General features: G+C 42.6%; 3 protein-coding genes and 1 long non-coding RNA gene across 10 annotated transcripts in view; all 4 read left to right on the top strand.

Annotated features, from left to right (window-relative positions):
- Positions 1 to 6,588, top strand: part of ryr2a (ryanodine receptor 2a (cardiac)) — a 168,591-nt gene extending 162,003 nt beyond the window's left edge. For all 4 annotated transcript variants that reach the window (XM_030340489.1, XM_030340488.1, XM_030340487.1 and 1 more), the window contains 5 exons: positions 18 to 174; positions 1,143 to 1,207; positions 1,642 to 1,742; positions 2,106 to 2,157; positions 2,807 to 6,588. In XM_030340489.1, the coding sequence (XP_030196349.1) occupies positions 18 to 174; positions 1,143 to 1,207; positions 1,642 to 1,742; positions 2,106 to 2,157; positions 2,807 to 2,902 (471 nt within the window). In that variant the 3' untranslated portion in view covers positions 2,903 to 6,588. The remainder of the gene's footprint in view (positions 1 to 17; positions 175 to 1,142; positions 1,208 to 1,641; positions 1,743 to 2,105; positions 2,158 to 2,806) is intronic.
- A 24,248-nt stretch (positions 6,589 to 30,836) lies between these two features.
- On the top strand, positions 30,837 to 41,629 carry chrm3b (cholinergic receptor, muscarinic 3b). The gene is made up of 5 exons (XM_030341058.1): positions 30,837 to 31,113; positions 35,701 to 35,873; positions 38,454 to 38,749; positions 38,991 to 39,760; positions 39,862 to 41,629. The coding sequence occupies exons 1-5, from the start codon at positions 31,059 to 31,061 to the stop codon at positions 40,323 to 40,325; spliced, it is 1,758 nt and encodes a 585-aa protein (XP_030196918.1). The 5' UTR covers positions 30,837 to 31,058; the 3' UTR covers positions 40,326 to 41,629.
- Positions 32,027 to 33,624, top strand: LOC115531673 (uncharacterized). The gene is made up of 3 exons (XR_003973913.1): positions 32,027 to 32,156; positions 32,988 to 33,361; positions 33,510 to 33,624. It is a non-coding gene; the product is annotated as an uncharacterized LOC115531673 (long non-coding RNA).
- A 9,151-nt stretch (positions 41,630 to 50,780) lies between the features above and the next one.
- cabcoco1 (ciliary associated calcium binding coiled-coil 1) lies at positions 50,781 to 63,018 on the top strand. Of its 4 annotated transcripts, XM_030340991.1 has the most exons (9): positions 50,834 to 50,912; positions 51,024 to 51,112; positions 52,014 to 52,186; positions 52,584 to 52,716; positions 53,062 to 53,134; positions 53,214 to 53,315; positions 57,888 to 58,049; positions 60,279 to 60,377; positions 63,003 to 63,018. In XM_030340991.1, the coding sequence occupies exons 1-8, from the start codon at positions 50,871 to 50,873 to the stop codon at positions 60,360 to 60,362; spliced, it is 858 nt and encodes a 285-aa protein (XP_030196851.1). In that variant the 5' UTR covers positions 50,834 to 50,870; the 3' UTR covers positions 60,363 to 60,377; positions 63,003 to 63,018. The 4 variants fall into 4 exon arrangements, with proteins under 4 accessions (XP_030196853.1, XP_030196851.1, XP_030196850.1 ...); XM_030340993.1 differs by lacking the exon at positions 63,003 to 63,018 and having other exon boundaries at positions 50,781 to 50,854; positions 60,279 to 60,422; XM_030340990.1 differs by lacking the exon at positions 63,003 to 63,018 and having other exon boundaries at positions 60,279 to 60,422.
- Positions 63,019 to 72,089: the final 9,071 nt, after the last annotated feature.

Below are 72,089 nucleotides of genomic sequence, written 5' to 3'. Positions count from 1 at the left end.
TTGTACTCTCTCTGCAGTGCTACATGTTCCACATGTACGTGGGCGTGCGGGCGGGCGGGGGAATTGGCGACCAGATTGAAGACCCTGCCGGAGACGAATACGAAATCTACCGAATCATCTTCGACATCACCTTCTTTTTCTTCGTCATCGTCATCCTCTTAGCCATCATTCAGGGTGAGATGCACACATATTTAGACACACACAAACACCTACACATGCACATGCACACACACACCTGTATGCTCCCAGAAATGACATCTACACAGAGATGCCCCAATGTTTTCTTTTCAATAATACTGGGGTTAGGTAAAGTAAAGCATCAATGTAGTGTTAAGTGTTTAGTGTTTAATATTTAGTATTAAGTGCTTGGTGTTTTGTGCTTAGAGTCTAGTGTCTAGTGTCTAGTGCTTAGTGCTTAGTGCTTAGTGTAGCGAGCAGCTACCTGCTAAAAGAATGGAAAAAAAAAGGAGAAAAGTTAACCTGTGAGACCAGTGCACTTACCTACTGGAAATCCGGAGCCAAGTGACTGAACGAAGGCGACAACTTACGTCGGCTAACGGCTTAGCTTCTATCGTGTGAGCCGCTGCAAGCGCCCCGACCCGACGTGCGCGGTTTTGAAACACAGAGCAAAGGTCAGGTTTTTTGAGAGGACGGGAAGATTCGAGGACCAGGACGTGATCCTGATTGTGTCAAAGGCGAGCCAAAACCTTTGAAGAAAAGACACCGACAAGGATATACACACGTACACACTCGCACTCGCGCGCATTCACACTATGTTCACATGAACATTTAATATCAGTTCCACTTGCAACAATTTTCATTTTTGAAGGGCCCCAACGGATACTTCATTTTGTGTGTCATTTGGGTCATTATTTTATAATTTTGTATAAATTAAACATTTATTTTTTATTCATTGTAAAAAAATTACAAGAGTGGCTACTCAACAGTATTCTTCTGCCTGATTCATTATTGCTGCTCAACGTGTTGGCTCCTAACGAATTTGGTGTCTTCTGATACTGGCCGTGGTCTTATTGCTAGTCCAACTTGATATTATACTGTAATTCACTTTTATATTCCTAGAATTGGTTACATTAGTGCTTAGTGTTTGTAAAGGGCTCCCTTTCTGTGTTTGTGGTTCCCAGGTCTGATTATCGATGCTTTCGGGGAGCTGAGAGACCAGCAGGAGCAGGTGAAAGAGGACATGGAGGTAAACAGACACTAAACAGCATTCACACTCACACTCACACACACACACACACACACACACACACACACACACACACACACACACACACACACACACACACACACACACACACACACACACACACACACACGATCAGAAGCTCAAACAACACATAACTGAACAGCAATGAGCCCTGAACTCATTGTGAACTAACTCATAGATGAAGGTACTGTCGGTCAGCTTTAAGAGCTATTATTTGAGGGTCATTTTTTAGAAACCACACAGCTAGTCGGCTGCTAGTGAGTGAAATGTGTTTGAGTTCAGTGCATTTGGCTAAAAGACCATTTGGATTTCTGACCGCTACTGGCTCATTTCTGACCATCCAGGCGCGTCTTACCAACTCTGAACCTTCCCTCCGCAGCCTAACAAGGATCTTTGTGTTTTTCCTCTGTCAGACAAAGTGCTTCATCTGCGGAATAGGGAACGACTACTTTGACACGGTCCCGCATGGCTTTGAGACGCACACACTGCAGGAGCACAACCTTGCCAACTACCTGTGAGTGCAGAGAGAGGTCCACTGTGTGTGTGTGTGGAGGTGTTTGTGTGTGTGTGGGTGTGGGTGTGGATGTGCGTGTGTGCTGAGGTGTGTGTGTTGTGTGCGTGTGTGGGGAAGTTTGTGTGTGTGTGTGTGTTTTTGTGTTTGTTTGTGTTTGTGGGTGTGTGTGTGTGTGTGATAGCATATCAAAGCATTTAAGACTAGCATTTAGATTGAAAAATGCATTGTAAATGAGCTGATCCAGCTGTAGAAATGTGTTAAACATTTATTTTGTAAAAAAGTGACAGAAGAACTCTAGTCTGGGTGTTGTATCAATGTTCTACTTAGCGTTATTCAGTAACCTCTTTTTCCCTTTCCTGGCAGGTTTTTCGTGATGTATCTAATCAACAAGGATGAAACAGAGCACACAGGCCAGGTAAAGAACCACGTTCCTGTTTCGACATGCATTTTGGGTTGAAGGGTTTGAGAAGTGTGAACCTCCGTTCTCCTACGTCCTGTGAGCCATGGACACCTGGAGAGTCAGAAGAACAAGGACATGATAAGAAGAACCAAAGCATAGACACAGAAGAAATGTGGAGCTTCCTATGTTACTCTATGTTACTCTAACTGAAAGGGTACCCCTAAGTCACGCCCCCTCTCAGGTCACTAAACCCTGAAGGGGTACCCCTAAGCCACAACCCCCTCCGGTCATTAACCCCTGGGACTGAAGCACTTAATATATAATTTTATATTATATGTTTATTAATATATAGAGATATAGATCATATATATGTATATTATTATGTAATATTGTTAGTTTGTTCTGCACGAGTCCTATTAATGGAATATTAACTATGTTCTGATATATGTTACATATCATATTATATATGTTATATTTTATGTTAGATATGTTATATTATATATGTCATATATTTTCTTTGTTAGAATATCTATGTTATATGATCCATTGTGATCCATTGTTTGTTAATTTTTGTTCTGCAGGAGTCCTGTGGGAAGATGTACCATGTGATATTAAATGTTATATTAAAGGATATGTGCTATATTAAATATTGTGTTTTCTGCAGGAGTCCTATGTGTGGAAGATGTACCAGGAGCGTTGCTGGGAGTTCTTTCCTGCCGGCGACTGTTTCCGGAAGCAGTATGAGGATCAACTCAACTGACGGCTCTGGAGCAGCAACAACAGACTCTCGTCTTCCTTCCTAGTGACCCTTGGGCTGGTGGTGATACAGCATCGCCCCCCCAACTCGCTCCGCCCCAGCGGCCCTCTGCATAGCATCTCCCCAGGCCCCCCGCCTCCTAAACCTCTGCCCCCACATCGCACGCCACGTCCTTGTCTCTGGATCCTGGCCACAGCAGGGAGGACGGCCCCCTCGTACCGGGATCCAGCTAGGAGCCGATGCTGTCATACAGGCACCCAGTCATGCTACCGCCCCCCTTCTGCTCAGCTTCTGGGGTCAGAGTTCGCTGAACCCTGACCCTTATTACATTCATGGTTCATCACCACGTGTAACTACCACCAACACATCTTTTTTTATATATATATATAGTTTGGTCCTAAAAACAATCCTGTTCAGCTAACTCCTTAGTTTGCTTCTCCGTCATCCTTACATCATCAATGATTTACTTTGACACGACATGTGAAACGTGTTCGTCTTGATATGACGCCTTTAATTTGACTCTGACAAGCAGGACACAGAGTGAAGGCGACAGGGGCACAGAGACGGGGTGATAGGGGCCAGGAGGGGACTTTAGTGAATAAAGAGAGCAGAGAACCTGGTTCCAATGTTTGTAATGCTGACAATGGATGTCAACATAATGATTGTAGACAGAAATGCGAGCGAGATGCCGTTGTCGTTGGAGAAGCGGTTGAATGTGTACACGGTGCATGTTGCATGTGCGTACGACTAGCCCTTCATGCCTCGAGGAGCCCCTAGGCTAAACGGACAGGAAGTGGCCAATGTGAGAGAGACTAGTGCCTTACTGAAGCCAGGGAAGAGCTATGCAAGATGGAGAAGGAGATTAAGGGAACAGTTTTATAGGTGTGTGAGAACAACAGAGTACGGTCAAGCTGCGCTTGAAATGCAGTCAGTCAAAAACCACATTGTAAATGGCAAGGTCAAATGTAACAGCGCTGAACAATCCAATTAAAGCTGCTGTAGGTAGGATTAGAGAGGATTAAGAAGGGATCATCTGTGATGGACAGGCAAGATGGATGCCCGTCCAAGTTTCATCCAAGGCAGGCAGTCAACTCAAAAGCAGATATTCTGACCGAGCGTTTCACTCACAGTACTACCCACTGCACCTTTTAAGACCAGAATAGGGACCCATTTCCATGACATGAGGAATGAGATGAGGGTAGCACAGTGTGGTGACTAGCAGCCCAAAGGCACTACGTTCCATCCTCAGCAGGCTAGCGCTATGCTTCCACTCACCTGTCCTTAAAGACACATCTTAATTCACTTAGTCACTTTGGACCGAAGCATCTGCTAAATGACTAAATAGTCATTTTGAATACTAATATATTTAATCTACAGCTTAATATTATTCTCTTGGCGGTTCATTATTTGTTCAATTGAATCCCACCATTCATCAAAGTACTCCTACCTGTTAGTTAGTTGTTCTTTATGTCTCTGGTTTGAAATCCCTCTAAACCCCCAGCTTCTCACCCCCGCTGAGATGTGATTACATCCCTACAGAACCCGGAGACAATGCAATAGACTGTAGGTTTGACTCTTGACATTTGCAATTTATTTGAGCAACTGTGGAAACATTTAAACAATTCTCAGAATTCAAAGACATGCTATATTAGAATAGCCAAGTGTAGAAAATATTCACCCTTAAGCATTTTCTATTTGACAAACCTTCAGAGCTGTTCTACTTCACGGTTCTCTCAACAACAGGAACACTGCTGTTGACATCATGTGGCTTTCTATAACCGGGTCCGATTTAATTTGTTTTCTATAGTAGGCCTACACTTTTCTGTAGCAAATTGCTAAACCTTTCATAAAAATAAATTTGCCATACGTCATGAAAAGATAATACTATTAATTAATAGTAAGTGATGTTATTCTTTAGAATAGTAAGTGTCAAAATACAAAAGTATTGTAAGATAGGTTGAGAACATCAATTTCTTTTAGTGGATTCGGATTTTGTAATCATAAAGACATGTTATCAGTAAGTACCCAACTCTCGAGACTGTGCGCATGCATATAGGTGTATGGATGCGTGTGTATGAGTGAGTTTGTAGGGGTGTGCATTGGTGCATGTGTTTGGTTGAGTGAGTGTGTAGGGGTGAGTGCGCGTGTATGGGTGAGTGAGTGTGTATAGGTGAGTGAGTGTGTATGGGTGGGAGTAGTAGCTCTTCGAGTTAGGGATGGGATTAAGAGTCTTTGTAAGGGAACATCTGAAGCGTCTACATTGGAAATGATTTGAGGTGGAAACTAAGTTTACAAAGCAGCGCAAGCCATGGAAATTCACGCAGGCTTTGTTTAAAAGTTCAAATCTTGGCACTAAGAATATCTTGCTTAAAGAATGCGACTAGATAGATAGGTTAAACAATGTACGTTGTTGTTTGAGATTTGTTTTCAGAATGCACAATACCCGGCGGTGAGGGGAGGCCCGCGGGGGGCCAGCCGCGGCCTGTCCTCTGCTCTCACATGCTGTGTTTTCACGCTTAAAGGGAACTTCGAGCAACGAGGAAGAGTTTTAAAGAAACACTTGAAGTAGGCATTTTTCATTAGTGTATCGTTTATTTCCGTGATGCTCTTATGCAATACAACCGATTTCCTCTCTTTTTATCCACCTTATCCAAAAAACGACAGAAAAAAACAAAAAAACATTGCATGTTTATTATGCAAGTGTAATGGAAGAGTTTATGACAAAACAAAAATAAATGATCTATGTTAAGAAAAGGTTTTTTTTAGAGTTCTTTAAAATATTGGTAAGACCTATGTCTAATATTTGATCCAGGTTTTGTGTGGCTGCCCTTGTATATTTACAAATCATTGGCCAAGAATGCATCCATATGAAAAGAGTAAATCTTGTTATCTAATTTAACTTATAATAATGGTCTGTGTTTAATGTTCTATAAGTTAACAAAAATACTTTGATGGTTTGTTAAGACTCCAGCAATTGCCATTCACGGACTTCATATAGTAGAAGCTGACTGTTGTAAAGTGAAATTGTAAAACATACAAAGTAAAACATCTTATAGGACATTTTATTTGCCAATTCATTGTTTTCTGATTTGTTTTATAAAGTTATAGGTGAAGCATATTTAAATTGCTGGTGAGTCTTAATGCTTAAGATACCATATTATAATAGAGGTATAATTTATTGGTGGACATCTTTATGGCAAAGCCTAAAATCCATACAATGCTAAACTATGGATAGCTTTGAAATGTGTGCTAACCCATATAGTCAAGCGCTATATGAATCACATAATATTGTTCAATTTTATGGATTGCAGATGTATGTATTTTATAATATAGTATAATCTACCAATCTCATGATATGTCGATGTGATGTCATCAAATTCAGTTTAAAACCTTTTATTATATTTTCTTGCATTGATGATCAATGTGAAGTTACTGCAATAACATGATCAGCGTCCCTCTGAAACACTCTACTATTAAGGGGTATTTCTTCAATGTGTACTTTTATTTTCTTGCTTTTGTCATGTTTATTTTCATATTTTATTTCACATGGAACAGTACCCTTCAAGTTACGTATGTGTGACACAAATGTGTACGAGTGACTGAACACAGGAGGAAACGAGGGATTTGCATGATTTTGATGTGTAGAGAGATGTGTATTGCTGGGAATTAAAATGCAGCACAATGAGAAAGAGTGCAAAAATCATTTTTATTTCATCTAAGATGAGACCTGAGAAACAACCAAAATAAATTCACCTTGTAGGTGTCATGTTTGAGTTTATAGAGGTTATGAGTTTAGAGTCACACGATCTAGAACCCCAGTATGCAGGGAAACCAGTTAAACCACTGAAATGTTGGAGCTTACTTTCTCTTGGGATCTGCATAATTTACAATCTTACAATTTTTTGGATTATCAAATAACAAATAATTATATAGTGACGGGTTACAGTGTAGACGAGATGTGTGCAGGTTACACACACACACACACACACACGTATTCAATATGTAAAGTGATATTAATGCAGTGAACCACCAATATATGGCACAATGCGTTGAGGCAGCTCCAATGCTCTTACCGTGTAGAAATCCATCTGTGGCTACACAGGTTAAATTCCCCATGTTACATGGAACTAACTCCCTTCTTTCAGCCTCTTTCTTCATGGTGTGCTTCAAAACCACAATATGATATACAATTCTTAAATAACTATAATTATACATTTTATATACAATATAAGCCCCATACAGATATAAGGAAGAGAATTAGGATTTAAATGGAAAGTGCCCGTCTAAGAGTCATGGTGTGGTTGGCAAACTAAAAAGGTGTTCTGTTGTCCAGTGTTTTGATTCTTGGATCAATCTCAAAATGTGTTTTATTTCATGGATCATTTAAATGTTAAGGGAGACCACTAATGGGGCAGACCTCTCTGGTCTCCTCAGACCCCTGGTCCCAGGGCGGGGGGCGCTGGACAGCGGACCTCCCTGGTGTCAGACCCCCCTGGTCTCAGCCCCCTGGTCTCAGCGTGGGGGCCGCTGGAGGCAGCCCCCACAAGGCATCTCGGGGGATGCTGTTGAGTCCCTGGTTAGGGGTCCCGTCCTGGGGGCTCCCAGCACTCTCTCTGGAGGTAGGGACCCCAGCTCTCCCACAGCCACTCCTTTAACCAGGAACCACAGGCCTTGTAAGGACAGGAATTGGCAGCGACCTCACGCTGTGAAAGTACAACAATGTCTGAGTCTAAATCTGCCTTTGTGTTAAAAAAAAAAACAACGGAACGGAACCTAGGAGATCGAAGAATCCTGATACTGATGGGAGGAGATTTTCTTCAGCCAATCCCTCAGCAGACTGTTCCCAGAAGGAGGAATAATTGATCCTAGAGACGGTGTAGGGCTACTGCCATCCTATAGGATTGGGCAGCATTGAATTAAGGACAATCCAAAAATGTGATACTTTGGTACTTTTGGCATATTCTTCTGGTGAGGTGAAAATAAAAAATCCCGTTAATAATTAATCATGGTTACAATGGCACGAATATCAAATGTATGGATCTACACATGAAGATAAATCAAAGGATCTCCGTTTCGTACTCTTTGACACCTTTGGCGCTGAGCGGTTATTCTTCCTGTTGACCCCAACGTTGTCTGGAATACACCCAGAATACTGAAAATGTCTTTCATCGGTCTCACAATCACCATTGTGTTACGTCCTTTGGCGGTAGATAGTGACTTAACATAGACACATATATGAACATCTTTGAGAATTACATTTTAAAGGCCCACTATGCAACTTCGGGAATTTCTTCGCTGTTTTCTTGGTTTTGGCACTCACATTTCTCTACACAGCGCACCCTACAGCTTCGTAGTAGATATTTTACAACACTGTCGTAACAACTCGTTGACGACCCTTCGCCATGCACTTCTACGCGAGCCATGTGCATTTGTTTTCAAAGAAGCCGGCGACTGCGTGGAGCCATGTCCGAAGTAAATGTTCATAAAGTGTAGGCAAGGTTATACATTTTTAAAATGGTGTATTTGTATTGCAATAAACATAAAGCCATCCTTTTTATAGTTGACGGGGTGAATTTATATCCTAGGACCTAGATTATAATTGTTTTATCTTAGGTTGAACAGAACAATCAGTGTGAGAGTGTTGGCCAACATAATAATCTGAATAAACAAGAACCTGGATTCGGGGATTCAGTCTGTATCTGGGGGATGAGACAGACGAACAGCAAAACACCAATGGAAACAAAGGTGTTTATATGGCTGCAACCAAGCAAGCTAGAAACATACAGGGCTCACAACAAAACGGTCGAGAAAACAATTTTTACAGGGCTCACAACAAAATGGTTGAGCAAACACATTTGTACAGAGACTATCAACATCAAGAATACCACGAGGACAAAGTTCACCCAAGGGTACTTTCAATTGCAAAAGCAACGCTGCCAAGTCGGAGTCTGATTTGAAGTCTTCTTTTTCTTTCAGTTCACGCTATTCCTGAAAAGCTTGCCCAACGTTTACTCGTGTCTGGCCTCTCTGTCGGTCAGTCTCCCCTTTCTCTTCTTCTGTTCCTCCGACATTGGGTTTCTCTGTCTCTTTTTAGTCGGCTGATCAATGATGAATGTAACAATCCCTTAGTTACTTGTGTTTATATCGAGCCGGTTCCGTGTTTGGGGGTCTGTGGCGCAAAGCAATTCGTTACTTCGCGAGACCCGAGACTCCCGCGAGAGTGGGCGGCGGGTCGCGAGTTTATATTTTGCAGGGTGGTAGCGGGAAGCTCGTGAATATTCATGAGGGAACTCATCCCTCATTGGCTGGGACTTGGCTCGCTGGGACTTTGTCAGAGGGCTTGTGAAAACAGAGGGCTTGTGAAAATCACGAACGCAAATAAATGAAACGTTGTTAGAAATCTACGATGGCTCATTGCATTCACTCAATAATAAAAATTTCACCAGGTTATCTCATAATTATGAGATAATTATCTCATAATTATGAGATAGTATCTCGTAATTATGAGATACTATCTCGTAATTATGAGATAATTATCTCGTAATTATGAGATACTATCTCGTAATTATGAGATAGTAGAGAGTAGTGACGCTTGCACAGAAGCATACGGCCGACATCTTTCTTTATTCTGGTTGGAAATAGTAACATAGTTACGCCATTAAATGCGTTTATGGAAACATTTTTAGCGAGAAATGTGCATTTTACTTTCATAATGTTCGCTCGGTGAATGTGAAGGATGTTTGGTTTGATAGTTATGACGAAGAGTGAACGGACAGAGTCTCTGGTTGCTAAGCAACCTCAACGTCTTGGCGGACTATTTCTCTGCTGATCAACACTACGAATGCTGGAAACACACCAGACACACCATGTGAAGTTATTTAACCCGGTTATTGTTATTTATATCCGAGATTATTTAATCTAACCCGATCCAAGCTCTATCATGCACCCAAACACGGCGGCGTTTGGGTTTCCTTCCTGGGACTAAATCCAGCGCAGCCACAGGCACGTAGCTGCGTACGTAGGACAATTTTTGACACAAAATGGTCAAGCAACATTTTAGCTGCGTGACATACGCACGTACATCTATATCACGAAAGCAACCCTCAGCAAGCCTGGGACTAGTGCAACTGCACGGTTGCCAGGTGAGGCTGATGATGTCCAGCCCAAAAATGCTCAAAATCCACCTGGAAGCACCCAATCCCGCCCAATTTTAACTAAATTCTATTGCTTTCTATGGCCAGAAATCTGCAGAAAAACCCACCCAAATACCCTTTCTACCCATTTTTACCCGCAGACGGCCATCCTAAGCAGCTCAATTGGGTGGGAAACCGCCCAATCTGGCAACACTACTGATGGTCAGAACACCAGTTATCTCATAATTATGAGATAATTATCTCATAATTATGAGATAGTATCTCATAATTACGAGATAATTATCTCATAATTACGAGATACTATCTCATAATTATGAGATAATTATCTCATAATTACGAGATATATATATAATCGTGTTATAATCGTGTTAATTATCTCGTAATTACGAGATAATTATCTCATAATTATGAGATAATTATCTCATAATTATGAGATACTATCTCATAATTATGAGATAATTATCTCATAATTATGAGATAACCTGGTGAAATTTTTATTATTGAGTGAATGCAATGAGCCATCGTAGAAATCAACACAAATCATTGTATCAATAGTGTGACACATGTTATACAGTAGTTGTTTTTAGACGAGTTAGCATTACGAGCTAACGTTTGTTTTGGCACTTACAGAAAGGTAGCTATAGAGTTGCCGTGTAGTAGGTGGATTGATAGGTGAAAATCTATATTAAAATTAATTTAGCCCTACGCGAAAATATTCTATGGATAGGCCTACAGATTTTATGGCCCTTCTTTTTGTAATTGGTTGTGGGGTGTGGCAGAACCACTATGAACAAATATCAGGTTTATTCTTATCCATCTACACCTAACCTCCAGCAGCTCCATCTCCTCAAAGTTGACATGGGTCTGGCAAATGTTGCAAGCTTTAATAAATCCTGGCATTATGCTCACTACTTCTAGAAACAGAACAGAATGGAATCTCAATGGAAATATCAAGACATGGATGGACAACAATTAGAAAAAACAACAAATTTCCAAAACTTGGAAACAATCACCAGCTGCCGAAAGCACTGTGATGCGCTATACATAACGTTATAAAATATAATAAATAAAAAAATTTACTACAGTAGCCCAGGCTGTGACACATAACAGTTTCACAGGGGCTTTTAGACGAGTGAGCTAACGTTTGTACTTACAGAAAGGTAGCTATAGAGTTGCCGTATAGTAGGTGGGTATCATGTGTCACATTATTGCTAAAATGATTCGTGTTAATTTATAACAACGTTTAATTCATTTGCCGATGCGCTATACATAACGTTATAAAATATAATAAATACAAAAATGATTTACTACAGTAGCCCCCGTGACACATAACAGTTTCACAGGGGCTTTTAGACGAGTGAGCTAACGTTTGTACTTACAGAAAGGTAGCTATAGAGTTGCCGTGTAGTAGGTGGGTATCATGTGTCACATTATTCGTGTTGATTTATAACAACGTTTAATTCATTTGCGTTCGTGATTTTCACACAAGCCCTCTGACAAAGTCCCAGTGAGCCAAGTCCCAGCCAACAAGTCCCAGCCAATCAGGGATTAGTTCCCTCATGAATATTCACGAGCTTCCCGCTACCACCCTGCAAAAAAAAAATTCGCCGGCGGGTCGCCGGCAGAAACATATTCATTTTCTCCGCCAAGATGCGCAAGGGGGAGTTGAAACAAAGAACAATCGAACAAAAATGTATAATGGAACCATCGCAATGACTCCTAGCCTGTTATATTAAGGTAAATCAAGCCAAATTGCCTCACAACTGGCTGTTTATATCTAGCCGGTGCCATGTTTGGGTGTGTGTCTGTGCCGTAAAGCATTTTCGAAACTACAATCTGACTACATTTTCGAGGATACTTCCGCCGCGTCACATCCGGAAGCGCTCGGTCCGAACACATCAAGTTGCATATGCGCTTTTTCACTGTAGAGGCCACATGGGAAAATGACACACCCACCAATCGACCCAGAAATGGATGCAGAACCATCAGCATAACTCTCAACCTGCATACTTAAAATACAAAAAAAGTTGCATAGTGGGCCTTTAAGTAAATAAGTAAGTAGGCCTATACAGTGGCGGATTAAGGTCGTCATTGGCCCCTAGGCTTCTATTCGTGTGAGGCCCCCTTAATGGTCACACAAAATAACTTCACAAAAAAAGTGTCATTTAGTGCCATGTGTAAAAGCGTTCAAGGAATATTACATGGCCCACACGCACATACTCGGGGCGCACTGGCATACATACACCAATTGAGACAGCCTCTACTAAAACAGCAATGATACAGAAACAAGTGCGAATTCGCTACAGCTGCCGCTACCACGTATTTCTGTTGACCCACCGACCAACTGACAGAGCAAGCTAAAAGGGCATTCATAGGCAATCTGCAAGCTGGTGACAGCTTTTAGCTTTGTGACCCAAGAGGTAGGCTTATAACATCAGCAGCAGTAAGTCATATACGGTACTGAAATGTGCCTGTGCACATACTGTCGTATGGTAAAGTGTGCGGCTCACACAGTACACAATACCGTGTTTTACTGAGGCAAAATCCCAACTTCCTTACAGAGACACAAATCGAACCGCTATGCAATACTCTAATAAAACAAAGCAATACAAATACTAAAAACATAGCAGTAGGACATAATAACAGAAATAATGCAACAGCGGAACAATCATAATACATATTCTTACTCTTTAGAAGTTTTTCCTTAATGAGGCTGGTAAAATCCAATTTGCGCAGAATATCGCTTTCATTGGACAAATCTGAGAGAGGTCCCATCGTGGATCTCAGTCTATCTTGAACTAGCATACATTTTGAAAATTTACTTTAAGAACTGGCCACATGACCAAGAAATCTACCCAATCAGCTGCTTCATTTTTTAATGTTTCTTGTTATGGGCAAATAGGGTTCAAGTTTTTATTTTAAGAAAAATTGGAAATAGTCTGGCCAATCGATGGCCCCTCGCAGACGTGGGCCCCTAGGATAGGGCTGTGCGTTAATCCGTCTTAGCCTATATTGTAGTTAGTATGTTAAAGCTCTTCTATATCCCCTGCGATTATGCAATACTGTTAAGATGTTTGTGATAAGAAGTATGCTCATTGAGATGTCTTGGCTGAATGTTGTATAAGTTATAAACTTCTATACAGTATATAAACTATATACTTAGCAGTGAATTAAGATCACTGGATCAGCTTTTGAGCAGGGAGTAGAAACAGGATCTGTCATGAAATAAAATAAGCCAAAAATAAAGGATTGGCGGTATTCATGCAGAGCGACAAAAGCTAATTATTAAAATAGGGGAAGAGGGCATACTGTTGAGGGAAGGAGCCGAGGCAAGGGTCCTCGGGGATAAGTCAAATTATTTATTTTTCTTGTATGAGGGGGGTGAGTTGCTTCATGGTGTGTGTGTGTGTGTGTGTGTGTGTGTGTGTGTGTGTGTGTGTGTGTGTGTGTGTGTGTGTGTGTGTGTGTGTGTGTGTGAGAGTGTGTGTGTGTGTGTGTGTGTGTGTGTGTGTGTGTGTGTGTGTGTGTGTGTGTGTGTGTGTGTGTGTGTGTGTGTGTGTGTGTGTGTGTGTGTGTGTGTGTCTAACACACCTTGCTCTGTGGGCTCTGATTGGTAAGATCTGAAGCCTTTAATTGTTCCAGCAGGGAGCTCACACCTGCAGCCATCACCAACAGCCCAGGACACGGGAAGTGAAGATGGAACAAATAAAGAGCGCTGTCATCGCCGTGTGTTGATTCCATTAAGCTGAAAGCCAGGAGGACAAATGAGTATTATGGGATAGCAGTCACAGTCAGAATAATCATGCGGGCTTCAGCGCCTTCCCCGATTGTGTGTTACAGCAAACACATACACAATCCAGAACCCCTGCGATTCAGTCTTATTATTAATACATAATTCATGTTGAATTAGATCATTATGATTTAAATCTATTCATGCAAAAACTACCTCACCCAGCAGTTTACAACCCTTTTATAAGCTTTGGTCCAACACTTTTGTCAGGCTGATGAGATACATTAGCATAAAGAGGTCAAGACTTAATCAAATGTCACTCAGAAACAGACAAGGACCTTTTGTGTTCCACACACACCTTGGGTCTCTTAATGACCGCCTGATCTTTAAGAGTCTGCAGCCATACACTGATCTCAGATCTGTCTCCAACAGCTGTTATATATATATATATATATATATATATATATATATATATATATACGTATATATATATATATAACAACGGACATGTGATGTGGTGGGCGTTGGAGTGGCAACAGCTTCCAGAACGTACTCTAGCCAGAAGGCTCGGGGTTCCAGCCCACTTGTGAGCCTCCACGAGCAGGATGCACAGCCCGGTAGCTCGCGATGGTCGCCTGTATCTTGACTCAGTCAGTCGTTCTTAAGGACTGAGGAGGGAATAGTGAAACAAAGCACATCAAACGTGTGTAACGCTGCATTCACGTGGAACAAGATAGACCCCTGGAACAACATACAATGAGATAGACCCCTGGAACAACATACAATAAGATAGACCCCTGGAACAACATACAATGAGTAGGAGGGGTGGGAGGGGGGGACTCTGCAGAGCTAGGTGAACTCTGACAGACCCCTGGACCAGACAGACAGACCCCTGGACCAGACAGACCCCTGGACTAGACAGACCCCTGGACCAGACAGACAGACCCCTGGACCAGACAGACCCCCTGGACCAGACAGACAGACAGACCTCTGGACCAGACAGATCCCTGGACCAGACAAACCCCTGGACCAGACAGACCCCTGGACCAGACAGACCTCTGGACTAGACAGACCTCTGGACCCGAGGTCCCTTCTTGATACAAAGAATGGAATCAAATATAGTAAAGACACTTGTTTTCCTTGTAGTTTTATGTTCTTCTTTTAGTACTGCATGTGGCTACAACATCCCGATGCTTAGCGTTTGCTCTTCTGTTTCTCCCTGCATGAGGGAGCTGCAGCAAATCCGTTCGGAACTTGCATGGCAGAGGACGGCAAAAGGTTTTAATATTTTGACGGGAAGGAAAATATAATAAATTTACGTCCAAGATATTATTTCTGGTGTCAAAATATAATTTGTTACAAATACTTAGAAATTTCAGCTCGACAAAATCTTAAATTTTGAGGCCACAAAATAGGTAATTTGTGTTGTCGAATTTAATTTTAGATATATTCACAAATTAATTGATTGGGTGCAACAAATTATTAGGTAAGCAAAATATGTTAGATCTTCTGTCCCTGATGTTAGTTCTGAAGCTAAATCCTCTGTTGGGAATGGAAGAAGCCTAGAGCCGGCCGCACATCGGCGCCGAAGCGCAGCGGTGCGCATTTCACGCAAGTCAAAAGCGGCCTCTTCCACCAATAGGAAGCGGCGCGCTGCAGCACCGTTGTGATATGTTTCGAAAGAAGCAGATCAACAAACTTAGTCGATAGGCTACCATAACGTCATACCAGTTGCTTTATGACTACATATATGGCCCTGATGCCCATGATCCTCTGTTTTTTTGCTTACAATGATAGTCACATTAATTCACAGTAAGCCTATTTTATACTGTTGTGCACTTTGTTCACGGTTTAGTCACTTTACACACTATATTAACTTTCATTGCTCTTTCCTTTTGCATTGTGGAATCATTCATCTAGTGCATCAAGAATCTCCATATGTACAGGACCTTGTATATAGCCGGATTGTACCAAACAACTTTTAAAAAGCGCTTTTTGAGGGGCGGCAACGCTAGGGAATAGAACAGTTGCGTGAAGCCTCGTTTGGCGGCGCCGGTGTGGGCTAGTACGTCCGGAATAATGGGGGGGGGGGTGTCTTTTTGACGCGCCGCTTCGGCGCCGGTGTGTGTTGGGCTTAAATCTCCCTCAGGGTAAAACATAAGGACTAACTTTTACTTTCTGGTGTTAGGCGGAAAAACCTTGTGACTCAGTAGGATTCTACTGAACATGTTTCACCAGTGGGAAATCACTGACAAATATTGTACCAGTGCTCTGGACCTGTAATGTTCATTCCCAGAACAATAATCCACACATGGACCGAATACGTCATCAATCTAACATCATTATCTTCTTAAGCTAATCATTCAGAGGAATGAGTGAATCTCATTGGACAAATCAACAACTATTGATTGGTACTCCCAAACCGTTTATATGAATCACTATCTTGTTTTGGCGTTACTCTTATTAACTGTTGAATGCGATTTCCAATAATATTGATAAATCAGAGGCACAAATATGTGTCTTTAATATTTTCCAGCGTTAATAACTATCACTCTGGCCCTGGGGTTCAGTGCCATTTCAAACCATACTTTGCCCAATGTCCATATGTTCAGCGGGCCTTTGGTCACAGCGCTAAACACGGGATGGTTGAACAGGTCTGAGTCTCCTGCCCGTACAAGGAGAGAGAGGGGACCTCCTTTTGTTCTTAGACGAAGGAGCAGGTCTCCTGTGACCCTGAGACACAGCCCCCGTGTGTGTGTGTGTGTGTGTGTGTGTGTGTGTGTGTGTGTGTGTGTGTGTGTGTGTGTGTGTGTGTGTGTGTGTGTGTGTATGCAGGGCCGACGGGCTGGGGGTGTAAGGTGGCCAGGCTTGGGGGCGCACATGGCAGAGGGGGGCCCATGGGAGGTTTTTATTTATTTATTTATTTTTGGATTTTTATTCATTTTTTCTTTCAATTTTTCTACCACTCCTAGTGGTAGGAGCCCCACACTGCGCCCAGTGGACGCGAATGAGCAATCGTGAAATGCCCCCGACCCCATTCAGGAATCCTCGTCCAACCCCCACCCCCCTCAACATATCTGTGCGGGGGGCTGGTACGGGAGACTCCCGGGCCCCACTCCGGAGTGGGGCCCGGAGTGGTATGATTTGTGATATGATTTGTGATATGTTGGGGTATGGCCCTTGGGGGGGGGGGGGGGGGGGGGGGCATCAGAACCTCTTGTACATTGGGCCCAGAAGTTGGTGCTACGCCCCAGTGTGTATGTTTGTATGTGTGGGTGTGGGCGTGCACTCATATCATGCCATTATACCATAGGAGCAATTTAACAGCCCAGATTAAATTGAATTGTGCTGTTTCGTGCTATAGTCTATTGGCCTTAGAGTGGAGACCCAGTGGAATGGTTCTTGGTTCAATCCCAAATCCCCAGCCCTACCTGTAAACCCTAATTATATTCAAGGAATTAGGGTCACTTAAATGTAGAAATTATCACTAATTAATTAATATGGAATGACGGTTGATAAAGGTATGTGCTCACATGAGATACTTTGGAACAAAAGGTATGAAAGAGAAATAAAATAATTATATAGGCTACGTTTCCTGTCTTACATGTAGGCCTACTTAAATTGACTTCTCATATGGTTGGCTGGTTCAGTCATTTTAACTGCCCAAATGTATTGAATTTAAATGAAGAAAGGTCAAGTGGTTGAATTATTGTTTGATAATGACATTGTTGTATAATATGATCTAAATGACTTGGCTCTGTCTCCTTCACTGCACTAGGGGTCCACTAATGCCAAACAAATACTGTGAATGAAGAAGAGGAGACGGTTGAGAGAGCTGGGTTGGTCTCAATTTGCCTTGCAGTTCAAACCTCGCAGTGCTTCAGACGCTGCTCTGGGATCAGCCTGCTTCTGTAACTCCTCGACCAACAGTTATTTAAACCTCGCAGTGCTTCAGACGCTGCTCTGGAATCAGGCTGTTGCTGCTCTAACTCCACGACCAACAGTTGGCTCCCACTTCTCGAGGTGAGTGTTTAACTCGTCATTAGTTCGGCTGTTCTGGGATCAGTTCTTCGGAGGAACCCCGTCTAGGGTATGCAGGTTGAATCGGAGGATTTGGGCGATGCGGAGCTGCAGAATCCTTTATTTCTAAGAAGCTGTCTCCTCAGTCTCCTTCACGTTGGGGTGTCTGGTGAAAGTCAGCCACTCCGATCACAAGCGCTTGAGTCTTTTTATTGAGTCTATTGAGAGTTTCCATAATTTTCTAGACGTCGGGAGAGGTCTAACGTTACTCTATCAAACACAGCGAGGATGTTGAGGTTGAGGAGCAGAAGGAACTGGTGAGTTTATCTGTTCTCTGTGTTTGTAGGCGTAGGTATTTTATTTATCTCAGCTTTACATCCCAGCTGACATTGAAATATGTGCTTTACGGATGTCGCCTCGCTGTTTATCTACTATGACTATATATTTATGATGCTTGACAGATACAATCATCCAATTACAAAAGTCATTCTCTGTGTTTGATATTGTTATATTGTTATATTGCTATATTATATATTTAATCCGTGCCTCCTCTCACTCAAATCCCTTCAGACTCATTTGCACACTCAATAATATGAAGGTTGTTAGCCTGCGTGTCAAATTTTAACTCTACATTTTAATATGGAGGTTCTCTGCATGTTCGATTTTTGAAGATTATTTATTAGGACCATGTAAAAGAAATTGAACGACAAATTGTTTTCATTTTGAATATCATATTATGGTCTCTTTCTACAAACACTTGTAGAGCAGGCCTACACATTTTTTGTAATTAATCTCTTCCAAATTTAGACTCAGTCTGAGCTACATCTGAGAAACATCTCTAGCTGCCAAAGCCGACTGTTTAGTCTCTCTCTCTCTCTCTCTCTCTCTCTCTCTCTCTCTCTCTCTCTCTCTCTCTCTCTCTCTCTCTCTCTCTCTCTCTCTCTCTCTCTCTCTCTCTCTCTCTCTCTCTCTCTCTCTCTCTCTCCAGTAAGGGAGACTGGAGAGCTTTGACTTGTGCAGTGGCAATGGCTAAACTAGAAGAGGGAACGTTATCTTTACAGGGCCCAAGATAAGAGCAGTTGTACATTTGCACGAGATGGTTCAGGTAGGCTGGTGAAACTCTGACATTTTGAGCTACAAAGAAGTTAAAATGAGTTTTCTGCAAATTTCCATTAACCAGAATCGTAGTGATACGAGGGAATCGTGTGAGAAACCTACGACGGAGTATTAGGGTCCCACATGAAGAAAAAAAATACTTTTGCCGTGACGAGATTAAAGTCGACACGTCGACTAGTAAATTAACATGTCTGTTCAGGTCCTCCTCCTGAACAGACAAATTTTTCCGCACAACCTTTTCAGCGTCACACTAATCACCACACTGTGGCTCTGCGCTTAAACAGCGAGGATCTCTTTATTGTTAAACCCGATTCTGAAATACAATTTCACCAAATTATCCACACAAGCCATTGGATTCAGTGCAGGCCCCTTGGAGCGGTTGTTATCTCTCCCAACTAATTTCAATCCTCGACATTTCGAGTTTAATATCGAGTTTAAAGTCGACAAATCGAGATTAAAGTCAACATAATATTTCAACTTTATTCTCGACATTTCAAATTTAATCTCAACATGTCAAGATTAGAGTCGACAAGACATTTCAACTTTATTCCCGACATTTCGAGTTTAATGTCGACATGTTGACTTTAAAGTCGACGTGTCGACTTTAATCTCGTCACGGCAAAAATATTTTTTTTCTTCATGTGTGGCCCTAATACTCCGTTGTAGAAACCCGCTGAGAGAAACATGTGAGAGTGCCGTAAAAACAAAAGATATTATTCTGAAAGTCGGCAAGAAACATAGATGCTTGCTTCCCCCGAAAATGAGCTCAACGTAAGCGGTGCCTTGGGGCGGCCATTTTGACCATTAATAAGTCAAAGAATTTCTAGTACAACTCTCAAATAAGTTTCAGCATGGCCCTTTCATGAATTTTCTTAGTTAAAAAATGTTCGAATAATATCGGAAAACAAGGTTATAAGCAATTTCATGACTTGATCCGCAGGCCTTGCATCTACTGCAGGGATCATAGACATGATCTCCGCTGTGGATGCAAAGGCTGCAGTTAGAGGTAGGTTTACAATGTTTCTACACAAATAAAACCATCTAAATGGATGAGGGCTATATGTGAGAACACGACAGTTTGCCTATCGTCCTTTCACTCCTGGAAAGAAATAGTGATTTGAATGTGCCTCCGGAGTGTGAACAAAACACTGTAGGCCAACCGTGCACTAGGCCACTGCATTGGAACTGTAATCAATAAAGGCATCAGGATATCGACCGTTCACTTCCAACACGACACTGTCTTTAGGCCTAAAGAACAGACGTTATAATTGAATATCTTTCCTCTTTCCTCCCCGCTCTTTACTTCCAACAACCGCTCCCCTTTAAATGTCTGTCTGTGATTGGTGCGACGATATCATAGAATCATGCTCCATTTAAGGTTGTCATCTTAATTTGATCACAATCCAAATCATATCTATAACCTTTACAACTGTGTGGCTGATGGCTGGTTTGGGTGTTCTCACCTGGCTGAGTCTGATTGAACTCTGGGGCTGGCTGAGACTGCACACTTGTTGCACATTGAGTATTCAGTGTTCAACAGGTTAAACCAGCCAGCTCCACACACACTCAGGGGGAGATCTCCTTCATGGAAACATGGAGCGACAGGCCACATATCATTACCTGCAATCATCCATAACACCACCACCCTACATCCTTATGTCTGGAGGAGCCCAATGGAAGTCACCTAGGTGGAGTGTGGCAGCAAGCTAGGGGTCGTGTAGCATAGACCTTGCTACATAGAAATATTGTTGAAAACGCTTAAGATGTCAAATGTGTGGAGAGTGTGACATAGAATATTTCAATGTAATTGTCAACCCACTTAAATGTATTATTTTATATGTATACACATTATCTTACATGTTTACAGACACACCCATTCAAATTTAGACTATTCACCTTTTGAATAAAAAAATGCACAAGATCACCATGGGGATAAATATATAAGCGTTGGGCTTGCGCTACGTTCTTCAATTGGCGGTTAAAGGGGTCAAATTATGCTTTTCTTTCTGTTTCATTTGGGGGTACTACGAGAATAGGTGTACATGCCTTAATGTTAAAAATACACTTATTATTCTCCCACTCTTAATTTCTGCAGAACTACTTTCAGCCTTGGTCAAAAGTACCGGTACTTGTTTTAACTCCTGTAGCTTCAAGCTCCACCTACTTAAAAGCCCAGGCTGTTGGGATTGGTCTGCTTGCCCACTCTGTTGTGATTGGTCAAACGCTTTGCGCATTTGTCTACAATATCACACCCCTGAGAGCGAGCAGCTGTAAACATTGCAGGTATCAATGCCTCGGTTCAGCCGTGCCTGTTTGAGCCCTAGTCCGATAAGCGATCGCAAATCGAGGCCAACCAATCTGTTTGAATTGACCCAAGAAAGAGCGGAGCAGGACGTTTCAGTGGTAAGTTATGTTGTAGCTACATTATATTTCAGATGTTATATCTTACTGTAAATGATGTAGCTCACATTAACAACGGTGTGTTCATTGAGTGACCGAAGTGTATATTTTATAACCTCTTATTTAGTTGCACTTGTGAAGGGGCCTATGATTTCCATGATGCAGAAATCGCAGACGGAATCACTGAATTTTGTAGTCAATGGAATCAACAGTTTTTCCATAATTTTGCTGAAATTTAAAATAGAAAAAAATATGAATCAAAAGTAGGCCTGATTATTATACTAACCTAAATGGTTTAACAATTGTAAAACACAGAGGAGTAGCCATAAATACATAATTCTGTTTTCCGATGGCGGTGCTATTGGATTACAATGGACTGTGATGATTAGTCATGGGGCTATGTTTAGCTTATAGCCTAATATAATATCATATAATTTTAGAAAAAAATGTTGGCCATTTATTTTCTCTCTGGGACCAAGCATCCAACGTAGAAGAGAGATTCCTTTTCAATGTTTCTGAATCTTTTTCCCACAGAATTTTATTGGTTATTGGTTTTAACAACATGGTCATTGTCATCCTTCCCCAGTTTCTGTGGTGATCACATCACCTACATTGATTTATAGAAAAAAACTATTTTTTACATCCACAAGAGGGAATTAATAATTAGTGTCTATACAAGCCGCCCGGGCAGGCCATATACAATGCTGCTCAGATGCTGAGAAGGCGCTTATTTTGTGGTTGAATTATAAAATAGACTAAGCAAGTTTATTCTCGTCTCCACAGCCCACTGGTAGGCTGTGCATGTGGCAGGCAGGTCGGTACCAGCAGGATGCACCCAACACACGTTCTGCTCAGACACAACGCCCCAGCACACAGAAGGTGCTCTTCCTCCTTGTTGCCACATCTTGTTGCAGTCTTTTATATAACAAATGATATAACACAACAAGGAAGAGATGCTACTATACAACACATACTACATAGAATAAGAAGCGTCCACTGTTATATTTAACACATACTACATAGCATATGTAGGATTAACTATAATTGTTATCAAATAGGACATAATAATAGTAGCAGATACTATAACACATGCTCCATAGCATAATACTTTACTAATTTGCTCATATAGCAGGGGCGTAGACATTGGGGAGGGGGGGGTGCAAGGGGGAACCTCCTCTCAATATGGCAACACCTGCATGGTTCCCCCTAATAAAAACATGAAAGAAGCAGAGACAAAGCGTCCCATTCCAAACACTGCCATAACGTATGTCATATTCTTAATGTATTCCTCAGCACTGGGTCTTTTTCTACTTCGAAAAAGGCCCACACACACTCCCACACATATTAAGACACACACTGACAAAGGAGAAGACATATTTGAAATCAATACAGAGCGCCTCAGAGCCTCGCTGCAGTAGATTCCATTCTATTTTGAATTGTCACCTGAATTTTGTGTTCTCCTTTACATAAATAGAGTAGGGCTGTCCATCGATTGGAACCAATAATAATGATTGCACAATTTGCTGTGATATATCAGTGACAAAACCAAGGCCCATATGTTAAGTTGAATTTCAAAAGCATCAAGGTCATTAAAACGAGAAATTTCTGACCAATGCTAATATTATTGATTGAAATATTGTGTTCCTTGCTGCAAGTGCCAGTTGAATTTCACAAAGGTCCACAATGCAAGAACAAGAAAAGTTTCTACTGAGATATCAGACTGTTGAAACTTATTCACTCGTACTCCAACCTAAACGACAGAATAGGTTGTTGGTCAATATGAGCCAAAACAAACCATATGAGCCCTCGCTGGTACAGTTCCAATTATCAAAGAAACCAGCAAGATTTAAGTCAAGTTTCTGTCAGACAAATCAACATGGATGGATTTAATTCATCTTATTCTCAGTTGTAAAAGCAATGATATATTAAGAAGCATTAAAATGTGTTAAGACAACATCCTAGCGAGAAATGTCAATTTTATTTTCACACTCTACGCTAAGAGTTTTCTTTCTTCTCCATGGTGGTTGAATGGAATTTGCTAGCCCTGAAACGACGCAGCTTCATGTTTGAATCAATCTCTTCTGTTATGTTAGCATCTGTTATGGTTTGTGTTCTATTTTCCGGATAACTGAGGATATTCTTTAATTAAAAACATAGATTTTGAGTGACCCAGGCCGGGCATTTACTGTTAATCTTTGGGACGTACTTATCTGACGTGTCTTTTTGGGGCAACGCCAAAGTTAATGTTGGCTTGCTTCGTACACATTTAAGACAAGACAATCAGGACAAAGAAAAGAGAACAATCAATAAAGTGAAAGGCAGGCGGAAAAGATTTTGTAAAGACTACAAAAGTTCTCAACATGGGGTGAATGATAGGAGAGTGAGATAGAGACGTCTGGTCTTTTTTAATATGAATCAGGGCATTAAGGTCTACTATTATTCTCAATCTTGGGGCTCTAGTCCTACAGGGAAGGGATTCACAAAGTTCATCAAATTTTGAAGCGCATTGAAAAGAAAAGGCATTGAAATAAACCCGTCAACATTCATTGGAAAGGGATGGAGGTTATTCTTTCTTCAAACCTGAACTGGAAATTGTTGTACTTTTGGAAGATGTGCATCTCGGCAACCTCGCCTTTTTCCCCCAGAGGCACTTGGAACTTCTCCATCAGTTTGGCAATGTCATTCCCCCCCAGCTCAGAGTCACTTGTTGCATCAAGTGTGTCTACGTCAAAAGCAGCCCAATCTTTATGCTCTTTATGCTCAAGCACACTTTGCTCAGACAAACTGAATAATATCTGTTGTATTTATCGCACTCTCACTTGTGTCACTCAGTTTCTCACGCGACTCCTTTGTATCACAATTCTTAGTGATAGTGCTAGTGCTTGTGCTAGTCTTAGTTAATAGAAGTTCCATGCTTACAAAGTATTTCAATTGCAACTCGACCAAAGTTTTCCCGGTGGTAAACTCGCCTTTGTTTTTTCGACTCCGAACAACATTAGCTGAGAACAGCTCCTCCCCCTCTGAATATAATAGTAATCATCTTCCGTGGCATACAGTTCATGTACACGAAGATCCGCCCTCTGCTGGGTTTTGGCCCGTCTATTCCGGCATTGCTACGCCATGTGTGACAGGGCCTAAGATCAAAATGTTCTGTAATGTATCTACATGAGTGAATAGTGAGAATCACAAGCGGTGCCTGAAAGGTTATCCAGATTAAATGTATTATTTTAAGTTATTACATTTACGGGAACAAGGTTGGAACTCTGTCGAATCACCTGGCCAAAGTGTTCAGGGTTACTTGAGGGTAGAGACAGGTCCAAAACACACATAAACACATGCACACACGCACAAACGCACGCACAGACACACACACACACGCACACACACACACACACACACACACACACACACACACACACACACCATTCTCCGTTTCCGTTTAGGTTTCGGCTGAGATCGGTTGCAGACCCCCTGGAGTGGAGTGGTGTGATGATTCTGGTTTTAATTAGTATAGCCTGTATTAGTGATGTGATCTATTCTTTACAGGCTATGCTAATCTATACCAGAAACAACAATGCAATGGGAGCCTTGGCAGTCATATTCTATCTGTAAAGTCTGTATGCAATTTCAGTGTTTCTGTTTTTCACATGTATTTAATATGGTTAAAAATGTCCCGATGGCCAAAGGAAAACCCGGCCCACCATTTCATTGTGTACTTGTGGCCTGCAGGTTGCCCCACTTTAAATCTACTGCCACCCTCTCTTTTATCAAAGCTACTTACAAGTGTGACTGTGACTAATCAAAGGAAGCGATCACAATTGAAGAGCTACAAAGAGTCATAATTCTGCTGCATCGTATATATATAAGATAACTACAACTTAAGAGAGTGTGTGTACACCATAGGAATCAGAATATAAGTACAATTTAAGAGTGTGTGTCTGCCATAGAAATCAGGCATACAAGTTCTGCTGTCATAGCAACCCAGGACAGTATCACTCCAGCAGGTGGATGGGCAGCACTATTCAGCACGTTAGCATGGACAGAGACCAGCTGTCTTTCAGAACCACTGTGGGGGACAGTAAGAAGCCCTGTGGTGGACAGTCATAAGGTCTATCTGTCGTTGACACACAGTCATGTGGTCGACAGTCATAATGCCTGTCTGTGGTGGAACGTCATGAGGCGGACAGTCATAAGCCCTGTCTGTGGTGGCCCGTCATGTGGTTGACAGTCATGAGGCCTGTCTGTGGTGGACAATAAAGAAGCCCTGTGATGGACAGTCATGAGGCCTGTCTGTGGTCATAAGGCCTGTCTGGTGGACAGATGAGAAAGAGGCCTCTCTGTGGTGGATAGTCATGAGGCCTCTCTGTGGTGGACAATCATGTGGTGGACAGTCATGGGGCCTGTGGTTGACAGTCATGAGGTGTGTCTGTGGTGGACAGTCGTGAGGTGTGTCTGTAGTTGACAGTCATGAGGAGTGTCTGTGGTGGACAGTCATGAGGTGTGTCTGTGGTGGACAGTCATGAGGTGTGTCTGTGGTTGACAGTCATGAGCTGTGTCTGTGTTTGACAGTCATGAGGTGTGTCTGTGTTTGACAGTCATGAGGTGTGTCTGTGGTGGACAGTCATGAGGTGTGTCTGTGGTTGACAGTCATGAGCTGTGTCTGTGTTTGACAGTCATGAGGTGTGTCTGTGTTTGACAGTCATGAGGTGTGTCTGTGTTTGACAGTCATGAGGTGTGTCTGTGGTTGACAGTCATGAGGTGTGTCTGCGGTTGACAGTCATGAGGTGTGTCTGTGGTGGACAGTCATGAGGTGTGTATCTGGTGGACAGTCATGAGGTGTGTCTGTGGTTGACAGTCATGAGCTGTGTCTGTGTTTGACAGTCATGAGGTGTGTCTGTGTTTGACAGTCATGAGGTGTGTCTGTGGTGGACAGTCATGAGGTGTGTCTGTGGTTGACAGTCATGAGCTGTGTCTGTGTTTGACAGTCATGAGGTGTGTCTGTGTTTGACAGTCATGAGGTGTGTCTGTGGTGGACAGTCATGAGGTGTGTCTGTGGTTGACAGTCATGAGCTGTGTCTGTGTTTGACAGTCATGAGGTGTGTCTGTGGTTGACAGTCATGAGGTGTGTCTGCGGTTGACAGTCATGAGGTGTGTCTGTGGTGGACAGTCATGAGGTGTGTATCTGGTGGACAGTCATGAGGTGTGTCTGTGGTTGACAGTCATGAGCTGTGTCTGTGTTTGACAGTCATGAGGTGTGTCTGTGTTTGACAGTCATGAGGTGTGTCTGTGGTGGACAGTCATGAGGTGTGTCTGTGGTTGACAGTCATGAGCTGTGTCTGTGTTTGACAGTCATGAGGTGTGTCTGTGTTTGACAGTCATGAGGTGTGTCTGTGGTGGACAGTCATGAGGTGTGTCTGTGGTTGACAGTCATGAGCTGTGTCTGTGTTTGACAGTCATGAGGTGTGTCTGTGGTTGACAGTCATGAGGTGTGTCTGCGGTTGACAGTCATGAGGTGTGTCTGTGGTGGACAGTCATGAGGTGTGTCTGCGGTTGACAGTCATGAGGTGTGTCTGTGGTGGACAGTCATGAGGTGTGTCTGTGGTTGACAGTCATGAGGTGTGTCTGTGGTTGACAGTCATGAGGTGTGTCTGCGGTTGACAGTCATGAGGTGTGTCTGTGGTGGACAGTCATGAGGTGTGTATCTGGTGGACAGTCATGAGGTGTGTCTGTGGTTGAAAGTCATGAGCTGTGTCTGTGTTTGACAGTCATGAGGTGTGTCTGTGTTTGACAGTCATGAGGTGTGTCTGTGGTGGACAGTCATGAGGTGTGTCTGTGGTTGACAGTCATGAGCTGTGTCTGTGTTTGACAGTCATGAGGTGTGTCTGTGTTTGACAGTCATGAGGTGTGTCTGTGGTGGACAGTCATGAGGTGTGTCTGTGGTTGACAGTCATGAGCTGTGTCTGTGTTTGACAGTCATGAGGTGTGTCTGTGGTTGACAGTCATGAGGTGTGTCTGCGGTTGACAGTCATGAGGTGTGTCTGTGGTGGACAGTCATGAGGTGTGTCTGCGGTTGACAGTCATGAGGTGTGTCTGTGGTGGACAGTCATGAGGTGTGTCTGTGGTTGACAGTCATGAGGTGTGTCTGTGGTTGACAGTCATGAGGTGTTTCTTTGGGTCTGGACAAGGTCCAGCAGCAGCAGCAGGGTGTTAGAGCTCATTAGAGACGCTTCAAAGGACACTTCCGATCTGAGTGGTGAAACCATCGTAATGGCAAAACATCTGTTACCAATGTAATTGATCAAATGTCTTCCTTGTACTGAATCTGCATGAGACCACTGCTACCAATTTAAACATTGACATTGTAGCACTTTTGTCTTTACACATATCATATCTTCCCTTCAGCATAAGTGCAGTGAGGAAGTGATTTGGACAAATTATATTGTGAACTGAAGCCAGGAGAGACGTTAGGAATGTTTGATCACCAAGACTTGCATTGTGTTTTAAGAGCAGCATGTCCAAGGAGGGGAGGTTGGGTAGAGTCAGAGGTCTGCAGAGGACTAACCATTACTGTTCCCTACAGACGTGGACTAAGCCAAGCCCAGGACGGCCGCCAGACCTGCCACCGCCAGGGGAAGCCGGTTCCGCCAGCCTGCTGGGTCAGACCAGCATGTCCACAACTTTGTTCACTTTTGATTGAATTAACCTTTTTGTTTTAAGAGTCTGTCACGGCGGCTCTCTCTGAAGCGCCCGTGGCCCGTTCTGCTGGGGTTCCCCACGCCACCAAGGTGAGCGGTTTGAGGAGAATTGAGGTGACAGCCACTCTGAGGGGAGAACCAGAGCTTACGGGTAGCCCTAAACAATGAATTTGGTTTTCTTCCCTAACAAATTATGTTCACCAACTATACAAAATAGGTACAACTTCGGTTTTTTCAATGTACATAAGGGATAAAAGCACCCGTTATCACGCTATGTCATGCTGATGCTCACGAAAATGTATCTATTGATTCGTGTCCCAGAGCACAATTGTTCAACTTTTTTCGTGATACACAGAACGAAATGTAAAACCATGCAACTGAATGGGAGCGTTTCTCTGACATTTTTCATGCTAAGCAGAACAACATTTTACTTTATAACTTTTCCGGGAATTTTTTCGACTTCAGAAGGGGGGGGGGGGGGGGGGGGGGGCTGGGGGGAAGTGGCAGTGTGCCCTCTAGTTATGGATATGTCAAATCAGCAATCCGATTATTCTGATTTCTGCAGCAGACCTCAAGAACTGAAAATAAGCACATCCCTTAAACCCAGTCTTCCAACATAATGTAGTATTACTACATTGGTCGACAGCTGAAAACATAATTGTTTTCGGCTCTAAACATTTTATTTTGGCCTATTTTCAATGGCCACATCACGTGACTGTCAAGGTTGCTATTGTGGATGCTATGGACCCCTCCAATTAACATATATATACATATGCCCTTGTTAACCTATGGCCATTATTTCTTTCTCTGTAACATGCATGCATATATCCTGTAAAGTGTAATCAAAGTAAAAATGCATGGGTTACATTTCTGGAGTACGAGTGAAAAAAGTGGACAATCGTGCTCTGGGTGATGATTTAATAGATGCATTTTCCTGAGCATGAGCACAAAATTGTGTGATACCGGGTTGGATAAATGATCACAGTGAATCAAGGAGACCTCACATTTAGCCTGCAAATTACCTAATAAATACATTTCTTTTCTGAAATTGTGTTGACCATAACATGTTATAGCAGACTAGCTGAACCTGGGTCATAACATGAAATAGCAGACTAGCTAAACTTGGGTAATAACATGTAACAGCAGACTAGCTAAACCTGGGTAATAACATGGTATAGCAGGCTGGCTAAACCTGGGTAATAACATAGTATAGCAGGCTGACTAAACCTGGGTAATAACATGCAATAGCATACTAGCTATACCTTTGTAATAACATGATATGGCAGACTAAACCTTGGTAATAAGTAAGGGATAATGTAAAGAACGCCGGTCATTATCGGGAAAATAAGCCCAGACAGGGCGAACCGGACACCGACGCGAAGCGGAGATGTCTCGCTTCGCCCTGAAGGGGCTTATTTTAGATCTATACTATAGATCTATCTGTTCTATACATTATCCTGTTTATTACACTTACCAAAACGAAAAATAACTTCTGCTATAACATAGTCTGGATCCCAGAACATTTGTTCCCTAGAAAATAAAAAAAAGACAGACTCATATGTCATATACAACATATTGAGATCACACTGAGTTGAGTCAGAGGACCCGAAGAAGGTTCTCATGGTTACAGAACTCCTCCAAGAGGGGTTCACAGACACCTCCGGAACCCCCCCTTGCCGGCCCCCACTCAGCCCGCCTCTAATGTACACATGGTCCTCTGTGTGCTCTGGGGGTTGCAACAGCTTGGACTCAGGTAGGAAGTGTCCTGGAGAGTGTCTCTCTCTGCCGACTGTCCTCAGCAGAACCGTTCACCTCGACCCCTGAGAGACAGGCCTGACTGTAGGGAGGAAACAAACTCACAGAGTCCAAAGCACAGCTAGAGAGCACACCATGTCACCTTAATCTGGAGTGAGAATTGTAAAATGTTGTGTCTGTGTGTGTGTGTGTGTGCGCGCATTGGGTGCGCGTGTGTGGTCATGATAAAAAAAATTATAAAGCAAAAGTCTCTAAAGGTGAACATGTAGCGAGACAGACACTCTTCATTCACTAAGAGGGTTAGAGACACCTTTGATTCACAGACTCCAGCCACATTCTGATGACAATCAGAGTTCAACCATGTCAGTAATCACTCAGGATTAAGATTTTGTAGACACGTCTAGCTTTCAGTTGAATTTATTCCATAGTCATGACTCATATATGTGTTAAACGTGTTAATAAAAGTTATACATTTATATTTTTCAACAGTTTCCAAGGAAAAACTCAAAATGTAAATGTATGTTTTCTGAAAAACCTTTAAAGCCAAGCAAGTCTCAATAGAAGGACTAACCAACAATTTTCTTCCTCTGAGGAAGTTTGAACATCTACATGCTTATATTAGCAAAGAATGATGGTACACTGTGTTGATATAGTTGGTCACCTTGGCTCATGCACATGAGTGGAGGTTGGCTACTCTGGTCCGGCATATTTATCAAGCTCTGCAGGAGTATGAGCTAAACCATGGACTTTAAAACATGCATCACATTATGACACCTGCCTCCGGAAAACCCGGCTTTTTGCTACTGGAATGGTGGTGGCTGAGATGAAGTCAACAACATGAAGAACCTCCTAAGTTCTCCTCATTCATCGAGTCTTACTATTGTTTCCTGACAGGATATAGAGAATGATCTAATAACTATCTCTGATGTTTGGTCATCTTAGATGGATGCTTCTTGTCTGCACTCCGCTTCTATGTCCATATCTGTCTCTGTTAAAACCACTCCATCTGTTTGAATCTCTCTTAGCTGGCTATGCCTTTTCCTGCTTTTGTCCGGATATTTCTGGGAGAGGCCATGGAGTGTTTGTCAGTGTATAATCGCAATCTCCATTTTATTCAAACTGAATAAAATAACTTTAAGTTGTGCTTTTTCATCCTTATCCTTAATAAAACTGTGTGGAATCTGTTCCAGATTTTCGGTATCTTAGTAATGTACGTGTTGTTTTGAGCTTGATACTATTTCTTGGACTCTTTCCTGTAGATCTGCCCCAGACTATGAGCGCTGGTGGCCATGACCTTCAATACTTCCGTTTACCACGGCCTCTTCCTCAGTAACCACTCTCTAGGTAAGTAAGGGGAAACTTATCTTGATGGAAACAATAAAAAATATAGTTGCATGCAACCATGATGGGGTCAAACAGTATGACGAGTATGGTGGTGGCCTAAAGAAAGCATGGTGGTAAACATAGAGGTCATGCCTTGTCTCACGTGATATGTTGGTTGAGGTTTGACTTGAACCACCGACCCCCTGGTCAAGAGGACAACGCAATACCACTACACAAAATGGATATGTAGACTTTATACTGCAGATTAGACTATATTTTGAGGAATAGAAGTCTTCAGTTCACAGAGGTATGGTGAGCTTGGTCGGTATGGTAATACGGCATTGGTATGCCTTAAAAACTGGTTTACCGTAAGTAAACATATAAAAACAATCACAAACCATGTTTCTAAAACATACTGTAGACGTTTGCGAAATTACTTAAAGCGGTGTATTCCGCTGTAAGGCCCAGCCTGCGTTGGAGAGAGGCCACGGTTCAAAACGGCAACTTCAAACTAGGGATGCACCAAATATTCGGCCACCGAACATGTTCGGCCGAAAATGGCCCAAAACATAATGTTCGGTTTCGGCCGAAGGAGTAAAAAGGCCGAACATAATACGCTGAACATTTCTATTTATTTATAAAAATAAATAAATAAAAGTTTTTCTCATTCATTCAAAAGGTACATTGTTCTTAAATTCTTGCTATAATGTCTGCTGGAATGTTAGAAAACGTTCAGTATTAAATAAATATTTTGTATCAAATTTGTTTTTTTTTGTTTTTTTTAGAAAAGCGAGACAAAAAAGTTTATAAAGGACATTTAATAGGCCTATCTCACAAAAATCGGAAATGACGTCACACCGGGTAAACATTCTTCCGGCGTAGTCATTTTTGTATTGCCGTCAATGCAAAAATGGATCGTTTCTTCGCCACTTCCCTGGTGGGTATTCCCAAATTGCGATTCGAAGATGTGCAGAAGATTGTGGAGACACACTCAGCAACACCACAGCCCAGGCTGACAAAGGGGTACAAGTTTTTTGTGGAGGAGTTTGTACACAATAATCAAGGTAAGTTGTCTAAGGTGTTTTGTTGTCAGTACTCAATGGCCGCCTTGCTCATTCATGTTTTGTGATGACAAGCAAACCATATACGATCCATATAAATCGTCAGAAATATTGTCTGTGTGTGAAATGATCATATTTGTTACGTGTAGACTATATTATGAATATAATTAACCATGGTGGCTATGAAGTCTCCGTGTGTAGCGTTAGCATTTTAGCATTCGTTTAGCCAAGGATAGGTTCAGCTAGTTATTTGCTGACCAGTTTTCTTCCGATCAGCGACATATTATTAACATTATGTATATGCTAAGTGTCAAATATAGTTGATGGAAAGGTGGTAGTGAGAGGTAGATGCAACCGCTCGATGAGGAGCCCCACATACTACAGGTTTCTGCTGAGTTAGGGCCCGTTGGCCCAAGTCTGTTAGTTTTGATAGTCTGTCTGGAATAACAACTGCAGTTGCAGTTTTCCTCTTCTTGTGAAGTTCAGATCATTTTCATTGTTCTTTCTTACAAACAGTAGCGTGCTTAAGACTTGGCCCACCTAGCTTGCTGCAATGTTGTGGCTGTACAGAGTAGACCTATGTATTTTTCTTCCTCTTCATTAAGGCACAAGCCGTAAATAAAGGAAATGTGTTGAGTGCATTAAAAGGACCAACATCTGGGCTAGTTCATGTTATAACATTGCTAAAACAACAGATGTAATGGTGGCCCAAGAGTTTTGCACGGAACTGTACATGGCTTTTCTGCGGTTGCAGGCTCCTTGCCAGTTTCCAATGGCCTTATATCAAGGTCCTACCTACTAAGTTCAGTAACTCAATTCTTATGGTGTTCACAGATCACCCTGGAGGCTGTTGGACAACTGGGTCTCTCAGAGCTGTAGCTGTGCTGCGGGAAAAGGCTTCTGTAGCCATATAACCGCTCTGCTGTTCCAGACAGCGCATTATGTGCAGCTGGGCCTTGATGTGGTTCCACCTTCCCTGGCCTGTACCAGTCAACCACAGATGTGGCATCGACCTCGAACCCACGTGTGCTGTTGTGTCCTCTGTTCAAATCATACACTTCAGTATTTGTCTAGAGTATATGAGCATTTCCTGTATTGTTGTTCGCCTCAGGGAATCTACCCAGAGGCTGTGAGTGACCTGGTGGTGAAGAAACCCAAGTCGGTGGGGAAGACTGGAGTCAAGTCCACACTCTACAGAGCGTATGCTGGTAAGACATTTGTTTTGCAATTTGCACTCTGTTAAACTTGCTCATTATGAAAAGATGCATATTAGAATACATCTGTTATCACTACAATATAAAAAAAAACAGTCACATTTTTATTTGACGTTTCGCCCTTTGATGTCCCACATCCTAGAGGGAATATCCAGCTTGGAGTTGGTACCATCTCAGCTGTGCTGACCTGGAAGATGTCAGCAATGACCTGTTCTTTAAGGCCAGTTGCTACTCTACAACAGTAGATGAAAAACTCATCAATGACTGGAATCTTCCTTGAAGGGCGTGGTGTTGGAATCGCCTCTTGTCCAATCCTCTGTGCTTTGCTCCAATAAAGAATATATTGTGTTGAGGGGCAAAACAGACTCCCAAAACACTTGAAACACTTCTTGAGATGGAAACCGAGTATAATATGTCATGGTCTGATCAGACACACAAAACCTGTTGAGGACAGTTTGTGGCCCCATGGACATTTCTTGCAGCCTTGCCTCCAGCTCAGCAATATACTCCAGGGCATCATCCAGTGCACCTACAAAAAAAGAAGACAAATCAGTCTTCATTACCATTCATTCGTATTCACCCTTTCTTTTTATTGTATTGTTATTCTGTATACTTAAGTTTATTTATATTTCTTATTATTAAATTTATTTGTACTGTTTTCTGTTTTTCTTTTTTATGTATTAACTATAGGTTGAGTGTTGTACATAGAGTAAAAACCAAAGTAAAATTCCTCGTTTGTTCGCAAACCTGGCCAATAAAGCTGAATCTGAATTAATATGCAACCCCAGTTTAACAGTACGTCTGATGTTGATTGAATTTTTTAACGTTAACCATGCCATGTTTGGCAAAATTATACAATAGCCCAACAAGTGTTGAACACAAATAACAGACATAACAGCTAGTTAGCACACATCTACTTACCGGCAGGGGGGCGTGTCGCGTAGTCATGTTCCCCGGTACCTCTCCGGTCCGTTTGTGTTTTGTCCTCTCCTTCAGCTTTTCGAGCTGACACCCGTTTATACACGTGTGTTTTTTTCGGGGCTGTGGTGTAGCGGTTCCAGTCAAAACGACTAGGAACAGCTCCAGTATTCAGCGTAGCACTCCCGTCGTCATAATCAGCCGCTGAGAAATGCCGACTACAGACCAGTGTACTCCCCTTCTGAATTACGAAATTAACTCCTTCATTCCGTCTGATCGCCACTGCTGTATTGGGTATTATTTGGGAAGTCGTGGAAATGTAAATACGGTTGTTTTTGTTTTGAATTGGCGCATAGAGGTACACAACAGAAGCTTTTGTTTTTTGACCGCGCCATTGTCAAATATCATGGACTACGCGACCGGAAGTCACTTTACCCGGTGAAGGCAAAATCGAACGCCGAACCAGGAAGTTGTGAGATAGGCCTATTGTTTGATTTATGCAATGGTGAAAAACTAAAGCAAAATGAATGAAAAACATTATAAGACACATTCGGTATTCGGTTTCGGCCTTCGGCCAACGTTTCAGTATATTCGGTTTCGGTTTCGGCCAAGAATTTTCATTTCGGTGCATCCCTACTTCAAACAAAGTTTTATTTTCAGATAAAGGCTTGAAATTTGGCATGGGTACACTATGGAATCAGTCCTTTGTAGCAACAGCCGAGCCTACGTGTTTTTGACGCAACATTATACTTGTTTAAACATCAGAGATATGCATACATTTCACTGTCAAATGTTAATCAAACTGGCATTTTTGGGCTTATGCTTTGAATGTAACACCATATAGTCTCACCGTCATCTGATACATTGGTCAAGTTGTGGTCACCTCATTAAGTCTTAATGATTTGACCATATGGGTTGCTCCTTGAAAGTTGTTCAGTATGACGAATGGTGTATACAAAGTTTCATACATCTTGCAATTTCCTAATGGAAATGGCAGACTTTTGAGTATGTTGCACTTCAAGTGCTTATTATAGCGCTGCCTATGGTTAATTCTGGCCCATCATTTGCATCCCTAACTAATTGTACGTGTTCTACAAGCCTGCAAATTTATACAATACTATACAATAATACAATACAAAGGAATACAATAGGGTTCCTATGATTTTCGTAGGACCCCTAAATATGGTGTGATAAAAACAACACTTTGTTGGCTAGTGAAGTCAGAAGATTGTTTTCTATAGGTCTATAACTCGGAGCATCCCGATATAAAAAGCGGTCTATTAGCTTAGTGCTAGATCCGCCACAATACAATACATGCCTACATATGCTACATTTGATTTTCCATGTAATTATTATTTGATTTCATTTAATGTATTATATTATGTATTTGAACATTTGTTATATTCCAATTCCAGGAGAGTCCTCCCATGAGTCATCCGAGGTACTCAACATTTCCCGTGGATGGGAACAGAGTAACGGCAGCTCTACTCTGGGCCAGGGAGGGGACTCGAACCACTCCCGGGTCAACCAGACGCCAACATATGGGGCTGCAGAGTACGGCACCCTAGGGGGGCACACTGTCCTGCAGGTACCCACCGCTAACCATAGCTCTTAGCCTCCTATTCTAGGGCTTCTGTCCTGCAGGTACCCACCGCTTACCGTAGCAGTTAGCCTCCTATTCTATTGGTTCTGTCCTGCAGGTACCCACCGCTTACCGTAGCAGTTAGCCTCCTATTCTATTGGTTCTGTCCTGCAGGTCATCATCATCATCATCGCCTTTTACCCCTACTGGGGCTTAGGCCGTCAACAAGGGTTCTCCAAGCATCCCGGTCCTGCGATAACTTCTCCAGCTGTCCCCACGTGTAGCCCATCCGCTTGGTGTCTGCCTCCACCTCTCTGCGCCAGCAACTTCTTGGTCGTCCTCTCGTCATTTTTCCTTGGGGGTTCCACTTCAAAGATTGCTTTGTTACATTTGAGGCAGGTTTGCGGAGAGTATGTCCTATCCATCTCCAACGTCTTTTGATGATCTCTTCCTCAGCAGGTCGCTGGTTGGTTCTTTTCCACAGATCTTTGTTACTGATGATGTCGGGCCAGTGGATACGGAGTATTTGTCTAAGGCAGTTATTGATGAAGGTTTGGATTTTGTTTATGGTGCGCACAGTGGTTAAAATCTTGCTCTACCCCCTGTGGATGCTTAAACCAAGGCGAGCTGAGTTGGTTGCGATGGTGTTGGTCTTATCCTGCATCTGCTGTTGGGTATGGGAGAGAAGGGCCAGGTCATCTGCAAAATCAAGGTCGTCTAGCTGTGTCCACATCGTCCACTGTATGCCATTTCTCTTATCTTCTGTGGATTGCTTCATTACCCAATCTATCGCCAGAAGGAAGAGAAATGGTGACATCAGGCATCCCTGCCTTACTCCTGTGTGTACTTGGAAGGCGTCCGTGAGTTGCCCTCTGTGGATCACCCTGCGGACCATCCCTCCGTAGGACTTTTGGTGAACTTCTCTGGAACTCCATGATGTCTGAGCAGCTTCCAGAGTGCTTTTCTATCTAAGCTGTCAAAGGCCTTCTCATAATCAATAAAGTTCACATACAGAGGTGAGTTCCACTCCAGTGACTGCTCTAGGATGATGCGCAGGGTTGCAATCTGATCTATACATGATCTATCCTTGCGGAAGCCAGCCTGTTGGTCTCTGAGCTGGAGATCAACACCATCTATCATCCTGTCCAATATGATTCTGTAGAAAATTTTACTTGGGATGGATAGCAGTGTAACACCTCTGTAGTTTGCACATTTACTTAAGTCACCTTTCTTCGGTATCTTGGTGAGGTGTCCCTCCTGCCATTCCGTTGGGATGTACTCCTCTTCCCAGATCTTCTTGAAGAGAGGTTGTAGGATCTCTTCCATGGTCTGCGAGTCGGCTTTCATTGCCTCTGCTGGGATACCATCGGGACTTGGGGTCTTGTTGTTCCTAAGCTTCTTTATGGCCTCGCGGATCTCTTCCTTTGTGGGTGCATTACAGTTTATTGGTAGATCTTTGTCTGCTTGTTGGATGTCTGGTGGGTCCTTTGGGGTTGGTCTGTTGAGCAGCTCCTCAAAATATTCCTTCCATCTTCTTTTCTGTCCTTCCTCTCCAGGGATAGGCTTCCGCTCTTTATCTTTTACAGGTCTTTCTGATTTACTAAACTTTCCTGCAAGCTTTTTGGTGGTGGCATACAGGTCTCTCCAGTTTCTGTGCTTGACTGCCTCTTCTACCTCTCTAGCTAGGGTGTCTATGTATTTTTTCTTGTCGGTTTTGATGCTTTTCTTTACTCTCTTGTTTGCTTCCGAGTACTCTTTTTGTGCTCTTGCTTTTTCTGCCCTGGTGCGGCTGTTATTCATTGCTGCCTTCTTTATTTTCCTCTCCTCAACCTTTGCCAGTGACTCTGTCGATATCCACTCTTTGTTGTGATATTTCCGTGGTCCAAGTGTTTCCTTACATGTTGTGATCACTGCTTCTTTCACCGCCTTCCATGTTTCATCGATGTTTGTGTCTTTTTCGGTCAGTTCTTGTAATGCTTGATGTCCTGCAGGTACCCACCGCTTACCGTAGCAGTTATCCTCCTATTCTATTGGTTCTGTCCTGCAGGTACCCACCGCTTACCGTAGCAGTTAGCCTCCTATTCTATTGGTTCTGTCCTGCAGGTACGCACCGCTTACCGTAGCAGTTAGCCTCCTATTCTAGGGCTTCTGTCCTGCAGGTACCCAACGCTTACCATAGCTTTGCTGTTAGCCTCCTCTTCTAGTGGTTCTGTCCTGCAGGAACCCACCGCTAACCATAGCTGTGCTGTTTGCCACTCTATTCTAGTGGTTTGGCCTTCTATGTCTTGCTCTGTCAAATAACAGACAGAGTTTGACAAGTAAGTCTGAGAGCTTCCTCGTTACTACCAGTGGAACAAAATATGGAGAGAAGACTGCTGTGACACTTTCATCATCTTCCACTAACCCCAGCAAAACATTAATCATTTGTTAACTCTGTTGCTAGGCTAATATGTCTAAGCAGCACCGAAAACCCATCTCCGGTACTTTGTCCTCCTCACGAGATCTTGTTATTCTGTTGTCAGCAGCATATAAAAAAAAAAAGCATCCACTGCTGTTCCACAAATGAGATGTATCCCTCTCCTCCAGGTGATCGTCATCGTCTTCCTCACAGGCTGCCTGTCACTGGTCACCGTTATCGGGAACATCCTGGTTTTGGTTTCCTTTAAGATCAACAAGGCCTTGAAGACGGTGAACAACTACTACCTGCTGAGTTTGGCGTTCGCCGACCTGACCATCGGCACGCTGTCCATGAACCTGTACACCACCTACATAATCATGGACCAGTGGGCCCTGGGGCCGGTGGTCTGTGACCTGTGGCTGGCCATCGACTATGTGGCCAGTAATGCCTCGGTCATGAACCTGCTGGTCATCAGCTTTGACAGGTGCACACATTTTCCTCCCTGTTCTCTTTGGATTTACTTGCACGTAAACATGATCCATCGTACTTTAACGCTATTTGACTATTTGTTTAGGTAGAAAACAATATTGCGAGTATATTAAACTGTGCCAGTAAAGAGGTTCCTGTCAGAGGAAACAATCACTAACCTTTAAGGAAATCTCCTTAAGAAGGACAGTACACGCCAATTTAGTACACAAGCCTTGTCTTAATCTTCTTCATCTCAGGTTCTTTTCAGTGACCAGGCCACTGACCTACCGGGCCAAGAGGACCACCAAGCGCGCCATGATCATGATCGGGTTAGCCTGGTCCATCTCCTTCATCCTCTGGGCTCCAGCCATCTTGTTCTGGCAGTACCTCGTCGGGGAGCGTACTGTCCTGCCCAACCAGTGCTACATCCAGTTCCTCAAAGAGCCCATCATCACGTTCTGCACGGCCATCGCAGCCTTCTACCTGCCTGTGACCATCATGTCCGTCCTCTTCTGGAAGATATACCAGGAAACTGAGAACCGAGCAAAGAATCTTGCAGTCCTCGGTGGGTCTGGTTCAGGCATGAGCCAGCCCCAAGCAGACGACAGCGCCCGTGGCTCTGGTCAGATGAGCGGGCGCAGTGGGCAGCATGAGTCCTCAGACTCTCTCAATCAGATAAACAACATTCAGCACTGCAGCGGCAATGAGCTGAGCCAGCAGGCTGCTGCCGGGAAACGCAAGTATGCCGGAAAGAGCCACAGGAGCAGATTAAACTTTTGGTTCTCATTAATGCTGTCTTCTTGTCAGTCCTCAAAGAGGTCTAGTACCACAACGACTGTTGGTGAGACCGAGGGCAGCAGCAGTGAGGGCTGTAACAACGAAGACAACAAGACAGACTCGGAAGAGGAGGAAGCAAAGGGAAACACTGAAGCTGTTTACTCCGTGGCTGCAGATGTTTTTTTGCAAGGCTCAGGAGATGATGGGGGCCAAGGACGGACAGAAGAGGGACCATCGGGACCATCCAAAGGTTGAACATCATAGTAATATGAATCAAAATTAAATTTTGCATGAGAATCTATTTATTTAATTGAGCAAATTATATTTCCTTCTCTGTCTCTCTCTCTCTAGACGGAGATAACTATGGACAGCCAAGGGAAGTGAAAGAAAAATCGAATGCTGAATATCCACCAGGTATCGGTATGAAAGAAGCCACAAATGCAAAGCAACTTGTCTCCAAGCCAAAGACGCAGTTCGTCAAGCGCAAGAGTGATAAGAAGGTGAACGAGAAGAAAGCGGCTCAGACGCTGAGTGCCATCCTGTTTGCCTTCATCATCACCTGGACTCCGTACAACATCATGGTGCTGGTCAACACCTTCTGCCAGGACTGCATCCCTGAGACTCTGTGGGCCCTGGGCTACTGGCTGTGCTACGTCAACAGCACCGTCAACCCCATGTGTTACGCCCTGTGTAACAAGGAGTTCCGCAACACCTTCCGCGACATCCTGATGTGCCAGTGGAGTAAAAGTCAGAAGAACAAGCTTCAGTTTCAGCAGAGACAAGCGGTCGGATTCCGTAAGAACGATCCAATTTAACGGTTCTGTTGTTTGTTATTCGGTTAAACTGAGGAGGCGCGCTATGGCTTGTACCACTCAGCCAATGGTAACTTTGATCAAACTTTGAGATGTATCGGTGCAGACTTAAAGGTGCTGTAGGTAAGGCTTCTATTTCAGTGTAATATGACATTTTAGAAATGGCCTAGCCATTTTAGTGATCTTTGAGAGTTTCTGTTTTGAGTTGCATCTGTATGAACCTCAGCTAATTTCTGACCAATTAGGGTATCTCTTACCTGATTGGTTTGGGGAAGGCATCTGGCCTGTCAATCACAGGTGTGAAAGATAACACTTCTCAATGGCGTAGTAACGTAGGAAGGGATGAGAAGAAAGGGTGGGGACATTTTGGTTCTTTGGTTTCTTGTTTTTAAATCTTGCTCTCTCTTGAGAACTCTCAAATCGTACCCACAGCACCTTTGATTTAGCATGCTGGCTTCAATTTGAAGACAAGAAAGTTCTGCTCTTTGGCCTTTCTTGAGAAAACCAAATCGCAAGTCGTTGATAGGGGGAAAGAGCTCATGCTTCAGCACAGATAACACCATTTACACATATACTCCATTTACACATGGTATGTGTGTACATGTATAATCTGTGTGTAGTTATGTGATTTATAGCATAATAACACAGTATTAATTCCAATGCTACACTCCACCTAGGGACTTTGGCTAAACTCCTCCAAACAAAGGAAGCAGGCTGGTGGTGTTGAAGGTTCAATGTAGAAAAGTTGCACAAATGATACATGAAGATATGGTGCGTTCCAGAGCCCATCCAAACCAGTGGGACGTGGGACTTATCCTACCTCCAACTAAGAAAAGTGACCTGGAATGCCTGTCGAAGTGGAACATCCCACCGTCGAAGTGGAACCTCCTACTATTGAACTGGGGGGTGACTTCACAAAGTAGGAGCTAGTACAGTTCAGGTAGGATAAGTCCCACATCCCATTGCTTTGGATGGGCTCTGGAACGCACCAATAGTGCTCCATGTTGATGTAGGATATCTCCCAGAGTGTCTGTGGAGATGGCTGGTTTAACCCTTTGCACACTGATTACTCAACGTGCAACAGCTTTGCAGCCTCAGTCAGCCCCAAGTCCAATCAGGCTCGTCCAGGTGAGGCTGCTTCAATCAGCCATCATCCACACACACTCCACTAAAATATGTTCCACATATATAACAAGGATTATACGTAACATATGTTACCCAGGTAACGTGTATTACCCATATAAAATATTACACAGATAACTCATACTGCCTATAAAACACTTATAACACATCACACATGTTACATAAATACCCCATATAAGCCATATTTATGGAAGTAAATCTGTGCCATCGGATTTTGAAAATAAAAAGCCATTGAATTCTAAGCACTGAATATTTATGCACTGAATATTTATGCATTGAAATAACGCATCTGGATTTTTTGCCTCTGAATATAACTCTTTAAAAAATACAAAATCAAATATTCAACGCTATTCAACTTAAATATTTTTAACGTCCCCAAATTCAACATGCCAAAGTCACCTGCAAAATTCAATGTGCGAAATTCAGTGTTAACATCCGGGGACCCAAGGAAGAGCAATCCATCCTAGATGCCATCGCGGTCAGGCAAGGAGAACGGGAATAAGAGCGTCACTCGCTGGTCTCTTTCTTTCTTGATATAAACGTTAATTCTAAACAGCATTTTACACAGCAGCCTATAATAGGAAATGCTTAAGGGTAAATCAACGTCATTAAACACTGACTGTAGCCTTTTTTGGGAGAGAAGCAACCGTGGTGGACCTTACTAAACGCCCTATTATTGTATCGGTCTGTTAAATACCTTTATAATTAAAATAAAAATGTATTTATTAAGCACATTAAATATCAAGGTGTGTGTGTGTGTGTGGGGGTCGTATCTTTTATTTATGTTTTTGTTATAATGTACACCGTTTTTGTTTTTTCACTGCAGTATGAAATAAACGATGAACTAATGCCTGTAAGTGAAGTGTGTGTGTGATTGCAGTGACTTGGCTGGATTTACATGCAGCGTAAGGGTAATTGTAGTGGGTTAAGGAGCCCAATTTATTAGGGCATCCGCACCAACCTCGGGCAATCCGATATCCCTTTGCCTCCGTTTGGTGTGATGCTTGGTAGTGGTGGATTTAATGATTTGTTTGATTCAGTTTGCGTGATTCAGTTCGCCAAGAGGAGTCGATCGCGAATCGTTCGTTCGTTTGTTCGTTTAGTCGAGTTTCCGGTAGCACTAACTCCACTGAGTCTGACTGACTCAGCTGAGAACCGTGCAATTGCGTGCATTCCATGATGCGATTTACTGCTACCGGAAACCAGGCTGAACGAACAAACGATTCACGAATGACTCCTCCCAGCTCAGTCGAGTTTCCGGTGAATCGATTCATCGTGAACTCGACTGAACTGGGAGGAATCGTTCACGAATCATTAAATCCACCACTACTAGCCAATGACTGTTAAGCCCGCGGAGTCTCAACCTTTATGCGCATGCTCGTCTCTTCTTCTTATTTATTTTTATTCTGGATTTCTGTAGCAGAAGCAGCGCCCCTTATGGGCCTGGAATGTGTACTATAGCGTTTCTACAGATCTACCCGGTTTCGCTTGACTCCGTCTTTACGGAGATACTCCGAAACCGGATAGATCGAAACCGTAACGGTTTCGCCCATTTCGGCTTGGTGTGGACGGGGCCTAAGTTGGCCGCCTGTGATGACGTTCTAGACGCCGCCGTAAGACATTAGTGTTCTGTGTGTAACACCCGCTCGCTATCCTTGCTTGACTGCGATCTAGCATCTAGGATCGATTGCTCTTCCTTGGGTCCCCCAATGTTAACGCTGGATTAAATAAAAACTTTATGTTGAATTTGGGGAAGCTGAAAATATTTAAGTTTAATTTTTTAACGTTGAATATTTGATTTAGAATTTTTTAACATTAAAAAATAAAGCTGAAAATTACTTCAAATGAATTCAGAGGCAAATAATCCAGAGTTTACTTCAATGCATAAATATTCAGTGCTTAGAATTCAATGGCTTTTTATTTTCAAAATCCGATGGCACATATTTACTTCCATATATATTCCCCATAACAGAGACATAAAGACACAGGAGAACACACGCATGAAACTAGACATGAGGTGAATATTGTAAATAGATGCATTGGCATTTTTATTAGCAGACGTGAGAAAAGTACAAATGTATTCTGCATGCTGAAAATGCTAGAAAGTCTTATCTTAACCTCAGAGAAATGTTATAGATTTCCTAATTTGTATTTAGATATATATTTAAATTGCATACAGCACGATCAGAAAAGTGATTTTTGTTAGCATGTCTAAAATGACTCTTTGAGATTCACCTGTATATGGGAAGAATTAATGTTTGTTTGATGTTTCTACCAATCATAAAATAAATAACCCGTTAATAATTATAATTACTCTTTGTATTGCTTAGAAGGAAATATTGTCAAATGTTAAACCCAGGCTTTCCCGATAAATCTCAACCTGCCCTTCATTTTGAATTAAAGGGAAGACTTGTTTGCCATCAAGACATCACTTGTGACTAGTGTGGGACATCTGATTCAGGTCATGTTACGAGTTGCTTTTTTCCAAACCGTCGGAGTCTAATGGATAAATGTGTTGTGTTGTTGTCAATAAATGTTGTGGTTACTTTTCAATAGAAGTATCTCCTGATGAAACTGGTTCCCAAAGTTTAACCAGGTGTGTTAGTGCTGAAGAGAACATTGGAGATGAGGATTTGATATGTCCCTGAAACCATATCCACATATTGTTAAAGCACTATAGTGCTGACAGTGTTTTTTGGCCCATTATTTTCTGAATGCCTGTGTGTCCACGTCACGTGACCGTCAAGTTACTGTCTGCAAAAACAAACAAGATGGCTGACATTTATTTTATTCTAAATGGAAATGCAATATTTTGATATAGATTTGGCATTAAAATGTGTTTTTACAACATTTCTTGTAAGAAATGTGCATTTCATTGTCATAATCTTCATTCACTGATTTTATATGACATCAAGTTGTTATTACTCCTTATTACACAGCTCTTCTTAATGTCGTGGAACGCTCCGTTCCATTGCATGGGCCCTTCACAACTCCCGGGAGTGAATTATTTTTTGATAATTCACCGTTGCTCAGCATATAATGACAGATTTTTTGCCGTCTTTCATATCACTCCGCAAGTAGTCAGGTAATTTATCAACCCCAGCGTACTCGGTTGTAGCGACGTCAACTTCTTTAGCGGACTATTTCTCTGCTGATCAACAACACGAATGCTGGTAGCAAATAAATTGTAAAAAGACACACCATGTGAAGTTATTATTTCGTTTTGACAAGTAGCCGTATAATAAGCGGGATAATGTGTAGAACGTCCTAGGTCATTATCGAATAATAAGCCCCTTCAGGGCGAAGCAAGACACCTCTGCTTCGTGTCGGTGTCCTGTTCGACCTGTCGGGGCTTATTTTCCCAATAATGACTAATGTTCTATACATTATCCCTTACTTATTACACGGATCTTCTCAATGCAGTGGAACGCTCCGTTCACTTGCATGGGCCCTTCACAACTTCTGGCGGTGAATTATATTTGATAATTCATCGTTGCTAAGTATAATTGACCACTGTCAAGAAAAGTGGATTTTTTACCGTCTTTCGTATTACTCCGCAAGTAGTCCAGTGACTTATCAATCCCAGCGTACTCGGTTGCTAAGCGACGTCAATGTCTTTGGCGTACTTTTTGGCGTACTCTCAGCCGATCAACACTACGAATGCTGGTAACAAATCAATGGTAAAAAGACACACTGTGTTAAGTTATTATAATTTTTTTCGTTTTGGCAAGTAGCTGTGTAATAAGCGGGATAATGTATAGAACGTCATTATCAAAAATAAGCCCCTTCTGTCGTGGCTTATTTTCCTGATAATGACCGGCGTTCTATACATTATCCCGACCCTTACCTATTATACCGTCATTATTCGTCATTAAATATCCTTTCAGGTCCCGCCAGAAAATTGTTTGAATACAACGTTTTCTATGGTTGCTATGGTGGTTGCCACGGACGCTGTTATCGCTGAAACCAAACATGGGTGACATTCATTTGATTATCATTAGAAAATGCAACATTGTTTCAGCATTAAATTGTGTATGATTTCTCACGAGAAATTTGCCTTGCATTGTTATTATCAATGATGAGTTATATTCTTTTACTTTTTTTAATGAGAAAAGATTACAGATTTATGCACAAATATATAATTATTAAAGGAGACATATTATTGTGTTTTTCCAACAAGTAAACATAGTATATGAGTTCCAGAAAACATGTTTTTGAGGCTGTTTGCTTGAAATAGCTTTTAAGAAAAAAAATCTTGCCTACCGCTATTCCCCTCTGTTTCAGTCTCTTCAGAGTACGCAGTTTCTGGTGTCTGTAGCTTTAATGCAAATGAGCTGCTGCCCATTGACCCATGAGCTGTCAGAGTGAACCACAGCATGGAGGAGAAGTGATTGTTGCTGGAGCTTTATATGTAGCTTTATATATATTTTCCTGGACCTATATAATATGATATAATATAATAATAATATAATATAATATATAGGTATTTATATTATATTTTATCTAATATCACGGCCAAAGGCTATGTGCGCCTCGGATGATATTATGAATCATAAAGTCTGGGTCTGACGTCTCTGGCACTTCCACAACAAGTAAAGACTCGTAGTGGGGTTATCTTGGCCATGGTTGAGATGAATTGGAGGAAAGGAACTTTGGCCTTGACTCTCCGAATTCCATGTTGAACAGCGACATGGAGGAGAAAGTGATTGTACTCCGGGAGCTGAGCTGCCTTGTCGATCAAAAAGTGGGCAGGGAAGGTGTTGATTGTTGAGGATCCCCTCTTTTCATAGAAAAACCTTCTCAAGTGCAGATTTGTAAGGTTATGCAGCTATAAGGGAAATAACACTAAACAATGTGTGACCAGGTGCATTTGATATCTTGATTAGTCAGTACTAGGGATGGGCACGAGTAGTCAATCCCAAACTCGAGTGATCGAAGGAATTCCTCGAGGATCAATCGAGTACTCGTTTATTCAAATCTATTTTTAGAATGCAACGCATCTGCAGCAGGAATAGGCCTAATGATGAAGGGGCAATATTACCAACCAAACATGTAATGCTTATTCTCCATCAAAACAGTCAGTTATCAGAGTATTCATTATTTATTTTTGCAAACATTTTCCTTACAAAAATAAATATGCGTCTCACAATTTAAATCACGTCGAACCAAGGCCTGCAACGGTTTAAAAAAAAACAAAAACTAAACAAGTAGCCTAACCATTGCAAATAATTTTTAATCTGCAAATAAAACGGCAGCAAATGGACTATGGAAATACTCAGCGTTGTGATCTTCTCTACACGGCCGGGACTGCGTCTTGCGGCGGTGAAAATAGCCAACACACTTGGTTGCTGCGGGTCTGCTTTCCCGAACTCACCGTTGTGTTTCAGGAGTATATGTTGCCGTATAGTACTTACTCTGGTAGCTCGATTTCGCTTGGCATATTTTACATTTCACCTTATGATCTCCTATTTCTTTAAAGTACTTCAATTCTTCGCTGCGCTTTGCTTTAACCGCCATCTCTCAACTTTTTGAATTCTGGCGTGCCTGCACACGGCACGGCACGCGCCACACAGAAATTTGATACATTTAATTTGCTTTGTGCCCACGGCATGCGTTAGTGGCGCACACACATTTGCTTCAGAAAACTTTGTTTGTGTGTGTATATGCAAACTCGAGTTTGCCTGTCCACCAACCGAGTTCATTTGTAACGAGGAGTACTCGAGTAATCGATTCCACACGCCCATCCCTAGTCAGTACGTTTACGTGCACAGCTTAATCAGATTAAGGACATAGTTCGATTATGCTCCTCAATCGGACAACTGCAATCGTCTGAGTATACATGGCGGTGAGAAAATCGATTCATTGGCCGAAGCATTTCTTTCCCCGGCACGATAGGTGGCGCTGTGCTCATTTCAACTAGTGGTAATAGAGCCACCGGTTGACCTCTTTATGTCACTAGCAACAACAAACTCAGGCGGCCGCAGCATTCGAGAAAGATGTTTTCAGTAAACAGCTGTCAGATCTGACCTGATACATTAATTCGACTAACAATCGAATAATCTAGGTGTCTTAATTCGACTATGAGTAACTCGATTCGATTGGATTATAGTGCGACTAAGATGTATACATGCATCTTAATAATCCAATCATAGTTGGACTAATCTGATTAAGCTGTGCATGTAAACGAAGTGTGTGGAATGGCAGCGGCAGCGTGGGGCGCAGTGTGAATCCCCAAATACTGGGAGGAGCAGAATTAAAGATAGAATACTTAATCAAGGCTTTGGGAAAGTGTGTTACAAAGAAATCTAAATATAACCCCTACGTGTTTAAGGGAGATTTTCCAAAAGACAAACACACATAAAAGTAATTACTCATTAAAGGGAATGTATTTTTATGCTAGTTTTGAAGTGGAAACCGGACTATAGAGAATTGGATCCACGAACTTTGAGTCACACTCCTCAGCTCCACTATCTTCCATCCTTTTATTCTCCATAAAGCATTAACTGTACTAACTGTCGTTAACTGATTCAAATGTATCAATGTTGTTCACTTAACTGTAGAATACAATAGGCTTTGAAAAATGGGCCCAAGGCAAATGGATGATGTGTAAGGAACCATGTAGGGTTGATATCGTCAACACTAAACTAACCTCGCTGACTGCAAGCAGCATTGTTGTTTGTCTTGAGGCCCCCTTTAAGAGGGTCCTTGTCCCTCGCTCACTCCACTGTGTCCCTGTCACCCTGTTGGGGTGTCCCTTTGGCAGAGGTGGGGGTAAGTCACTCATGCGCAAGTCACAAGCAAGTCTCAAGTCATAACCTTCAAGTCTCAAGCAAGTCCTAAGTCACTGTGGTGAGAATCAAGCAAGTCACAAGTCAAGTCATTGCTCAGGTCAAGCGAGTCACAAGTCAAGTCATACAAAAATCTGATGATCTAACCCAGTTTCCACTTTTAAAAATCGGTAAAGAGAGTGGTTCATAAGTTGAGTTTTATTTCAACATTAACAATAACAATGTCTTAACATTAACAATAACTCAAACTATTCAAAACATTCCAAAACCGTTATGTGAATAGGCCCAAAACTGAAGGCAGCTCTGTCCATCACAAATGTCCAGGTAGTGGTTCAACTGAATTTGGGGACTGGAATTTGAACCCTCTTAATTTTTTTGCGTTATGCTGACAACAGCCCAGTCTGACGCTCTGGCTCTGACGGTGTAATTTTAGTGGGAAAATTACTTGAAATCCTTATCATAACCCACTTACAGCCGCTGAGTTAGAAGTAGCCTACTGACATGAAAATTAAACAAGTCAATCATCTGTGGAACGGGCAGGGCTCGAAAAACTCAAGCCAATGATTTTCAGAACCACCGAGTGGCATTGGACAGTAAGTACGTCAATCAAACGGTCGTACTGCACTCCCCCTCCCCCGCTACCCGCGAGTGACCCCTTCGTGCACGTGCACGTACTCAAAGCTCGTGACCCAGAGCAAGCTTTTGTTTGTTGTTATCCTGCGGTAGCTACTGGAGCTAGCTAACTAGCTAATCCACATATGGACCTAGCACTAGAAGACAACCCTAAACTCCAACCTAGCTAGCCTGGCTCACTCTTGCGCATCTGTGTTCGCGCTCTTGCGTGATTGCGCGTCCATGTACTTGGAATGGGTGGAGTCAGAGTCAGCGTTGAAGGAGAGGGGGTAGGACCATTTGAGTTGTGTATTTAAAAAATCTGCTGGTGTATCGCAAATCCCATATCCAACCTTTAATCTAACTTTAAAAAATTCATTTTGAGTCATCTGTCTCAAGTCTAAGTCAAGTCTCAAGTCATGAAGACCAAGTCAAAGTCAAGTCAAGTCTTTTATCAGTGTAAGTCAAGCAAGTCTCAAGTCCTCAAATTTGCGACTCGAGTCTGACTCGAGTCAAGTCATGTGACTCGAGTCCCCCATGTCTGCCCTTTGGGACGGCTTAGTCCGTCCCAAAGATTGAATTGAAACTTCGTCATCGCTTCCATTAAATACCTCCGAGTATAACAGATGAGTACACAACCTAAAGACTTTGTGATTTAAACAACATGTCAGCTCTGTGGGTTCAGTGATTGCAGCGCCCATATGAATCACCATGGCAATGATAGAAAATGTTGCATTATCTACCAAACTTAACATCATATACATTCACTGAATGAAGATTATGAAAATGAAATACACATTTCTCACTAGAAATGTAACTGAAATGTATTTGAATGCCAAAACTATCTTAAAATATTAAAATTTCCACAAAATAAAGGGAAAGAGCAAATCATTGGTCCGGCCAGGCAATGGACCGCCAAAAAGTCGTATTGACGAAAAAACCCATTCTGTCGTTCAGGTTGGTGTTCATGTTGTGATGCTTCTTCAAGTCTGTCTGGCCTTGTTGAAAACAACTTCTAAAACCCAAAAGGGGACAGAGCGCTGAGCGCTATAGGGAGATGGTTTAGTTTCATAAAGAGTCCGACTTGGCTGGACGGTTATAGATTCACACATTTGTGCGCCGCCTTTCATCGTTCATTATTAAAAACCTTGAGTCAATCATGTTGAATCTAAGTGACTTACCTTCTCCCCTGCTGGCGGACAGCATGGGGTCCACCCCACTCAGTGGCTGGATGGCTCGGATTCTGAGGATGTACGGACAGGACAAATAAGAGCCTTGGTTTGTAGGACATGAGTGGTCTACCCTCATGGAGCTCTCTGAAACAATGGACCTTCACTCATTCCAATAATGTCCTCCATCTTAGTTATTTAAAAGGACGAAGGAAAGGATGGATGCAATTTGATATTTTAGATGGATAAAGTAATTTTTCAATGATATGTGAACAATATCTAATTCGCTCATTACTAATATATAGCTATTTGTGGTTTCCTGATTATATATATTTTTCTGATGCCAATACTTTACTTAATGATTACTGATTTTTGAATGTCCTTTACTTGTAACAGAGTTTTCCTTCACTGTGGTACTCCACTGCCCTTCTTGATGTCAACATGGTTCAAGGTTGAGTACAATAACAGCACTTCCATTATGTTTTATTTGCCAAATGCAGCCTAAATAAATGTTAGTTCTCATGCTGAATTATGGCATTGTCCCTTCTGATTGGCTTGCATCCTGCGAGCTCAGGATCTTCCATAATTTCAAAACTTTATTGACGAATCCTGCCTGACAGGCGTGTTCTCATCTCATGACGGAACGAATGGGTGTATGAAATGTGCGTCAGTGTCGCAGAGAAAGTTTGGGCAGCATTTACTATCTGCTGCGATTGGCGTCATCATGAATGAAAGCTCTGTGCCCCACAGTCGTGGACGCGCACTGCCCAGGCGGGGGGAGTGGACTCGCGCCTAATATCCGGTTCCTCCCGTCGTCAAGGTAACGACACGTCAACATGTCCGCAGAGGTCGAAAACGGGGAGAAGGAAGAACCAAAAGTAGACTTTAGGTTTATTTCTCTTGCTACATGAGAAACGCAAACATGAGCCGTATTGAAGACGTTGTGTGCATCAGTTATGTTGTTTTAATGGTCTTTCTTTAATGTTCAGGAGGAAGGAACTCGTTTCCTCCAATGGGAAGCGATGAGCCAGGAACGAATCAGCTCTCTGCTGCAGATGACTCTGGATGAAGTTCTGGGGTGAGTCAGCTTAGACCCCGTCCACACGAAGCCGAAACAGTCGAAAACAATCTCCACAACAATCATTGCGCAACCGCATCGAGCTGTAGAAACGCTGTAGTAAATATTCAAGGCGCCGGTTCTCCACAGAAAAAAGTGGAGTGCATCAAGCCCGCGCGCATACAGCCTGCGCGATGTATACAAACTTTCAATAACGAGGAGATTCAACCTTTTAAATTGATCAGAAATACAGTATTTCTGATCAATTTAAAAGGTTGAACCCTTGATAAATGTAATTACTAACTGGACATTAAAAAGTATTTCAAATACTTTTTAATGTCCAGTTAGTAATTACATTTATCAAGGGTCTGTGTTTAAAGCTACAAAAATAATACATATAAAAAAATAATAATAATCAACGCAACTCTGACGTCGCCTAGCTGGTGGGGGGGGCAATGACGTCTTCGTTTGCGTTTCAGGCGTCCACACGAATCCTAACACGAAACCGCATAGGTCCGGATATACTTGAAACCACCCTGGGACATGGTTTCAGAAATGTGCGGTCACGGGCACCGAAACGCACAAGACTTATTGGGTTTCACCAACAAATCGGCTCCGTGTCGTTTAAGCTGCTCACCTTCAACTTTCACGTGAAAACCTCGCATGCATATTTATCATTGATAAATTACAACTCTCATCAATCCGTCTTATAGCCGTCTGACAGCTGCCTCACCAGGTCTGCATCTCATTTATTCCAGACATTGTCCAGCTGGCCTGCAATCGAGTCTAGAATCTAAACCATCAGAAATCAATCTAGCTGTTCTTTAATCACAACCTGCAGTTTGTTGTATCATAAGATCCAATGGCTATCAAGTGAGATGCTATAGGCTATCCTATTAATTAGATTGTTGTTGTTTTGCAGAGAGTTGGAAGTGGCCGTTGGCCTGGGCCAGAGACAGAGCTGCATGAGAGAGGTGGCCCTGCTCGACTACTACAGCTCTGGGTTCTGGTGGGCCAAGGAGTCGGGCTTCAGCCCCGCCCAGATCTCCTTCAGCATGGCCGTTTTCCAAAGGCTGCTGGACAACATCAAAGGAGGTCACAAAATAAGAGGAAACACAGAGCATCGTGTCTGGACGTAGATGTTCAGAGATGTACCCCACATGTTCAATGTAAACGCTCTGTCAGGCAATAGGCAAAGCAAAGCTCATAATCATGCATATCATTAATGTGGATTTATTTCGAAGGTATTATTTAAACAAATTGGTCTTGTTGTTTAGTTACTTTTAGTATTAATGTTTCATTAGGTAAAAATAAATCCTAATTTTTGCCATATCCAATTGATTCAGGAACAATCTTTGTTGCTAAATCTCGATGATTCAACCTGCTAGTCATTGGATATGGTAAATCTTAGGATTTATTTTCAACGTTTCAAAGAAATGCCACCAGCGATGTGTCTGATTTCAAATGTGTGGGTTTTCCGGTCATCTTCTAGATAAGGGAGTTGGATTTGTGGAGAACTGGATGGATTTAGCCAACGCACTGAACGGTGCCCTCCAGCAGGGGGCGGGCGTTCCTCTTCTCAGTGCAGAGCAAGCCACTGCCCTGGTAGAGCACGTCACAAACAGGTCGCCGTCCTCCCCCATGTGTTTCATCATACATCTTTAATTCAAGACTAGTATAGAAAGAAAAAGAATAAACTCAATATATGAAATAAGTATGAATAGCTTATAATGTTGTTATTTAAACCATAAGTTTGCTACGTTTTTACTGCAGCTATTTATAACATCAAAAAATATGTAAACTACACAGCTTCTCAGGAATGAGATGAGTCTGTAAACGAGACAATCCATCAAGGGAATCTTGCTGTGTGAATTGATTTATTCTGGCCAGGGCTTCTTTAACCAGGTGTAGCATTCACTCATTATTGGTGGATTTTCAGAGAGTTACTTAATTTAACCTTTTGTAAACAGCCTCTTCCAGCATTACAGACTGTATGAACTCCTCTTCACCATCCCAAGAGAACAGGCTCTTATAGGAATAGAGGTGAGACTTCTTGTAATATTGTGTGTGTGTGTGTGTGTGTGTGGGGGATATGACAATTCATCTACCTTCTCTGCTCCAGAGAACCATTGAAGTGATTTGTCAAGATGCAATCGCTCCATTGGAAGAGGGGATGTCAGCTGACCAGGACCTAGACCTGCCACTCAGCCAGGAGCAAGAAGAGGTAGGAGACGGATGGAAGGATGATGATGACATATAACAATAACAATAATTATAATTATAATCAGCAATGTTGGGACTGCAAGCAGTCCCAGAGTTATTCAAGGCAAGGCAAGTTCAAGGCAAAAAGTCACGTAGATTAAAATAGTTAAAAATCATATCATAAAAAGATCACAGATGAAAATAGTTTAAATAAAACAAAAATATGGAAATTACTAAGCAGATTTTGTGTTTGCCTTCATGTGGCTACTGAAACTTAGGTCACTGTCAATATTGACTCCAAGATTTTTCCCGGTGTAGGCTACCTTTTGTGCCGAGTATGTCTATGCTCCTTTTTTCCAAAAATTATGACTTCAGTCTTGTCGGTGGTCAGTTTAGCAAGGTTTTGTGACATCCAGTTTTTAACTTGACTAAGACATCGATAGAGGGATCCTAGGGGGGCAAATTCATTTGGAGACAGGGCTAAGTATATCTGTGTGTCATCGCCATAGCTATGGTAGCAGATCGAGTGAATCTTTATTATGTGGCCAAGCGAGAGCATATACAAATCAAACAAAAGGATGGCCCTAGGATGGAACCCTGAGGGAAACCGCAGGTTAAGGACGTAGGTGTTGAGGTCATATTTCCAATGGACACATAAAAACGTATATGCTCTAAATGGGTCCTAAGCCAGCTGATGACAATGCAATAGAGACCCACACAGTGCTAATGTCTATGCAGTAATATGCTGTGGTCAACAGAGTCGATAGCTGCACTGAGATCCAACAGCATCAGAACTGTGGTTTGCCATGGTCATGGTTTAGCCGAATATCATTTGCTACTTTTATAAGGGCTGTTTCAGTGCTATGATATTCTCTGAAACCTGACAGGTAAGGGTACGTTTGATATGGACCTTTAGTTGTTGAGAATAGACCCATCCAGATAGTTATTTCTAAGTAGAGGCTTAACAACAGCCATTTTAAGGGACTAATGTCATATTAGGGAAAAATGCCGTTCAGTAATGAAGTAGTAAACTCATTACTCCGAGTAGTTGGCTGATCAATGTGAGTAATCCTATGCGATGTGGATGATATCTGCTGTCTAATGTTCTCTACTTTGCTTGTAAAAAAAGATGCAAACGCACGAGTGTTGTTTGCATCGCGGATTTGGGATCGGGATCGGATTTCTTCAGTTTGATTGAACAATGTCATCCATTATATGTGTCATTCTTATGTTGATGTTTTCTAGTAAGTCATCAGCGGTCTGTGGAAATGGGCTTGTGGACTTAAGAGTGCTTGCTCAAAAAGATCACAAGTGTTGTCATTTATAGCTCTCTTTCTAATCATCATAGAGCTATTCTGGTTGTAAGGGGAGATATAGACTTCAAAAGAAAGTACAACAGTGGTCAGATAAGGCTAGGTCAACAACATGTGTAGAGACTGTTAGACCTTTTGTGATGACAAGATCGAGTGTGTGGCCCTGAGAATGAGTGGGGTCCTGCATGTATTGTGTCAGGTTGAAAGTGTCTATCACCGCCAGAAAATCTCTTGCATGAGTTTTTTCAGGATTATCTACATGGATGTTGAAATCACCCGATATAACAATGCTTTCAAAATGAACATAGATTTCTGACAGCAATTCACAAAATTCTTCAAGGAAAACTGCAGCTGGTAAATGAGGGGGTCTATAGATGGTTAACAGCAGGATTCTGGGACAACATTTAATGACTACACAAAGATATTCATAAAAGGCGTAGTCGCCGTAAAATGACTGTTGACACTGAAAAGAAGCTTTAAAAGTTTTAGCTATTCCTCCCCCTCGTCTATTTTCACGGTTGACACTCATGAAGTTGTATTTGGGGGGAGAAGATTCAAAAAGGGTAATGTTATAGTTTACTGAGTCAAGCCAAGTTTCCGTAAAAAGTAGGAAGTCAAGTTTATCTGTACAGATAAGATCGTTGATTAAAAACTACTTTTTTATGAGTGACCAGATGTTCAGCAGAGCAAGCTTTACTATTAGAGTAGCGTTTTTTTCCAATGGGAGGTATGGTTTCTTAGGAACAGGTAGGATTAGGCCCACATACCTGGGAGCATTTATTCCTACTTCTCCTTTTTTGATTCGATTTGTACAGTGATGAGAGCCTGTGGAGACGCGATAGGTGGAGTAGTAGAGCAAAAGGCCTGCTGTGACACAGGTAGCAGGTTTATGATGTTGGCACTGAGGGCAGCGTGCACACGTGTTTTTCTTGGCCTAGTTAATACAGGGATAGTGCATTGCTCCGGAGCGTGGGGGGACTAGAGGAGGGTCCGGCTGAGCATGGTGTCAGTCAATACCAAAGGCTATGTAGTTCAATAGGCTGGAGGTGAGCAGCCTGATTCCCTCCCTGCTGGGGTGGAATCGGTCAGTGTTAAAGAGGTCATGCCTAGTCCAAAAGGAATCAAAGTTGGAAATAAAATTAAAACCAGCAGCTCGACAGAAGTGGCATAGCCATTGATGCAGTCCATAAAGACGACTAAAATATTCAGAGCCCCTAGAAGGAGGAGGGATGGGACCTGATAGAATGCAGCACATTCCCAAGGATTCAATTTTAAAACATAGTTCCTCAAATTCTAGATGCAGTCTGGCGGATTATATATAGTCTATTATATCATTAGTCCCATCATGCATAATGACTATTTTGACTGACGTATGTCAGAGAAGAAGTTGAGGTAAAAGATTAATGAAATCACTAATCTTACCATTAAACAGACAGTACGTGATACAAGCTGGAAGTTTGACTCCCTTGACGGTAGAGTCACCAAGAAAGAGGGCTTGTGGCAGTGAGGTGTCATTATACATGTAGGAGGAGAGATTCTGGTGAATCATGTGTGTGGCAGAGGGCTGAGGAGCCTCTGCTTCCTTCTGAAGCTGGCTTGTGGTTGGTAGAATAATATTTGCAAATGAGCATATATATTGAATTGGCCGTTACTCATTCATTTTCTACTCAATCAATTCCATTAAACAAATCTTCATCAGGAAAGTGCATAGATCATGAATATGAACATGTTTTTTTCATTTGACGATATGGTTATGAAGAACAAGATTTTCTACGTTAATGTACCGCAAAATCTACCCAGACGTACATTATGGCTCCCATGACAAAATTATCAGCATGCGAAATAAGGGTTGGCCATCAGGGTGGCCAAGCCGTGCGTTAACCGAACCAAGAAGTTATAGCGCCCCCTTTAGGAATGTTGGCACCAAACCTATTTCGAGAACTAAGTAAGAGGGACGCCTAAAGGACTGAAAACTTTTTACCACTCAGAGGTTGAGATACGGGCGCTTCCAAATATAAATAATAAGACCCAAACGCAACAATAACAATAGGTTTCCACTGTACACTGTAAATACCTAATGATGATAGCAATAGGACATTTGATTTAGAAAGCCCTTTACTGGACGCTCAAAATAATTGAAATGGCAATAAAATATGTTTTTGTTCATCAGATTTTAGTAAAGATCGATGTAGTAGGCTATAAGTGAAAAGTTAAAACCTTTAAAATCAAAGGCCTACAAATGAAATAGTAGAAGAGGTGTCCCTCATCTACTATTTAATTTATTTTAGCCTAATACGAGAGGTAACGATGATTGTAGTGTGACAATGTATCAACTTTTTTCTGTTTGTTTTTATAAATTCTTCACCTGGTGTCACTGCCAGCCTCCGTCCCTGAACCTCTGACATGAACCCGGGATCCTTCTAGAAGCTCTGCATTGTGGAGCATGACATGATCACTTGGTTGAAGGATGAAATTAAGGGCCATTTAAAATGCCAGTGTTTGTTATTTAGAATAAAAATAGACGACTAGAGTATATCTGCAGGGACATCTTCAACATGCATAACCTATCCCATTAAATAGTATTTAAAACACTGAAACCACACAAAACACTGAATGGTTCATCAACCATTTGCGCTGTGCAATGGTCAATGATCGAAGTGATTGTTTTGTGTCACTCAGACAGAGACCGAGACAAGAACAAAGATCTACTGTGTACTCTCAAGCACCCCATGGCTGAGTAAAGCCATTACCGGGAGGGCGCTGAGGGTTGGTCATGGGCTGGACTGTGATCGACACTGGACAGGGACAGACCCTGCTTCTGATATTCAGGTTTACATTGCTACAGCAGAGGACATGATTGATACGAGCTGAGGATGAGGGAACCAAATCAAGGCCGTTCTTTCTATATAGCTATATGGCGTACCCCACAAACGCATTGTTCACATTGTGCTCTCTTAAAGTTGCAGTGTTGATCACATTCTGTCTCCTATCACACAGTAGTAGTTCCATATGTAAGATGGTCGGTTTATGTGCATGTGGGGGACGGCGTCCTTTATCTGACCCTGTGTGTGTGTGTGTGTGTGTGTGTGTGTGTGTGTGTGTGTGTGTGTGTGTGTGTGTGTGTGTGTGTGTGTGTGTGTGTCACATAGGTTGGAATACATGAAATCAAATCTGTCTAATCCTATGGCCTATGGCCGTGTGCTTTGTCAAGTTGAACTTTAAAACCTTTGAGACAGGCTTTTAGACTACTTCCTGGCTGACCTTGTGTTTGTCTCACACAGGCCAATCAGGAGGAGTCAGGGGGTGAACAGCAGGCAGACAACAGTGAAGGGCGGCCGAGAGAGTTGGTGGTGGAGGAGGAGGAGGACGTTGGGCAGTGGTCTATCCAGGAGGTGGAGGAGGTGATGTCGGAGCTGGCCAAGGAGATGATGGGGAGCCTCCAGGTACCAACACCACCACACCACGCTGGGGAGGGCTAGCCTCCAACACCACCACACCGCGCTAGGGAGGGCTAGCCTCCAACACCACCACGCATAGGAGGGCTAGCCTCCAACAACACAACGCTGGAGGGATGGCCTCCCTTAGTATATAGGTTATATATTTAGTACATAGGCTATATATTTAGTACAGAGGCTATATAAACACATAAAACACCATTACAACCTTCAAGTCAAAACTCACCTGTTCCAACTCGCACACAACGTCTAACTGATCACTGTTTTGATTGTTTGTTTGTTTTGTCTTGTTTTTGTTTTATTTATTTATTTTTATTTATTAAGTTTATTTATTTATTTATTTTTTCCACAATGTCTTTTTTGGTTTTTTTTAAACAATTTATGATGACTATATGCTCTGTAAGGTGACCTTGGGTGTCTTGAAAGGCGCCTCTAAATTAAATGTATTATTATTATTATTATTATTATATATTTAGTATATAGACTATATATTTAGTACGTAGGCTATATATTTAGTTTATAGGCTATATATTTAGTACATAGGCTATATATTTAGTAAATAGGCTTTATATTTTGTATTCACGCTATATATTTACATAGGCTAGATATTCAGTACATAGGCTATATATTTATTACATAGGCTATACCTGTGTGTTTGTATATAGGCTATATGTTTTGTATATAGGCTATATATTTTGTTTATAGGCTATATGTTTTGTATATAGGCTATATATTATGTATGTAGGCTATACGTTTTGGATACAGGCTATATGTTTAGTATTTTAGACTATATAGGCTATGTCGGCCAGGGGCAGTAATAGTATAACTGAACTTGTTGGTATTAGAAAGAGAAAGAGAGAGCGCTCTTGTTTTAACCAAGTCCTGAACAGCTACATAGGGACGGTTTGGTCTTTTGAAACCTAACCAGTGCACACACACACACACACATATATAACAGCATGCACAGACACGGACACGCACACAGACACAGACACACACCAACATAACTGCACACACACACACACACAGGTGGAGGAGATTGTCACCTTGCTCCTGTCAGTCTCCATGAGTCCTGCTCCTCTTAGACCTCCGAGTGGCTCATATGAGAGTTGACAGCAATATCATTTCAGTTGCTGCTTTTGGTGCAGTGAAGCATCATGAAGGATGACACATCTTCAGAGCACTATACCATGTCAATAGTTTGATTCAGGAAACGGTTATGAATTTACTTTGCACTTTGACCCTTTACTGTTATATTATGCTTAATAAAATACTGTTTTTTTCTCTCTCTCTCTCTCTCTCTCCCTCCCTCCCTCCCTCCCTCCCTCCCTCCCTCCCTCTCTCTCTCTCTCTCTCTCTCTCTCTCTCTCTCTCTCTCTCTCTCTCTCTCTCTCTCTCTCTCTCTCTCTCTGTCTCCTTCTGTCTCGCTCTCTTTCTCTCTCTCTCTCTCTGTCTCTCTCTCCCCTCTGTGTTTGCAAAATGAAAACAAGTGGAGGAAAAACTCCCTTGCTCCTTGTGTGTGTGTGTGTGTGTGTGTGTGTGTGTGTGTGTGTGTGTGTGTGTGTGTGTGTGTGTGTGTGCGTGTGCATGTGTCCATGTGTGCGTCCATGGGGGGGCCTTCTGGGCATGTGGCTCTCATCATACCTTATATGGTCTAAGTTGCAGCAAAATTGGCAAGCATATGGATGAGGGGAAAACCTTCATGGGAACAGTTTCATTTCTGGAGAGTATACAGTAACTGATGCAATGAAAGTATGTCCTTATAGCCATTAAACACAGGAGCAAACAATTGACAGGTCTAATTGGGGCCCAACATTGACTCTGTAGTAACTAAAGCTGCTCTTCTGAGGACAGCTGCAGGTCAAGGAGTAGGAATGACTCGGTGACAGCGAAGGTTTGCTTTTCCCTGGCAAGGACTCAAATCATTTCCTCTCCGAAATGGCAATGGAACAATAAATCAAGAGGGGGAGGTCTTCCTTATTTTACATGTTTTACTCCAGGGGAATGACTCAATGCATGCCAAGGCATGATCATTAGGTCTTTAACATTGCAAACTTTGTAACTTTATTTATCCTAAATGGTCAAACGTTAATTTGTCCTTTAGAAATGTGTTTATCTATTGTCCTCTTTATATTTGTGTGTGTGTGTTTCTGTCTGTCTGTCTGTCTGTCTGTCTGTCTGTCTGTCTGTCTGTCTGTCTGTCTGTGTGTTTTCCAGGCGGACTTCAGCGAGAAACTAAGGATACATGAGAGGTCTTTCTCAGCAAAGATAGGACATCTGAAAGACAGCGCTTCCAAATAAGTGCATTTATCACTGGTAATTTGCTTCGTAATAAAACATTTACAATTCAGTTTCATAAAATAACGTGTCGGGAATAATTTATTTCTGTGCGCATACTGAAATCGAATAACTTTGGGCTTCGATTTTCAAAGGAATGTCCTTTATCTGGGCTGTGATATTGGCTGATGTCTTGACTTTATGTCCCAGACGACATTGGCTCGGTTTGGTCAGAATTAGCTTTTTATCAATGAGGTTGAAGGGAAACTTCACCCATTTCCATTAAGCTTTGTATTGTTAGAAACCCACTCATATTTTTGAATGGTCCTGCATAATTCCCTTATTTTCTGGAGAGACTGGAGATATCCGTATCGATCTCCAACACTTCCTGTTTAAGATGACGCAATATGACGATTTTTGCGTAGAAGTAAATAGGAAGTGTAAGAGGGGAGGATTCTCGTAAGACTACAAGCACTAGTCCCACCCCCCTATAGGGGGTGGGACCCACTGACGCTACTGACCTATTAGAGCAGTGCCAGTGGGTGGGACTTCACCAGCAGAAACTAACATCCACAGCGTCTGAAGCTAAGCTAACAGAGGCTGGTGATAAAACTGAAGTACAATGGCTGAAGGTACTGGATCTTTACTAGAAAAGTTGTGTGAAATGATTTTCAAGCAGTCTTGCGGTATCAGCTTGGTAGATGTAACAGCGAGGTGTCCGATAGGCGGAGATCTAGATCAGCGGGAGTGGCCAGCGAAGCTGTGCATCGTGGTGCATGGTGGGAGTTGTTGTCTTCAATCCACAAGCGCCAAAAAGTCACTTTCTGCCTTTTCTCAGTCAAGACAGCACCAAATTAGAATTTTATTTTATCATTCGACTACATATAGGACCCAATTTCAATACATATTCATGCCTCCAACGGTGAAATGCTCCTTTAACAGAAATATAAATCACAAAACGATTTTGTGAGCTAGCAATTATAAAGTATGGTAATAAGAAAAGAAAGAAAAAAATAAGTGAATGGGGGTCAGTGATTCCAAGTCCAATTGCAAACACATGAAAAAGCACCAATGAACCAGTTCATGCTTTTTTTAACAGCCTAGATGTGATTGTAGTTCTGAGATGTATTCTAGAAGCACTGACTAATGATTCCTGTCCTGGCAATTCTAGAACAACCATCAAAGCACCTGAAACACCATCCCGATCAGAACATAAAAATACTTCATTATTGCTTCGATCATCTAGAGCCGAAGCCAATGTAACCTCAGGACCCACAGAGAGCTGTAACTCAGAGACCCATTTGGGACGTGTCTTCTGGTCCCCTTAGTCAACCAGAGACCCTCTACATACACCGCCCGGCTCTCGAGGGATAGCGGAGAGACCCGCAGGTATAATGCTAATGAGTGGAGCTTTAGGGTCCTGCACTCAAAACCTCTAAAGCCTGCAGCAAATCCAAGCTAAAGAATGGCAAAACATACGGTGGTCTGCCAAAATACTTAGGGGTCCGGTCTGGCTCGATAGGGGACCTGTCTAGTCCACTAATAGAGCACAGCCCCGGACCCCTAAGCCTGTAGTACTACAGGGTCAGGGTCTAACTACTACGTATATTTGATGCATTCTGCCTCTTAATCCCCATCCCATTCACACTCTGTCGACCTCAGTTATGCACAACTGAGGTAATGCATCTGTGATCAATTATTTATTCCTAATATCTTAAAGAACAATGACCCATCGTTGATGATAAACACAACTAGAGAAGTACAGCATTGTAATGGAACACGAATAGAAAGATAGTCGCGAATAGATGATAACTTTTCGCCAGCCAATGGCTCAGATGCTGCGGCGCAAATGGCGAAGTTCACAACCATTTTTGCGTGATAACGAAAATTTGCCCCTGTTCACTCGACATTGAATATTGGCTTAATTTTGGCTTAACTTCTGATAAAACTTTTGATAAAAAATTGACAACGTTTGCGGTTTGCACAAGGTTGCTCCGTGAGTAACACGAGTAGAATATTCACTTCGGGTTTTGGTCTGAATGCACCTAAAGTGTAATTCCGGCGAAAATTGAACCCAGGGTCTTTTTTGGTATGAAGACCCTTAAAATAAGCCCTCCAGACACTTTTTTCATTGATAGTCGAGTATAGAGCTTGCCCGCGAACGTCCGGAGCAATGTAACAGCCCAAATGGCTGCCATGTTATTGGCTAGGGGCAGTGTGAATGCTTACAAAATCGCCATTTTTTAACCACTAATATTGTTAAAAATAGTACCAAACCTCTGCAGTAGCATGACTAGGGTCCCTACACATCCCTACATGTCTTTGCCTTACCGATAGGCAGTGTTGGGGGTAACGCATTACAAAGTAACGCGTTACAATAACGCGTTACAATAACGATATTACTTTTTTGGGTAACGCAGTAAAGTAAAGCATTACATTTAAAATATCGGTAACTACACTACTTTACTAGACTATAGTAACGCGCTTTCCTGCGTTACCAGAGCCGTTAAAAAATGTCGATTCAGAGCCTTGGCCATAATTCAACACCAATAATGCGTTTCTATCGCTCTCTTGACTAAACTCATTTCAAAACGTTTACAAATGTATCATCACTTTAGCAATATATTCTGCTACTAATTGTTTCTATCCTTTGATAAACTACAGGTAAACCAATTGATGTCATGCACCCTGCAGGCCAATACCAGTAATACTACTAGGTTTATCAATGATTCCGCCAAGATTAGTTCAAGTTATTGAGATGATATGGATTGTGATAATAAAGATAAGATAACAATGTTAAAAGGAACATGAGGCTTTCTTATGTTGCACCAATCAGACACACTGACTTTAAACAGGGAGCTGTTGTTTGATGGACATAAGAATACGAGAATAACCCTGATTGGACAATATGACCCATCCTACTATACACAGCGTCCTTTAATGTATGGTATATGATATAATTCAGATTAGTCATTTTGAGTTAATAGATAGAAGTCAGTGTTTCCATAATATATTTTTGTTTGGAGGATTGCCTCTTAGAGCATGACTACTTATTAGCCTTTACTTTAGTAAATTACCTCAGAAAATTTCCTATTTCTTTGTCATCGTTAATATTTGCCTACTTGACTGTAAAGGTTATGCAAAATTAGGATCCTGACCATCAACAGTTATGTGTATTCATGTAGCCTATTAAGTTATGTTTCAGCCTAATATGAATAGAATATTACCGCAAAAAGAAATCAAGTGCGCGCAGTGCACACACATTACCAAGGCATGGTGGCCTCCTCTAGATACCCATTTGCCCCCCTGTCCTAAACCTCACACTGTATGTTTGGACCCTTGAAGTTCATCACGGGACCAGGCAGTAAATCAGAAGGCTGAAACGGGTCACCAGAGGTTTGAAGAACGCACTGCTGCTCTTATGTTTGCTCGGGTCTCAGGTCTGAGTCAAATGCCTATCATTGTATTATATAGAGACATATTTGAAAGGACATAATATAAGGATATAGGCAGTCTTTCAAAATAAACAACACCCACCCACACACATACAATAATAACCTTGCCATCTCTTCTGTCCCTCTCCTTCCTCTTCCTCTCTCTATTGGTTCTTAATACTGTCCGTATAAGAACCAATCTAGCTTTCAATAGAATGAAACAGTGTCTGCTGTACCCGCCCCCTGTGAGAGAGGCTATGTCAATGTTATTTAGAGAAACGGCCTCCAGCTACGCGCCTGGTCTGTGCTCCCGGGGGGATTTATCATTTCCAGAATTTGTTTTTCTTGCCCCATCACAGTTTAGATCGTAAGCATGTGTCACAAAGCATATGCAACTTGAAGGAAAAATATTATCTGTGACTTTGGGGAATGTGTGTGTGTATGTGTGTGCGTGTGTGTATGCGTGTGAGTTTGTGTCTGCGTGTGTGTGTACCTATAGTAGGACATGTCTGAATGAGCATGAAGATTAAGGTCAGCAGCACATACAATAGCATTGATGCCATTCCAGCAGCAGGGTAGGCTTAATAACCAAGTCTTCTTATTTCATTACAACCGTTTTATTTTGGATAAAGTTCAGGTTATTTGAAAACGCCTAAGACAGCATCAACAGCGGACCACACGGTGGTGCTAGAGGACCACCATCATGGTTCGAATGGGAGACGTGGAGGTAACCTGACAAACACACATCTCAAAAGGCCTGCTACGTTAATCCAAGAAGGACGTAGAACAGGAGCTAGTAACTCATTAATTTAACTCCGACTAATAAAAGTACACAATTAGACTAGATATCTGTAGGCTACGTATAGGCCTTGGACGGATCAAGACTACTTTGAATCCCCACCATGTCTTCTAAAAGTTATGATCGTCTTCAATGTCATTATTATTTATAATACATAAAATAAATCAACTGAACCTAGTTATTGTGTGACTCAGAAGTCTTCGTTTATACCATTATCACGTTAATATCAAGAGACCAATTTAACCCGCGGCAGTCCCGTGGATGAGTCCTTTTGAACGGACCTCCAACATCAAGGTCTTGCCATCCTTTGAATGAGCAATTTCCTCCTTTTAACAAATTAACAAATGAAGTCTTCGTTTATACCATTATCACGTTAATATCAAGAGACCAATTTAACCCGCGGCAGTCCCGTAGATGAGTCCTTTTGAACGGACCTCCAACATCAAGGTCTTGCCATCCTTTGAATGAGCAATTTCCTCCTTTTAACAAATTCCCAGTAGCGTGTTTATACAGTAGTCATTAAATCGGTGCTGCGGGAGGAGATGCTAAAATGTTTTCAGTTAAAAAAGCGTTATTATTATTGTTATTAATGTTAATATTATTAATAATAATATTATTATTAATATTATAATATTATAAATATAGTTTTTTTATTTTTAAATTGTACTATTATTTTTTATCATAATTATTATCATCATAATTATTATAAATTATTTCGAGCATACGTTGCATTTTGAGTTAATCAATTTGATGTGTAATAGATTTCCTAATTTACCCTGAAATAGAAAAATGCTTTTGTCAGCCAGATTATCTTTTAGGTACATTTAGGTAAAGATCATTTTTATGTCAAGCATCAATCATTCTTAAGTCGTATACATTTTTGAACGACGCCAATGAGACACAAAAAAATACAACACTTTTGCCAAAATTTATATACAGATGTGGACATGCCATTTTACTCAGCAGATAAATTGAACTAAAAGTGATAGCAGAGTTTTCTTCATCAATTTATTCAAACCCAATGGCTTTCTCAGGATTTAAAATGGGGGATTTGACGGATTAGGTGAGGTCTCGTGCATGTGGAACTGAATACACTGAGCAGTATAGGGCCACTGAGGAGCGTTTGGCTGGTTTCTGCAACCGCTTTCCAAACAGGAACAGTAAAGACTTTTTGGTTTGGTCAGAGGCCCCCTCGCATGCTGAATGATGTGCAGGTAGGGTGGCAGACACCTTGAAGCACGACTTCAAGGTGTCTGCCACCCTACCTGACTGTACACTGAACATAGTACCGTACATCATACAGTTCACATCTGTTCTCAAATCTAAGAATGGCAGAACAATCATGAAGCTTGATACCAACCCTCAATCTCCATCTATTTCCCTAAATGTGCTCATGAGCCAGGCACGGTAACACTGCATCTTTCTGAGCAACGCACGACACTCTGGGGAGGGGCTCAACCGTGAGACTCCATGTAGAGTTAGGGTTGGGCCAGTTATTCTCTGTGTGCATATGCCTTTGTTTGTGTGTGTGTGTGTGTGTGTGTGTGTGTGTGTGTGTGTGTGTCTGTCTGTGTGTGTGTTTGTGGGGTTGTTTGCGTGTGCTCTTCCTGTATATACACTGTGGACTGACTGAGTGTAAGCAGATGATACGAATGAGGAGAGCATGGAACTCAAATTCTGAAACAAAGGTCTTTCATTCAATAAATGACACAATATTCCTCAATCTGTTTTGAGACGTACACCTGAGGAACAACATTGATTCACGTGGCTGGAATGACCGTTGATGTTCTCCTTGTAGCCTCTTTCCTCAAGTCGTGGCCATAGATCCTTTCTAGTGTTGAGATCAAATGGAGTGGGCCCTGGCGTCCTACCCCGACCGGCCCCACCACGCGCTGCCTCCCTCAGTCCTCTGAGACACAGCAGGCACACTGAAACACGCTGCTGAGATCCCTCTCACCAGGTTCCATGTAAACGTGTGTTTATTGTGCGTTTGACTCCAGTGTCATGATGTATGTTTATGAGCCACGGAGCCGTCCCAGCTGTACAGTGCGTAGAGAACATCCTGTCTGGGGAAGCAACTCATAAGAGCCCTATTGAGACCAGGGCGAGAAATGGGGAGAGAGGGAGAGAGAGGGGGAGACAGAGAGAAAGAGAGAGGGGGAGACAGAGAGAGAGAGAGGGGGAGGCAGAGAGACAGAGAGAGGGAGAGGAGTGACAGAAAGAGAGGGGGGGGGGGGGGGGGGGGGGGGGGGGGGGGGAGACAGAGAGAGAGAGAAAGAGAGAGAGGGAGACAGAGACCGAGAGAGAGAACGAGAGGGGGGAGACAGAGACACAGAAAGACAGAGAGACAGAAAGACAGCGAGAGTGGGGGAGGGAGAGAGAGAGAACGAGAGGGGGAGACAGAGACACAGAAAGACAGAGAGACAGAAAGACAGAGAGAGAGTGGGGGAGACAGAGAGAGAGAGGGGGGGGGGGGCACGGGGGAGTAAATATCCTAGAGAAAGTATTTTGGTTGTAGACAGTCAAACTGTTTTCTTTTTTCCTTTAAATTGCCACATGTATTCAAGCCCCCACCCCACCACGAGTATTCTAGTACACACACACACGCGCTCACACACACACATATACACACACACACACACACACACGCACACACAGACTCATGTAGTTACTGGTTCAGTGTTGATGAATTGAGGCACTTCTGCCTGCGGCGACATCTACGCTGGAATAATCCGTCACTTAGCGGAGGATGGAGCGAGGCTGTACGGTGGATCAGAAGATGAAGAGACACGGAGGGAAACACAACAGAAGATTTATGAAAACCCCAAAATAATACCTCCAATATTTCCGCATCGCTGAGTTCCATTTTGATGCTATTCGATCGATAAGCACACACAAACGCGCGCACACACACGCACACGCACGCACACGCACACACACACACACGCATGCACACATGCACACACATACAGAGACACACACACTGCATGCACACACACAGACACACACATGTATACAACACACACACACAAAGTGTGTTCTGCAAATACTGGAAATTACATGCATTGATAAGTTGACTATTCCAAAATGATCCAAATGATTGTGGAAAACACAGTATTTATTAGCTTTTTACATTTTAGGGCTATTTCACTAAAATGTAAATATCTGACTAAATAATGTGGATTTTCATCGACACTTACCGTCTTTTCATGTACCTAGCTAGTGTTTGCATTGTTTCCTCACTCATATTGTAATAATTCTACTTCTACTTGGAAAAACCTTAAAAAAAACCTCCTTCTCTCTCTCTCCCACCTTCACTTTCTCCCTCTCTCTCACCTCCTCTCTCTCTCTCTCCCTCTCTCTCTGTCCCTCGCTCTCCCTCCCTCCCTCTCTCTCTCTGTCTCTCTTCATCTCTCTCCCTCCCTCTCTCCCTCCCCCTCTCTCTCTCTCCCCCTCTCTCTCTTTCTCTGTCTATCCTGTCTATTTCTCTCTCCCTCTGTCCCTCTCTCGCTACCTTCTCTCCCTCCCTCCCTCTCCCTCTCTTCCTCTCTCCCCCTCTCTTCCTCTCTCTCTCTCTCCCCCCTTCTCTTCCTATCCCTCCCTCCCCCCTCTCTCTCTTTCTCTCTCTCCCCCTCTCTCTCTGCCTCTCCTCCCTTCTCCCTCTCCCTCCCATTTCCCCCTCCCTCCCTGTCTCCCTCTCTCCATCTCTCTCCCTCTCTCTCCCCCTCCCTCCCTCTCTCCCTCTCTCTTCCCCTTTCTCTCTCTTTGTCTCTCCCTCTCTCCCCCCCTCTCTCTCTCTCTTCCTCTCTCCCTCTCTCCCTCCCTCTTCCTCTCTCCCCCCCCCTCTCTCTCGCTCTCTCTCTCCTCTGCACCTGTACATTCCCAGTCATCCCTGGAATGTTCCCAGCATCGCCTCACAGACAGGACCCCGGCGGCCAGGAACCGTCCTGTCACTGGTCCCACAATGACCCGCTGGACGTCCCTGACACGTCCCCATCATCCCGCTCCGCCCGGCCGCCGCGGCCTCCATCCATCATCCGTCCGTCCGTCCGTCAGCTGGCGGCGGGGTCCAGCGCAGCCCGCCAGACGTGAGCCGTCGGCGGGCCGACTCTGCCCTTACAAGCGCCCCCCTCCCGGAGCTGTTCAAGGGTACTGTCGGGCCCTCAGAGTGTCCCGCCAACTCCATCTTGGTAGTGGACAAAGCGGGGCCCCCATCCGTCTCCATTACGGGGACAGCCGCGTGGCTGGGCTGTCGTGTTCCTGCCATCCGCCAGGGGAGACGCTGTCTCGTACATCATCCTGGGACAAAGGCCTCGGGGGAGGTAGTGTGTGTGTGTGTGTGTGCGTGTGTGTGTGTGTGTGTGTGTTGGCTGCTGCAATGCCTTCCTGCCACTTAAATGCACACAAACCCTCAATATTCCCTACTAAAATAATTTAAATAAGAAATTGACAACAAAAATGCTATTACATTTTGTTACAGCTGAATAGCAACATGCTATTGGTACAATAATGATGAATGATTTCAATGGTTGCTGGGAACAAAATGGCTGTGAATGTTACAATAGGCTATATGATATTGTTTTATTTTGTGAGAGTTTTTGACTTACTGACAAGCTCACGACTCAGCAAAACATTTAGCCAGAGTCCCTGATGGGAGAAAGCAGGAAGACTTCCACTAACTAGCTGACAAGCACAACATTAGCATAGCCATGGGAAGCTACATTGTCCTTGATAGCGAGGGGCACCCTGTCCCCCAAACATCCATTGTCAAACCCCCACCCTCTGTAAATGACTACAGTATATGTAGTCATTGACCCCCCCTGTCCTTTCAGAGGCTCTCAGCCACCCCCATGGGTTTTTTGGGGGGAAAATAACCCTAAATGACAACATCAACATCACCTCCTCAGGCCTATCCAGCTAACCGCCATACAAACCAACAGGATCGTATATATACACATTGGCCATCAGTCATAACAACAACCATCTGCTTCCATATTCATGTCTCCTTGATATGGGGCGTAAAACACTCAAAGACACATGGGCTGGAACCAAAGGGTTTGGAGTTGTCTGAATTTAAACCCACTCTCCACAGGGTTGTTTCAGAACGTGAAACCTAATGTATATGTGATATGTCATTGATGCTCTTTGTCTTAATGGCTGCATATCTTTAACTAATGAAAGATAGCATATCTTAAGCCTTGGTGCCGGTATTGCTATCTTGCCAATACACGACTGTGGGTTTTGATGTTGACCCGTGAAATGATCAACGGAAGAAGAAACAGGTCTGATGAAAGGTAGGGCCACTGTTTCACACATTATTGCAATGTTATTATTTCATGAAGAAGACGGCTCTGTTGGGTTCCAGCACCTGACTCACACGCACACTCACACAGACACTGTGTGTCTGTGTGTGTGTGTGTGTGCGTGCGTGCGTGCGTGCGTGCGTGCGTGCGTGTGTGTGTGTAACTTTGTGTTTGTGTGTGTGTTACTTTGTGTTTGTGTGTGTGTGTGGGGGTCCTTGTGTGATAGACGATTAATGAAAAGTGCATTAATTTTAATCCTAAAGAATGGCCTCTTGAAATGATTCCCCTAGACCAGTCATACTCAAGTAGCGGCCCGCGGGCCTTTTGTGGCCCGCGGGGTGTCTATTAATGGCCCTCGAGCTGTTTTGAAAAGTTTTTTTAATTATTAAAAAAAAAAAAAAAAAAAAAAAAAATCGTGCTGGGCGCTCTTATTTTGAAACCGCGCGCCGCGATCTCAATACGAGGCTGGGGGTTGCAACGATAAACAGATAGCACTCTAGCCCACAGACCGCTCCAACCCTCCCAAACTCGAGGCAGACAGTCCATCTCAGCAGCAGTCAAGGCCGATTTAGGGTCGTTTTAGACGCAGAGACGTAAGCACGTAATTTACACAAGGGACTTGTTTTAGACAAGTTTTGATTTACGGTTCCTTTAAGGTTCCTTAAGGATTGCGCGTGTTGCAAGGGGATTCTCCGCCAGAACAGTAGGGGGAGCAACGAACGAATCTGTGGGCATGGAAGTGGAAATCGCTGGCTTGTTTATATTTATAATTATCATAATTCGTTCTTGTGTTTTCTTCTTCTCCTTCTTCAAAATTCTTCATTTGCTTCTGTCACAGCCTTTTAAAAATGGCACTATTATGCTGTAAAACCGGAAATGTGAGACTCCTGAAAGGATGTGGTTAGCTGGCCAATCACAGTCTTTGCGAGCTGCGTAGGGCCGTAGTGTTTTAGTCGCATAGTCAGGAATTTTGGCCGACGCACTTAAGCACGTAAGGGGGGATATTTTACCGCGCAAGGGGGGGTTATGTATCTTACGTGCTTACGCGTTACGTCTAAAACAGAGCATATATCGGCCTCAGTCACACGTATACAGACCGGCCCCTTGAGTCACTGAAAAAAAAAATTGTGGCCCCTCATCATTTCTACTTGAGTACCCCTGCCCTAGACCACAGAAAAGTCATCTAGATTTTCATTTGTTTCATTGAGGTTGGTCCAAGACAGGAACTGTGTATTGTTCCCTGTTTATACGAACCAGGAGATCTTCCTCTCGCTGTGTGCCGCGTACAGACAGGGCCTGGGACTCGGTAATGGCTGACAGATGATAAACCAGTGCTTCGTCTGAGTGAGGTTTGTTATCTAGAGACGGATTGTGGGGTAAATCCACACGATAGGGTCCGTGGTTCCATCAGCAGGGGGCTATTAGTTCTGATGTTTGCCGTTGGCAGGTAGACGGTGCAGTAGGAGGTATGAGATACTGTGGTCCTGCTCTGTAGAGACCACACTGTGTACGTTCATGTAACGCCCTCTTAACCAGTAAGGCTGGTTCATAGTGGAGCCTCCTCATAACTAACGCCTCCAGACGGAGGCCTTAGTTATGAGGAGGCTCCACTATGAACCAGAGGAGCATTGAAATGTTTCACCTTGATATAAACAGTAAGTATATATATATATATACTTTGGTATATGTTACGATCCAATTTTTTGAGAGCGACATGAAGCGAACCACAAACGTTTAAATGCAAACCTGGTATTTAACATAGAACTTAGATATGTCCCTTGAGGGGTGGGGGGGGGCATTGCTTAGGACGGGGGGCAGACGGGGTGGTCCTCTCCTCTCCCAACAGAAGCTCTGACTGGGAGAGGACAGGCTCTGACTGGGAGAGGCGCTGACTGGGACACCGGGGAGCCCATAACCTTAACATTGGTTTGAGTCAACACACAACACACAAGTTAGCTGAATATTTACATTTAAACATTTAGCAGATGCTTTTATCCAGAGCGACTTACAATAAGTACATTTGTCATAAGAAGTGCAACAATATATCGCCGTCGGTACAGTAAGGATGTTCATAGAACCAAGTGCAAGTACAACAATCGCTATGCTAACCAATTCCCTGTGTTACAGCAATGATAGCAGCTACTGCAGTTGCTACACAGTTAAGTACTATAATACAATACAACACAATACAATACAATGTACAATGGTGGCCAGA

The sequence above is a fragment of the Gadus morhua genome, chromosome 18, assembly GCF_902167405.1.
Source record: "Gadus morhua chromosome 18, gadMor3.0, whole genome shotgun sequence".
Lineage (NCBI taxonomy): Eukaryota > Metazoa > Chordata > Actinopteri > Gadiformes > Gadidae > Gadus > Gadus morhua.
This window is presented reverse-complemented; position numbering and strand designations above follow the sequence as displayed.

What these genes read in the sequence shown, in the direction of transcription:
- chrm3b (XM_030341058.1), top strand. Translation starts at nt 31,059, where the DNA reads ATGACCTTCAATACTTCCGTTTACCACGGCCTCTTCCTCAGTAACCAC. An exon ending in GGGGGCACACTGTCCTGCAG is followed by an intron (nt 35,874 to 38,453) that starts GTACCCACCGCT and finishes CCTCTCCTCCAG; the next exon opens with GTGATCGTCATCGTCTTCCT. An exon ending in CTGGTCATCAGCTTTGACAG is followed by an intron (nt 38,750 to 38,990) that starts GTGCACACATTT and finishes TCTTCATCTCAG; the next exon opens with GTTCTTTTCAGTGACCAGGC.
- cabcoco1 (XM_030340991.1), top strand. Translation starts at nt 50,871, where the DNA reads ATGTCCGCAGAGGTCGAAAACGGGGAGAAGGAAGAACCAAAA. An exon ending in GGGAGAAGGAAGAACCAAAA is followed by an intron (nt 50,913 to 51,023) that starts GTAGACTTTAGG and finishes TTTAATGTTCAG; the next exon opens with GAGGAAGGAACTCGTTTCCT. An exon ending in GCTGGACAACATCAAAGGAG is followed by an intron (nt 52,187 to 52,583) that starts GTCACAAAATAA and finishes GTCATCTTCTAG; the next exon opens with ATAAGGGAGTTGGATTTGTG.